This window comes from Pseudophryne corroboree, chromosome 10, assembly GCF_028390025.1.
Source record: "Pseudophryne corroboree isolate aPseCor3 chromosome 10, aPseCor3.hap2, whole genome shotgun sequence".
NCBI lineage: Eukaryota > Metazoa > Chordata > Amphibia > Anura > Myobatrachidae > Pseudophryne > Pseudophryne corroboree.
The window spans coordinates 45,220,815-45,292,903 of record NC_086453.1 but is presented as its reverse complement, the minus strand read 5'-3'; the positions used below and the strand labels follow the sequence as shown (position 1 = coordinate 45,292,903).

Here is a 72,089-nt window from a genome sequence, read left to right as displayed (position 1 = left end):
TATTCTTGTTAAATATGCTTCAAATAGTTGCCCTTAATAGCCATCCTTGTGGCTTAACTGACTAGAGCCACATCTCTGTCACCAAGTGGTCCGTGATTCAAGTACTGCATCATTTTGAGGTTTTTTATTTTTATTTTTTTATAATTACACTCCATTTTAACTTAGAAAATTGCGTATATTTATATTAACCATCTAATCACAGTAAAACAATATTGCATCTCTATTCCATTTTAGGGAGATAACATAATTATATTAAATATACTTTTAATAGCTGACTTCTATAACAATCTCTGTGGCTCAACAGGTCAAGACCACATCTCCATTATTACAGGGTTCATGGTTCAAATCTAACCCCAGTTGAAGTTCCATTATTTTGTTATTATTTAATGTGCAAAGCATAAAAAAGTACAGTGTGTCTACATTAACCTTTTAATCACAGTATAGCAAATTTTCATGGTTTAAATGGCATAACAAACAATCACCAATATTAAATCAATTAGAAACATTATTAATATTATCTGTCTCACTACTCTACTCAAGAAGATGTCATATTATATGAAACTAAATATGTCTATAATAGTTAATTTGCACAGTATGTTGTATGGCCCACTGGCTAGAGCTATGTCTTCATCATCATAAGATCCACGGTTCAAATCTCACCTAACATGGATTTTTCCTTCATCATTTATAGTCTATTTATTATTATTATTATTATTATCATCATCATCATCATCATCATCATCATCATTATTACTATTATTAACATTATTATCATTACAAGGTGAATTATATAATAATAAAAATGAGGCCCCATGACCACAATAATCCTGTCATAACTTCTTCGATTTCAACAATTTAATAAGGTGTGTCTTGTTAAATAAGCTGTATCTTGTTAAATAAGCACCACTCATAGTTATACCAATTGATTCATGGTAACATGAGAATTCTCTTACTAAAGCACCTAATACCAAATTGAAATTCCCATATATATATATATATATATATATATCAGATATTAATAATATAATCTCAATATTTTAATTTAAACCAATTAGAGACAGGGCATTAAGAGCAAAAATCCAAAAGGCTTTTCTCTTGCAGAGAAGGTTAAATCTGTTTCCTTCGCTTATGGTGAATCCTGACAAGCTATGAGTGTTAATACCTTTAATCACATTAAGCCTATGTTCCAAAAACCTCCTTTTTAGGGATCTCCCCACATATTGAGCTCCACATGTACAGGTAATCAGATAAACCACATACCTTTTTTGACAATTAATGAAATCCTGAATATCAAATGGTTGTCCTAAAGTTTGCGATTCAAATTTACTACTTTAATGTTTAATAAATTTGTAAGTTATACATCAAAAATGTGAACATTTATAACAGTCTTCTGGTTATACAAAGAAATAAAACCGGTTATTTTCTATATATTCTGAGATTGGTTTTAATGGACTAGGAGTCAAATGACTAGGAGCAAGATAGCCTTGAAGGTTTCTGGTGTTTTTCAGCTATTAAAAGTAAAGATCCTCTGTATTTAATAAATGCTTCTTGAAAAGCCCTTTTTAGTAAAACTTCTGGGTATCCCTGTTCTTTAAAGGCGTCTTTGAGTTCCATTGCTTGTATAGCAAGATAAGAATCATCAGAACAGTAATGGCACAACCTATAATATTGAATCTTGGGAATATTTTGCATCCAAGGTGCAAAATGACAACATCTCTAGTTTAAAAATATATCAATCAACTTGTTTACTATAAGTAGTAGTGAATATCTCTTGACTCTCAATACGCAAGGCAATATCAAGGAAATTGTTGTGCAATGAATAGTTCAAGTGAAATACGTTCCAAATGAAATAGTGTTCTTGTGAATTAGTGTTTTAATGAATAGGGAGTGAATAATGGGTGTGGATGTTGAGACGTAGATCTTGTGAAGAGAGGAGATGTCAAGTTGGGAGATATTTTGAGATAAGTTAAGAAATGTACATTGGTGTAGTTAGTTTAATGGCCTTGTGTGTGAGTAAAAGTATTTTATATTGATTATGGTAGAATACATGTAACGAATGGAGGGAATGACAGAGTGGATCTGCAGCTGATGAACATCTAGCAAGGTAGATAAGCCTCACAGCTGCATTCAGAATGGATTGCAGTAGTGAGAGTCTCTTTTTGATAAGACCAGTAAGAAGACTATTGCAATAGTCAATGCAGGAGATAATGTGAGCATGGATTAGAGTTTTTTCAGTGTCTTGTGTAAGGTATGGTCGTATTTTGGATATGTTTTTAAGATACATACAACATGATTTTAAGAAAGATTGAATGTGGGGAATAAAGGACAGTTCAGAGTTAAGGATGACACCTTGGCAACGAGCTTGTGGGATAGGACTGATTGTCGAGTTCTCAACAGTGATAAAGATATCAGGTTGGTAACTACTATTGTCTGGTGGAAATATAATTAACTTTGTTTTGGAAATTTTAAGTTTGAGGTGGCAAGTTGACATCCAAGACGAAATGGCAGAAAGGCATTCAGTGACATGGCCCAATACAGATGGTGACAAATCTTAGGAGGATAGGTAGAATTGAGTATCATCTACATACAGATGATACTGAAATCCAAAAGAGCTGATTAGTTTGCCAGGATAAGTGGTACAGATTGAGAAAGGCAGAGGACCTAAGATTGTGCCTTGCGGTACTCCAACTGAAAGAGGTAGCAAAGAGGAGGTGAATTAAGAAAAGTGGACACTGAAGGAGTGATTAGATAGAATGAGAACCAAGAAAGGATTTTGTCTTGCAGACCTAGGGATTGCAGTGTTTGTATGAGAAGAGAGTGATCAGCAGTGTCAAATGCAGGAGAGAGATCTAGAAGAATAAGAAGTGAGAAATAGCATTTAGACTTCACAGTGACCAGATCATTCACTACTTTAGTCAGTGCTGTCTATGTGGATAGGGAATTAAAGCCTGACTTAAGTGGGTCCAAAAAGTTGCGTGAGTTAAGAAAGTGTGTGAGGTGAGTGTAGGCAAGTCTCTCAAGTAGTTTGGAGAGGCATGGGAGCTGAGAGATTGGATGGTAGTTTGAGAGAAAGTTAGGTTCAGAATAATTTTATTTTCAGAATGGGAGTAATCACTGCATGCTTGAACAGTGAATGAAAGAACCTAGTAGCGAGGGACAGATTATATATATTAGTTAAGGTTGGAATGATCACAAGAGACAGATATTTACTTATGTGTAAGGGTATAGGATCAGGAGGAGAGGTAGTAGAGTAGCAGGACGAGCAGAGCATTGATACTTCATCTTCATTTGTGGGTTCAAATGAAGAAAGAGTGCCAGGGAGTTCAGCTAGATGATTGAGAAGGTCACTACCATTTTATCTCAGATCTTATCAATCTTGTAATTGAAGTAGGAAGCAAGATCTTGTGTCTTGATATTGGCAGGTTGGTTGGGTGAGGGAGGCAGGGCTGGCAGTAGAAATCTTGGGGCATGGTACAGTGATACCTCTGGGGGCCCCCTCAGATTATTATATATATATATATATATATACATACAGTATATATATATATATATATATATATATATATATATATATATGTAAAGACAATGGAGGAGGGAACAAGTGCCTGATAGTAATCACATGCCAGCATTGTAGAGATTTGCCGAGCTACCTTTCCCCCAACCCGGTGGTATTGGTAGAGTAAAGACCCTCCATTGTCCACTGTCACAGGTATATGCAGTACAGGATCTTTGTCTGATTTTCCATTGTGCCAAATAAAACAAACTTACATAAGAAAAGGGAAATATCCCAGAATCACGTCTGTTTACAAATATATCTAGAGACCAACTTTGCTGAGAGCAATGAAGAAATGGTAGCTGTCCAGAAACCACAAGTTTAACCGCATAAGAGGTATCATAAAGATAGTGGACACATGTCTTGGGAGCTGCTTCATCAATGATCTAACTACAGGCTGATGTAATTCGGAGAATCTGGTATGGGTACTACCTATATTGTACATGTGTGTTGTCATTGTACCCAAAGATACTACACTATCAGGTGCTTGTTCCCTCCTCCACTGTCTTTACAGATTACCCAAACAAGCACATACCAAGTGTTATATAAGGAACTGAACTGCCACCCACAGAGGAATCTGTGGTTCTAGTGTTGAAGTCACTACTTGAGCTACTGCTGAGTGAACTACCTTTACGAACAATCTTCATAGATAAATACAGTACAGGAAGGAGCGCATCAGCGTAACTAATCTTCTCATATATATATTATATATTAAAGCACAACAGATTTTCTGCACTATATAAGAAACTGTTTATATATATATATTTATACACATATATAAATATGTATATCTACAGTATTCTTACTCACCCACATTCACCACAGCCTGTGTCTCCCTATCTCTCTTTCCTCTCACACTACCCACAGTCTGCCTCTCCCCATTGACTCCATGCTGCATTCACAACTCCACCACCCCATCCCAAAACCATTTGTCCCTTCACCAAGCCACTCTTACTCTGGTGAAAGGCTCACCTGCACTGTACTCCCTAGTACCCAGACCTGAATACCGCCAAGCAGACTCCACTAGTAGAGGTCAGCTCAGGGCACAGGAATCCTGGCTAGCAGATATGCTGCCATGTCCCATAACTGCCTGCAACAGAGCTGGACCCGATAGACTGTGTGTGAGAGGCTCCTGTCACTCTGAGACTGTGGCCACACTGCCTGTAGCTCATTGCCCTATTTGGACAAGACGCCTCACAACCCTGTCCGGCACTAAGCAGCATATCCTTGGGGCCCCTCTGATCCTTGGGACACTGTACAGGTGTCCCATTTAAGCCCCTCTGTCGCCAACCTTGAATGGAGGGGTTAGAAGTTATTTAAATGTATTAAAAAGTAATTTTGAGTTAGAGGCTTGAGCAGAGATTAGAGTTTGAAAATATGTTTGTTTGGTAGTGTCCAGGGCATTACAATAAGAGGTAGACTGTTTTATATATGAGAATAAACTTAGGTGTAGCACAAAATGATAAATACCACCTGAGTGCCCCATCATAGGAGAGTTCTTGTTTACCTTCGGGTAAAAGTTGTGTATCAAAAATAAACTTAGGTAGTCATTTTTTTGTAATTTTGTACTTATAATATTTCTACCTCCTTATATAAAGATATATTGAATTAATAGATTATCTAACACATATTTTCCTCCTAACCAATTGACCACCAGCAGTTTATACAGTACTATGATGGAATTATTTGTACAAGACTCTACACCAACCGGATTGTACACCCTCTCTTTTTCTCCCTCTTTTTCTCCATCTGTTTTCCCCTCTTTTTATGATGATAGAAACTGTCCATCTGTGGCAGGTGATGTTCATATAAGTATAAGCATATAATGTATTTACGGCTTTGGGAACTATGTATTATGTATTTAAACTCTCTTTGTACATGTGTTTGTTTGTTTATTTATTTGTCTACAATATTTGATTTTTGATTGATGTGTTTTTACTGAACATCTATAACAAAACTGCAAGCTTACTTATGCTGAAATCCCTTTCAACTAATTAATTAATTAATTGGACTAAACTGTGGATCAAGGATTTACACAGCTTCCTATACTGCATGAGGCAACTTCTTCTGAGAAAGCTGCCAGGAGCAGAGAAATGCATTGAAGCCTCATGCAGAGTGATTTTTAAAGCACAGCACTATTGCCAGCTTCCCCACAGAGCATAAACATCAGATGAAGGGTGATATACCCAGTTGCACCAATGGCCCTGGTGGGCTCCTAAGGAGATCATTACCTCCTGCTAAATTAAGTTCCATTCCAGCAGGTTATACATCGCTCGCATATGTGCCCTGCTTTGTTATATATTACAATGCTACCTATGTGCCTAGCACCCGGATTCTCTTAAACAAGCCACTTAACAGAGAACTCCGGTGAGTGACACTTTGCTGTGTAGAGATTGATGGGACTGCACTGAGAATCTGCACAGCATTAAAATGTATGCCAACCACTGTTGGTACTACTATTATCATAAATTAATGTGGATACAAAAAGCTGCTGTTGGCCAATTTGTATTGTCATTTTGTTTGCTAAAACAGTATCTCTGAGATCTATTAATATACAGCCTTTAATTAAAAAATAAATTATTTACTGTTTTTTTAAACTGCTGATGCAGAGCTACATTATTTTATCCAAATGCAAAAATGTTGCTCTATATAGCTTTATTCTTTTTTAAATAAATAAATTGTTAATAATTGTATACAGTGTGTTAAGTTTGTGCTACAGCAGTGCTGCGGATTTCTTTCTGATAGCCTTTTTATTAGAGGGTTTGCACTCCTCTAGACAGCCAGGCAGATGCAATTTCACATTTGCTACACTAGTTATAATCACTAACTTGTGCCAGGACTGAAATATACCTATTATATTTGAGTAAGTCATTGGAATATGAGATTTATACCACTGATATTCAACTTTACATAAGATTTTTTTTAGGTGTCTTGTTAATTTAGAGTGCTATTGTTGGCATCTAGACCTATGTAGAGTGTGATGATTAGTTGGAGCTACTTCATCAAGAGCTATTTCTAGAGTCTGGTTCAGGTGTGATACAGCCATCTCAGGAGAAGTGAATGCAGAATTAGGTTAAAGCAGTTGTTGCAGAGAGGTGGAAAGTTCTTGAAAATTATTTGCATTAATATTTCTGTGTGTTTGAGAAGGATTGGAATACTTCAGTGACACTGAGTTTGTAGTATTGGAGGAGAGCATGCAGGTGATAAGATTGTGATCTGAGAGCGGTAAAGAAGTGTTAGTGAATTCAGAAACTGAGCATAGTCCGGTTAATGCTAGATCAATGCAGTGACCCTCCTGATGAGTAGAGGAGTCAGTTTATTGGGAGAAGCCGAGAGTGGAGTTTAGAGAGAGTAGATTCGGGGCATGAGCAGCAGATTTCAGACTATCAATAGCAATATTGAAATCACCCATGATGATGGTGGAGACACCAGAAGATAGGAAGTGAGGGAGCCAAGCAGAAAAATCTTCCAGAAATTGTTTAGGTTAACAAGGTGGGCGATAGCTGCAACACACAGAGAGAAACAAGTGTAAATCTTGCTAGAATGTACTTCAAATGATGTAAATGTGAGTGATAGAACCTGTTGTAGAACTGTGTATGCGAAGGATTAGGAAAGTCCAACTCCACCTCCTTTACTGTTACCTGGACTGGAGGTGTGTGTGAAGTGGAGACCACCATGTGACAGTGCTGCAGGGGAGGCTGTGTTATGGATAGATGTTAATTTGGTAAAAACAGAGCTTGCATTCCATAAGGCACATTTTAGCGATTTGGAGGGTGAAGGGAGACATGATGTGTATGTTGGCAGGATTTCTACATTGCTGCAAATCAGGTGAATGTGAGTGGGACAAGTGGTTTGGTCCCTGATTTGATGAAATATCACCAGCTATCAGAACCAGCAGAGAGAGATAGATGTGAGTGTAGGAGGTTTGTGAATGTTTTTTTTTATGGTGACAGGTTGTGGATGTTATGGTTAATGTATAATGATAAGTAGAAAGCTCATGAGTGTTAATCAGAGGGGAGTGGACAATTGAGGAGGCAATGTGTACAGGGAATTCACCTCTCAAGCACGGTCCATTAGTACAGGGGGCCCTCAGTGCTGTGTCCTCTCACCCCTGCTCTTCTCCCTGTACACTGTACCTGTGACTGTACCTCAGAGGTGCAATCAGTAAAGATCATAAAATTTGCTGATGACACTACCGTCATCGGCCTCATCAAGGACGGGGATGAATCAGCCTATAGACGGGAAGTAGACAGGTTGGCCCAGTGGTGCATCCACAACAACCTTGAGCTCAACCCTCTCAAAACTGCAGAGATGATAGTGGACTTCAGGAAGAAGTTATCTAGTGCACCTCCGCTAACGATTGCTGAAAGTGTGGTATCTCTAGTGGACTCCTTCAAGTTTCTAGGGACCACAATCTCCCGGGACCTTAAATGGGGGTCCAACACAGACGCCACTGTTGGGAAAGCACAGCAGAGGTTGTTCTTCCTCAGGCAACTAAGGAAGTTCAACATCCCACAGAAGCTTCTGCTCCTCTTCTACTCCGCGATTGTGGAGTCGGTACTGTGCTCCTCAATACTCGTATGGCACAGCTCCGCCAGTGCGAGGGACAGATGCAGGCTCCAAAAGGTGGTCAGAACTGCAGAGAAGATCATCGGGGCCGACCTTCCCTCAGTCCAGGACCTGTACCTGTCCATAGCTAAAAAGCGGGCAATGAAGATAGTAAAAGACCAACTACATCCCGGCCATACCATGTTTAACTTGCTTCCTTCAGGCAGGTGTTACAGGGCCGTCCCCGCCAGGTCCACCAGAAGCCTCAAAAGTTTCTTTCCCCATGTGGTCTGCCTGCTGAACTCCTGAACATTGACTGACTAGACGTACATGTAACTAACTTGCGTCCCTATGGTATACCTATCTGTGTGACTTTACTTGCCCCCCCCCCCCCCACCTGCTTATCTGTTACCTAATTGGCTGTTGTATAGCAAATCGAAGACAAATTCCTAGTATATGCAAGTATACCTGGCCAATAAAGCTGATTCTGATTCTGAGATGGGTGAGTGGCAGGGAGAGTGAATTATGTAATTGCTTTGGAAAGGATACCATGAAGTGAAATGCAGAGAAGCAATTTGTTGAACATGATGTATTTGAAATAAAACTAAAGTTATTTAGTCTTAGAGAATAATGAAGTTGCAATTGTTACAGTTAAACATTCAAAAACCTATTTTGATTGTGTTATTCCGCTGTTCATTTTAAAACACTTAGATTATGAACAATTTATAAAATAGCTATGGGGAATTAATTGTCATTTATTTTTAATCTCTTAATTTAAATGGATGTCATTTACTAAATTTGTAACAAATTACTTTTGTGAACAGTAATATGTATTTTAGTTTTTATGTTTGTTTACAACCATTTAAATGTCTATGATACTGCACATTATTGATCTGTTTGTAGGGAAGAGCCAACATGGAGATTGCTGATTTAAATCAGACCTCAAATAATTGGACAGATGATTATTTCCCTGGGTAAGTATATTGTTTAAGTAGAAAAATGTATTTCTATGTGTGAAAATGTTATACATATTTAGGTATGGTTTATCCCAATGAAAATTTTTGTTACCTTTTCTATTTTGCACATTTGTGGTAATGAGTGATAATGTTTATTTACAGGTTTCACTCATTTTATTAGATAATCAAAGTACAAATCTTTAGTTTATGATTAAAACAAAAAAAAGTAATTTAAAAGCTATTTTAATCCTAAAGAATATGCAATTTGATTCTTTAAATATATTTAAAAAAATAGGTTCAAAAGTGACTTTTGTACAAATTCTAAAACTTTTCAGTAGTGATCATTGCAAACTGGTGATGAAAGTCTATGATGTAAATTTACTTAGCATTGGTTTGGGATTCAATTAATAACCAATAGCTTTTTAGTGTCTAAAGTCTGTACCAAGAATTGGTTTTGTTTGTCATTTAAAATCTGCCAATTGATGGCTATCCATTTTAAAGCACTTCTATCACCAAAAAACCCATAAAAGCTGCTGTCAATCAGCAATGGGTGTCAAGCACTGTTCAGACCCATAGTATCTGTACAGATTTTGATGTATAAAAAGTAAAAAAAGGGGAAAATCAAAACAAATGATGTGAGGACCCCCCCCCCAAAAAAAAATAAAAAAAAAAAAAAATATATATATATATATATATATATATATATATATATATATAACTAATCCCAGGCTTCCTAGTACAGGCTTGGCTAGTATTGATTAATATGGTCGCAGTTAATATACTGCTTGATGCAATGCTGACAAACATAATATCGGCAACCAAATCACAAACAAAAAAATCCCGACAGGCACACTAAACATACAACCAATATACCAATACAGCTTAAAAACCGGCACACCTCAAATACCGACACTCAAAATACTGACAGGTCAAGACGATAATAAAAACCAACAACACAAAATACAGACACTGTGAAGACACTGACACAGTGAAGTTACTGAAAAATCGAAATACTGGTAAACACAACGCCGGCAAGGTTGTAATCCTTACAGACCACAAACCCCCCAGTCAGAATACCAAACACTGACATTCCGACATACAAAATACAGACAACCACAACACGGCAAACAATATACCAACACTAACACAATTCCAATAGTCAAAATACCGACACCAATACAATACTGACAAAGAATAATTCCAGCACTAATGCTGACAGAAGAAACACCTGCAATCACAAGACTGACAAACAATATACCGATACTAACACAATCCCGGTAGTCAAAATACCAACACCAATACAATATTGACAAAGAGTAATCCTAGCACACGTGCTGACAGATGAAATACCGGCAATCACAACACTGACAAACAATATACTAACACAATCCTGATAGTGGCCTGGTCTCACGTATTAATATATTATTATGTCATATCATGAGTTCTGAATATAAAGAATAACGTTAAGGCAGTAGAATCCAAGCTCATTATAAATGAGCAAATACTGAAGTAAATACTCATTATACTGTAGCATATACTGTAGATATAGATCTCTTAAAATCATTTGTTTTCACCAAATAAAGATACTACAGTATTCACAAGAAGTTCTAAAGTCTAAAACGAATTTCCAAAGCAGAGAATACAGGTAACTATCCAACATTTTCAGTCTTTTATGCTTGTCTGGTAAGTCATATTCTTGTAAGATTCGTGTGCATACTGTACACACAATAGAATTGTAATTCATACACAGTAACAGCTAAATAAACGTAGTGCAATCAATATGGAACTGTCAAAGTTGCTTACTGGTAAATCATGAGTGAAGCCCTGTTTGTCTCCCACCTTGTGCAGACCAGTTCTGAAGTATTAGTCTTTTTAGAAAAGAAGTGGATTGTTTTTAGCAGGACAGAGAGTGGCCAGATGATTTTGTGAAATAACATACCCTAGGGTTGTGAGCTTCACCACAGATAGGTTCATATTGCAGATGATTCCTCTAGCTACCTTAAACTTTAAATTACTCAATTAGTCTTTAAATGCTTTAATTTTTTCAGGTAACTAATTTTACAGCTACTATTTCATATTTACTATTATTATGGTTTCTTAATCTGATTAAAAGAGCCAGATTAAGAAATTAAACTGTTTATAAATGAGTGTCCTTACTTAACCTTGGGTAATTGGTCAAATAATTTATTCTGCAGAGCTCATATATTTCAATAATTTCTCCTTTGTTAAAATAAATTTCCTTTCAAAATTATACAAGAAGAATATTTGACTGCTAGGATTTGAAAGGAAAAGTCACTTACCCGTGTAAGTGTTATAACTACTTGATTTATTAGCATAAACCCTTCATCTGTTATTCTCAACTGTAATACAATAGAGAGAAAAATACATCAGGGGATTAAGTCATTACAGCAGGGGATTAAATCCGATTGGCCAGTCTCAGTTAATCCTACTAAAGGTCAAAATAAATGTGGATCCATCTGTACATGACCACATACTGTTTGTTCCACAAAAATGTGTTTCTGGACTGTATCACAAACAGGTAAAAGAAGGGGATGCTCACATTATTGCTATTAATGGTTCATAACACACTATTATTATATAAAGGTATTGCAGATTTTTTTAATATATGGGCCTCATGGCTATATACCCCCATTTATAATTTAATTATTATTATTTTTTGTTTACATTAATGATCCTAAAAAAATGATTGCACTGAAGAACCCATTAAATAAGCAATTATATGATTAGGAGATATACAGAATATATCAAATTGACAACTTCTGTCCCCATTAAAAAAAACACCAACTGAGAAACATTTTAACAAAAGATTTATTTTTACTCAATTGAAATGTACAGTCTGGGTCACACACAGACACATGCATATTGTACAGTACTTTGCATACAGTTAGGGTCACACACAGGCACAGACAGACAGAGGTACCGCTCACAATGATTGTTCTCCCTAGAGTTGCTAAGAAGAACAAAAAACACTGGTAGCAGGCAGGCCCTAGGTGGCTGCTTGTACTGCAGTGTGGGAAATCCGCCTCTGGGTATAATGAAGACTCCTTTGCAGTGTGAAGTAATTTCTGCTGAAGCTGGTAAGCAAGATGAAACATGTAGGCAATAGCAAAAAAGTCACCAGTGACCAAAATACGCTTAGATCAGAAGATAAAAGTGAACAACAGCTTTGGAGCAAGCTGCAGCTCCGACACTTCCTCACACCATGAGTGTCACGATCCGGGTATCTGGGCGCCATTACTTGCCTTTTAGATGTCTCCTGAGGCTGGCTCAGCGTTCCAAGTCCGGATCTCATCTGTGTCCACACTCTCCATATCCCTCCTGTCACTCTGAGACGCTGTCACAGCGGCGCCATGTTTGAATCCTGCATGGCTTCTCCTGTCCTCCGCGGCCTCCGCCGCTACTCCTGTGTTATAGTTACAGGTTGTCAGAGTGGTGCTTCATGCCTGCCGCGACCCTGCTGTCATCCATGCGCCTCAGTCTACAGTTCTTAGTTTGGCGTCTCCTGTCCTCTGCGGCTGGCGCCGCCATTGCTGTTATGTTTTCACATGTTTTTTCCAAACCAGCTTTCCCTCAAAACACTAACATGGGCGCAGCCATGTTGGTTCCAGTCACATGTTCTGTTTCCACCAATCTGCTGCACTGTGGAATCTGCATGATTGGCCAGCCAATGCCTGCACTGCAGCAGGTATAAGTATCCTGTGCCTGAACCAGGAAATGGTCAGTGCTTTGTTTGTCATACCTTGTTCCAGTCTCTCTCTCCTGTGGATGTTTCTCCAGGTTCCAGCTCCTGTCTCCAGCATCTACTAAAGAGACCCGCACCTGCCTTCCATCCTGCGGTGCAGCCTGACTCTGCAGTCCTCTGTGGCTGCTCCAGCTTCCAGTTATTAACCCATCTGCTTCCAGCTTCCAGCTATTAACCCAGCTGTTTCCAGCAGCCAGCTTCCAACAGAATTCAGCTTCCTTAAAGAGCCGGTGTTCTTTCAGCTGATTCCTACTTACCAGCAGTATCCACTTACCACCGGTAACCACTCTTCAATTCTTCTATTTCCACGCTCCCTAGCATCTTACAGTATTTACTCCGTGTCTCCACCACCTGGCTGGTTCCACCCAGTGACTCCAACAGTGTATTCCAGTTATAAGCTTCATCTAATACACCTACTGGCATGTTCCTCGGTTATCTCCACTACTACAGCCTGGCCTGGTAAGGTTATTCTACCAAAGGACTATAACATCTGTTCTGCAACCTACCAGTGCTCTGTGATACCTTCTATGGTTAAGTGTTCCAGGAACTGTATTATCTGCCACTGCTAATACCAACTGTCAATACTGTTGTGATTACACGGAGTCTGTTTAATAAAACTTTTATTTGACTTTTAACCTGGTTGTCATGGTCTACACTTACATGTCCAGGGGTCTGATTAAACAACCTAAGTTTAATTTCATTTCAGCCACTACAACTGAGGCTTCCTCCTGTCAGCCAAAACCCTCAGTTGTGACAGTAAGCACTGACCATATGAATCCAGCCGGAGACCAGGATCAAGCGGCCAGGCCGATGCAAGAACTGGCAGCCAGACTCGAACATCAGGAGGCTGCACAAGGCCACATCATCCGCTGTCTCCAGAATCTCTCTACGCGGCTGGATGGGATTCAAACGACCCTCCGTGTACCTGGCACATCCGGTGCGTACACCACAGTGACACCAGCTGTAACCCCACCCACCTTACCCACTTCCATTCCACGTCTTCATCTTCCAACGCCAGCAAAATTTGACGGATCTCCAAGGTTCTGCAGGAGATTTCTTAACCAATGTGAAATCCATTTTGAGCTTCAACCTGGCAATTTTCCCAGTGACCATACTAAAATTGCCTATATCATTTCCCTTCTCAGTGGCTCAGCCCTTGACTGGGCATCACTTTTATGGGAGAAGTCTGATCCCCTGCTGTCCTCCTATACTGACTTTGTAGCAACTTTCAGGCGCATCTTCGACGAGCCAGGCCGAGTAACCTCTGCTTCATCTGAGATTCTCCGTTTACGCCAGGGAACGCGTACTGTGGGACAGTATCTTATACAGTTCAAAATTCTGGCATCCGAACTGGCATGGAACGACGAGGCCCTGAATGTTGCATTCTGGCATGGCTTATCAGAATGCATCAAGGATGAGTTAGCTACCAGAGACTTGCCCTCTAAGTTGGATGAGCTAATTTCATTATGTACAAAGGTTGATCTACGGTTCAGAGAAAGAGCAACCGATCGAGGAAGATCATCTATTCCTAAATCTTCTGCTCCTCCTCCTCGTCAACCATCTCCATCCAAGGATGAGCCCATGCAAATTGGTCGTTCTCGTCTATCTCCTGCTGAGCACCGAAGACGTCTCTCTGAGTCTCTCTGTCTCTACTGTGCAGCTTCGTCTCACGCTATCAATGCCTGTCCCAAATGTCCGGGAAACTTCAAATCCTAGCTCGCCAAGGAGAGGGCCGGCTAGGAGTAATGATCTCCTCTCCATCTCCTCATGATTGTAATCTTCCAGTCTTGCTTCAAATTGCTCAACGTTGCAGGAATGTAATTGCCCTCCTTGATTCTGGAGCAGCTGGGAATTTCATAACCGAAGCTTATGTTAAACGGTGGTCCCTACCCACCGAGAGACTTTCCTCGTCCATTTCTTTGACTGCCGTGGATGGCAGTAAGATTTTTGATGCAGTTATTTCTCTAAGGACTCTACCAGTTCGTCTGAGAGTAGGAGTTCTTCATTCAGAATTTATTTCCTTTCTAGTGATTCCAAGAGCCACACATCCAGTGGTTTTGGGCCTTCCATGGCTCCGCCTCCACAATCCATCGATTGACTGGACGACTACACAAATACTAGCATGGGGTCCCTCCTGTGCTGAGACCTGTTTGTCCAAAGTACTTCCTGTTTGTTCTTCCTTCCCCAGGTCATCTGATGTTCCACCTCCTCCATATCAAGACTACACGGACGTGTTCAGTAAAGCTTCTGCTGATATCCTTCCTCCTCAATGGGACTGCCCAATTGATCTCGTTCCAGGGAAGGTTCCACCTCGAGGCCGAACTTATCCGTTGTCTCTGCCTGAGATGCACTCCATGGAGGAGTACATCAAAGAGAACCTGGCGAAGGGTTTTATCCGACCTTCTTCTCCAGCTGGCGCAGGTTTCTTCTTCGTTAAGAAGAAAGACGGCGGTCTGCGGCCGTGCATCGACTATAGAGGTCTGAACGACATTACCGTCAAGAACCGATATCCTTTACCCTTGATTACAGAGCTCTTCGATAGAGTTAGCGGAGCAACCATCTTTACAAAGTTGGATTTGAGGGGTGCCTACAATCTCACCCGGATCCGTGAGGGTGACGAGTGGAAGACCAGCTTTAACACCCGTGATGGACATTATGAGTACCTCGTCATGCCCTTCGGATTGAGCAATGCTCCAGCTGTCTTCCAGCATTTTGTGAATGAGATCTTCAGAGACATCCTATACCGCCATGTTGTGGTTTATCTAGATGATATCCTCATCTTTGCCAATAATCTAGAGAAACATCATTTCTGGGTAAAGGAGATTCTGCCCCGTCTCCGTGTCAATCATCTCTATTGCAAATTGGAGAAATGTGTTTTTGAAGTCAAATCCATTCCGTTTCTAGGTTACATTGTGTCCGGTTCCGGACTAGAGATGGATCCTGAGAAACTACAAGCAATCCAGAATTGGCCGATACCCTTAACCCTCAAAGGGGTCCAGAGGTTCTTAGGGTTCGCCAATTACTACAGAAAGTTTATACGAGACTTTTCCACCATTGTGGCGCCTATCACTGTGTTGACCAAGAAGGGTGCTAATCCGTCCAAGTGGTCTGAAGAAGCTACGCAAGCTTTTCATCTTCTAAAGCAACGGTTCATCTCTGCACCAGTTCTGAAACAGCCCGACATCGACTCTCCTTTCATCCTTGAGGTGGATGCCTCTTCCGTTGGAGTAGGAGCGGTGCTATCCCAGAGGGCTAAAGATAGTCATCTACATCCTTGCAGTTTCTTCTCCCGGAAGTTCTCCCCAGCTGAGCGCAACTATGCCATTGGCGACCAGGAGTTGCTAGCCATCAAGCTCGCTCTGGAAGAGTGGAGATATCTGTTGGAGGGAGCTTCTCATTCAATCTCCATACTTACCGACCACAAAAATCTTTTATATTTGAAAAGCGCACAATGTCTTAATCCTCGTCAGGCCAGATGGGCACTTTTTTTTTCCAGGTTTGACTTTAAACTCCAGTTCTGTCCGGGCTCTCAGAATCGCAAGGCCGATGCCCTTTCCCACTCATGGGAGCAAGAAAATGAGTCGGAGTCTGCGGACAAGCATCCTATCATTAATCCGTTGCATTCTCCATGGTAGGGATGGACTCAACGCCCCCACCAGGGAAACGTTTTGTGAAGCCGGTGTTAAGGAAGAAGCTCATGCATTGGGCCTATGCTTCCCGTTTTGCCGGACATACTGGCATTCAGAAAACCCTTGAGTTTATCTCTAGGTCCTATTGGTGGCCAACTCTGAAGAAGGACGTCATGGAGTTTATTGCTTCTTGTCCAAAGTGTGCCCAACACAAAGTCTCCCGCCAGTCGCCTGCAGGGCAACTGGTTCCATTATCTGTTCCCCGTCGACCATGGACCCATTTGTCGATGGACTTTGTTACAGACCTGCCTATGTTTAACAAGTTTAATACCATCTGGGTGGTAGTTGACCGGTTCACCAAGATGGCACATTTCATACCTCTCACCGGTCTTCCGTCAGCTTCCAAGTTGGCTCAAGTGTTTATTCAAGAGATCCTCTGACTTCACGGTCTTCCTGAAGAGATCATCTCTGATCGTGGAGTACAATTTTTAGCCAAGTTTTGGCGAAATTTGTGTCAAGCCCTCCAAGTCAAGTTGAAGTTTTCCACAGCTTACCATCCTCAGACCAATGGTCAAACCGAGAGGGTGAATCAGGACTTGGAGGCCTTCCTCCGCATTTATGTGTCTTCCTCTCAAGATGACTGGGTTCAACTCCTTCCCTCGGCCGAGTTCAGCCACAACAACCGATACCATTCCTCATCTTCTTCAACACCATTCTCATCAACTATGGATTCCACCCTAAATTTCCTGAATTCCAACCGCATTCCAGCAACTTCTGTTCCAGCAGTGGATGTCACCTTGCGACAGTTTTCAAATAATTGGAAGAATGTGCGAGCGGCCCTGCTCAAAGCCTCGTTCAGGTATAAGAAGTTTGCAGATAGGAAGCGTAGAGCAATTCCTGCTCTCAAAGTGGGTGATCGTGTGTGGTTGTCCACGAAGAATTTGAGGTTGAGAGTTCCCAGCATGAAGTTTGCACCTCATTACATCGGTCCTTTTAAGATAGAACAAGTCATCAATCCTGTTGCTTATAGACTCCAGTTACCTCCCTTCTTGAAAATACCCAGGACATTCCATGTTTCCCTGTTGAAACCGCTGATCCTGAATCGGTTTCATTCTGCACTTCCTCCGGCTCCTAAAGTCCAGACTCAACGAGGAGTTGAGTATGAAGTCTCCAAGATTCTGGACTCACGTTTCCGTTACGGTCAGTTGCAGTATCTTATTGACTGGCAGGGCTATGGTCCTGAAGAACGCTCTTGGACCAATGCGTCAGATGTCCATGCTCCTTCCTTGGTCCAGAATTTCCACTCTAAGTTTCCTCAAAAGCCGAAGAAGTGTCCTGGGGCCACTCCTAAAGGGGGGGGTGCTGTCACGATCCGGGTATCTGGGCGCCATTACTTGCCTTTTAGATGTCTCCTGAGGCTGGCTCAGCGTTCCAAGTCCGGATCTCATCTGTGTCCACACTGCATATCCCTCCTGTCACTCTGAGACGCTGTCACAGTGGCGCCATGTTTGAATCCTGCCTCCGCCGCCACTCCTGTGTTATAGTTACAGGTTGTCAGAGTGGTGCTTCATGCCTGCCGCGGCCCTGCTGTCATCCATGCGCCTCAGTCTACAGTTCTTAGTTTGGCGTCTCCTGTCCTCTGCGGCCGGCGCCGCCATTGCTGTTATGTTTTCACATGTTTTTTCCAAACCAGCTTTCCCTCCAAACACTAACATGGGCACAGCCATGTTGGTTCCAGTCACATGTTCTGTTTCCACCAATCTGCTGCACTGTGGAATCTGCATGATTGGCCAGCCAATGCCTGCACTGCAGCAGGTATAAGTATCCTGTGCCTGAACCAGGAAATGGTCAGTGCTTTGTTTGTCATACCTTGTTCCAGTCTCTTTCTCCTGTGGATGTTTCTCCAGGTTCCAGCTCCTGTCTCCAGCATCTACTAAAGAGACCCGCACCTGCCTTCCATCCTGCGGTGCAGCCTGACTCTGCAGTACTCTGTGGCTGTTCCAGCTTCCAGCTATTAACCCATCTGCTTCCAGCTTCCAGCTATTAACCCATCTGTTTCCAGCAGCCAGCTTCCAACAGAATTCAGCTTCCTTAAAGAGCCGGTGTTCCTTCAGCGGATTCCTACTTACCAGCAGTATCCACTTACCACCGGTAACCACTCTTCAATTCTTCTGTTTCCACGCTCCCTAGCATCTTACAGTATTTACTCCGTGTCTCCACCACCTGGCTGGTTCCACCCAGTGACTCCAACAGTGTATTCCAGTTATCAGCTTCATCTAATACACCTACTGGCATGTTCCTCGGTTATCCCCACTACTACAGCCTGGCCTGGTAAGGTTATTCTACCAAAGGACTATAACATCTGTTCTGCAACCTACCAGTGCTCTGTGATACCTTCTATGGTTAAGTGTTCCAGGAACTGTATTATCTTCCACTGCTAATACCAACTGTGAATACTGTTGTGATTACACGGAGTCTGTTTAATAAAACTTTTATTTGACTTTTAACCTGGTTGTCATGGTCACACCTTCGGGTTTCCTTCTACACTTACATGTCCAGGGGTCTGATTAAACCACCTAAGTTTAATTTCATTTCAGCCCCTACAACTGAGGCTTCCTCCTGTCAGCCAAAACCCTCAGTTGTGACAATGAGATTTGAGCAGCTAAAGAGAATTCACTATTGTGGTAAGAAGACAGTGGGGGATATTCAATTGTTTGAAAAGTCAGTTGGGTGTCTCTTTTTGCTATCTAATAGACAGGAAAAAAAACAACACCCAATCGATTTTTCAAACAATTGAATTCCCCCCACTATATACTTCAGGAACTAGGCCTCTAAAGGTTGAACTCTATGGGGCATCACTCACACAACAACTTACCAATAAGCAAAGCTACTACATAACTTGCGTGCCCCAAATACATATGGCTACATTCTTTCAGCTAAGAAACACTGAGCCGTAATGCGCATGACTCTGTATGGAATATGATAAAAGAATTAACAATACATAATGCATATGCACAGAAATATTACTGGAATATATATGCGAAAAATGCATAAAAGACAATGCATATGATTGTGGTTAAAGTAGAAGGCTACATACCTGCATTGATGTATTTGGAAATTAATGTTAGACTTTGAGAATTGATTGTGAATATAGACGTCTTATATTTTAGTAACACAAATTATATTAAGTGATAAATATAGCTATATGTAGCTCTCATCTACTGTATACTGTAACTAATCACTAATCAGTTGATAATAGTTAAACCATCTTAACAGCAGTAATGTCCTTATTCTACTGTATATGTTTGTAATACAATCTAGAAACTGATTATTATAAAACACATTGTATGTGCTCATGTATATACTGTATGAACCTTATGTTAAATTGGGTGCATTCTAGTTAACTCAGTGCAATAATATAGCTTTAAGTGAGTTATTATTTTAAATGTTGGTAGCCACATATTCTTCTTATGATTCTGTGATTAAACATATAATTTCCAAGACAATTTTAAATTAGTTTGTTGAAATTGAAGAATCAATTACAGTATCCTATATAATAAAATGCTAATGTTGCTCCTCACCTCTATGGTGGGATTTCCAGTGTTGTTCTGTTCAGGTGTGCACAACCCTCTAAAAGAGAAAATGATTTAGACGTTTCTGACTATATTTCTGCAAGTGTCCATTCTAGTGCTATTACTTTATCTGATTTTGTCCAAAATACATTATTCTTCTAGCATTAAAGTACACTAGTGTAACATTCAATGCTTAAAGCACAGTACAAGCAACATTAGAGACTTCATTATCATATCCCACTAACTGCACATTCTGGGATAATACAACTGATGCACATAAGTATATATTCATATCTGCTCTTTGACCGCACCCTCTTCTTCAAGTCACCCCAGTGAAGTATTGCTTGTCAATGCTTTCCCATTTTTCTATCTGTCTCATCTGTTTATTATACTGTAGTTTTCACTCTTTTGTTTGTTTAGCATCCTTACCTGCTTTATTTTCTTCTTTTGTGTCCTTTCCTCTTTTCCTCAGCTCTCATCTTCTGACCCCTCCATCCCTTTACACAGTGTACTGTGTCCCCCTACTGCTCACACTGCACACACAAACACTACACACACATTTACATCTTAAGTGGCAAAATAGTTTTGTCACTCTATGGCTGACCAGGGACCTGCAGCAGCACCATCATTCTCTCTGACAGCAGCCCTCCTTGGTCTCATGTAGCTCCACTCCCCTGTTCACAAGTCACTCTCCCTCTCCTCTCTGGGTAAAAAAATGCCAGCTGCTCACATGGAGTGGGCAGCAGGGGGAGTGGGGAGCCTGCGGTGCCAACACCAGTAAGTAGGACCCCTAGGAACAAACATCTCCATCATAGAAATATACTCAGTACTTTTATTACAGCAGCAGAGTAATAACAAGAAACCAGTTTCCACGGTAAATGATATGCAGAGTTTACACAGAATTCCAATGTCAGATAGCAGTGGTAATTAGTCAAGGATCCCAGCAGAGCACAGATGAGATCCACAGAAATAATGTATTCACTTAGCACACAGCATACACTTTAGCAGCAAGGGCAAGGTACAAGAGCACAATAGCAATATCTGAGAGACTCCTTTAGAAACATGGTTAGGCGAGATATGAACTGTTCAGAAACAGGGACTGGCTGGAAAGGCTTCCAACCAGAGACTAGGCACTGACAACAGGAACTGGCAACTGGACACAGAAACTATCACTGGCCAGGCTGTGCAGGGCTGGATGCCATTTATCAGGAACAGGGACCAATGGCAGAGAACCAGGCAGACCAACTCCCTTAATGATCAAACAGATTGCAGCTGTAAAAATGCACATACACACAGAGAAAGACAATAAACTGCTTACACAGCGCCTCAAGAGCGAATAACTAATAATCAAAATTACCCTGATAGGTGCGCAGCTGAAAACACTATGTGGGTGTTTAAGAAATACAATTTAGGGCAGACGGATCAGCTGCGCAATATATCAGGGAAAAGGGCAGTAAGGAATATGAGAGCCGATGTATAAACCATAAATTTATTAACCATAAATATAGGATAATTGATTAATAATCAAGATGCAACATTAAAATGTTATAAAAAAGCACACCTCAAATAAATGTATCCATATAAAAGGAGTAACAGTTATATTAGTTCTCTAAATAAAAGTCCACACATAATATGAAATTCAGCTGGTGTTCAGAGTAGTGAGTGAAAAGTATACTTAGGAAAATGACCGTAGGCAGAATATTGGAAATGCAATGAATAGTCAGTTGGATGTATGTCCCATAACATCAAAGGACGGGTTAACCCAATATTAACACAGCGTTGATACCTCTCCTTGTGTGGGCTGGTCCAGAGCCGAGCGTCCTCGGCGGTGTATCCCGCAGTGCCCACTAGTGCGAATGCCGCAGAGGAGAGGGAGCCGCCAATTCACTGTGTGGAGCCATTAATTGGTATAGACGGCTAGTATCAACGCTGTGTTAATATTGGGTTAACCCGTTCTTTGATGTTATGGGACATACATCCAACTGACTATTCATTGCATTTCTAATATTCTGCCTATGGTCATTTTCCTAAGTATACTTGTCACTCACTACTCTGAACACCAGCTGAATTTCATATTATTTCATATTATGTGTGGACTTTTATTTAGAGAACTAATATAACTGTTACTCCTTAATATGGATACATTTATTTGAGGTGTGCTTTTTTATAACATTTTAATGTTGCATCTTGATTATTAATCAATTATCCTATATTTATGGTTAATAAATTTATGGTATATACATCGGCTCTCATATTCCTTACTGCCCTTTTCCCTGATATATTGCGCAGCTGATCCTTCTGCCCTACATACACACAGAGGCATGCTGGCTGCTTGGTAACAGCCGGGACCAGGAATCAGCACAGCCTAATAAATGTCGGGACCATCAGACACTGCGGCTTGCATGATGTGGCATCCCGGTCACTTGGAAATTACCAGACCTGCTACAGCCATAAGCCACAGTGGCTCTTAACAGTATGACTGTGTTGCTGTGTACCAAAAGTTATTTTCTGTAGTGAAACTTATTTAAAGAAATACTGACATCATTAAACCTACAGTAATTATACTTTATAAAGAACAAGACAACTCAAGATCTCTTGGATAACATCACATGCCCTGATTTTCACTGCTTTATCAAAAAACATTAGTGCTCATTTTGACAGTACGCCAAGGGTTAAACATTTTTATAGGCCAAAGTTAGGCATTGGATTGAGGACTTATACTGCAAATTATATAGTAGCTGCGCCTTTGTACTGTACCTACTGTAAGTGTGTGGAGTACTTAAAAAAATATATTCCATTTTATGGAGCAATGCGGAGAGGGTAATTCTTGATTTTTGGAAGAGCAAACAACATTATTTAGGAGTTTTTGCTTATCAAGTCTTTTTTTTTCAAATTTTTATATTTTATTGCCCATCTTACACATTTCTAGATGCACTTTCCCAAACTTAAAAGAAGTATTAAGCACACCACAGTTTTACATATAACAAATACAGCCCTGATTCTCATGTTAATTCTTTAGAGCAAAGTGAATAGTATTTTAAGAGCAAATTGGAAAAGTTTATTGCATAACACTCTAACCTTGGGACACTGAGGTTTGCTGTGTTATCACCAATTACAAGAATATAAGTGTGGCCCTGAGAGGGACCATTTATGTAAAAGTGATCAGTTCACATTTAAGCCAGCACAAACATTACACTATTTGTATTTGTTATTTCTATATATTGAGACAGGCGGCAAATTACATGTATAAAATAGAACTGGATAATTGATTATATTTTATTTTTATTTCTTGTTTTAATTGGTTGTAATTTACTAACTTTTAACAATTTTAGTGAACAGTAAATGTATTTTGATTTTTATGCTTATTTAATGCCTTTAAAATACAGTAAACTTTACATGACATTATTCATTTGTTTGCAGGGTAAATTCAGGCTGGGAAACTCTTATATTTGAGTGTAATGGGTAAGCATATTAATTTATATACTGTAGATAGTTATTTTTCTATGTACACATTTTATACATAACTACAGTATGTATGATTTATCACAATGCAATATTTTTTACATTTTCTATTTTGCACATTATCCACAAATTTATTTTTAGGTTTGACTCATTTTATTATTATTAGGAGATCAAATAGCAAATCTTTGATAAATGGTTCAAACAAAACAAGTAATTTAAAAGCTACAAAATATACAGTTAGATTGTTAAAAACAAAATGACATTACAAAAGTTTGTTCAAGTTTATAAAAAGTTTGTTTAAAAGTGAATTTTTGTTACTTTTTTAGAAGTGGCCATTGTAAACTGGCTATGAAACTCTATGGGCACTATTCAATTATTTTCACCCCCTTCCACACCCGTTCTGTTTCTGCTGATGGACGTGGTATAATCATTTCAGCTCCCTACCCCTGGAGTAGCGAGGGCACCCAACCCTTAACGCAGCTAAACATGATTACTTTGGGCGCAATATGTGCTATAACGGGGATCACTTTAGAAAGGAGACTGGGTGTGATATATCATTTGAATACCACCCTATGACGTAAGTGTAGTAAGTATCAGTTTTAGATTCAATTCATAACCAACAATGGTTTATTTTCTAAGGTTTACTGTAACAGCACCATTGGTTTTCATTGTCATGTAAACATCAGCCAGTGATGGCCATTGACTTTGAAGCCCTTCTCTCTCTTTAAAATCCACAAGAATCTGCTTCAGCAAATTTTAATCAGTGGAAAGTTCAATAGGATCTGTGCACTCTTTCATATATAAGAAAGAAGTATAAAACTGGACAATTTCAAACAGATAATAACTAGTCCCAATGAATGAACAAGCTGAATTACACATAATAAAAACATTTTATAGCAGCAATTATATGAATATGAGATCTGCAAAATATATTAACTGAACCATCTGCCCTAGGATTAAAAAAACACCACCTGAGAATTATTTTAACAAATACTTATATAATAGGTTCTTATAATTGAATTAAGCAGCAAGAAAACATAAAAAAACATGTACTTAAATTTGTGTTTTCGTTTATTACCAATTAAAGCTTTTACAGACCAATTAAGGCATTTAAAGGTTATGGTATATACAAGATTCCTGTGAAGTTAGCAGCTATTTCAAATGAATCCTTTAATCCAGGTGAAATATTCAGGCAAATGCACAAACTCATCATTAACCAAAATGTACAAAGTCCAGAAGAAAAAAGTGAGCAACAGCTTTGGAGCAAGCTGTAGCTCCATCGCTTCCTTACACTGTGAGATGAGGACAGTGTGGTAAGAAGAACTAATGTGGTAAGAAGAACGATGCTTCAGGACCCCTAAAAGTACAACTCCTTGTTGGTGCACCAATGTATTGTATGTAGCTCTGGCTGGTCCAGAAGAAAATCATAGGCATTGCACCACAACAGGGAACGGGGAAGAGGATAGAAGTGTCAGAAATATGGCTTTGAAATGGCTTACCATGGCTGGTACTAGGTTGTTCAGTACATCCCTGCAAACTATAAATTTGTTCCCTGTGTCACATATATAAAAACGTGACAATTCACACTGAAGGTGCAAATAGGGGGTGTGACCTCACAAGGAAGGGGTATGGCCACACAATAGTACCCCCAATTCAATTGCACCACAAAGTAGCACAATGTTCTTCACACTACACCGCACGTAGTGCCGCTGATTCACATTATACCACATAGTACTGTTCCTTATTTACATTATATCACACAGTAGTGCCTCTTATACACAAATCCCTAAGTAGTACCCTTTATACACAATGCCCACATTACTGCCCATTATACATAATACCCACAGTAGTGCCCCTTATATACATAATGCCCATAGTAGTATTGCCCCTTATACACATAATGCCCACAGTAGTAATGATATAAGGTGTGAAGAGAGCAGAATAGGTAAAAGAAAGAGGAGGCATGAGAAGGTGAAAGTAAGAGGAACAATGAGTTGTGAATGTAACAAGGGAAAAGTGGGTGTTGTTAGAAAATAGTGGAAGAAGGATGGAGTACAGATATGATAGATGCGGTACAGTTAGACAAAGAGAGGAGGGAGACAACCAGATACTGGACAGAGAGACGGTGAGAGATAGATACTGGGTAGAAAAAAAGGTAGGGCAGCCAGATGCTGGGCAGAGAAATGGGATAGCAGCTGGATTCTGGCAGGGAGTGGCATCTAGATCCTGGGCAGAGAGAGGGGGACACAGATGCTGGGCAGAGAGATGAAGGGGGGTAGATGCTGGGCAGGGAAATGGGAAAGCAACCATATCCTGGGCAGATAGAGGAGGGACACAGACAATGGCAGAGAGAACATGGGGACAGATGCTGGGCAGAGAAATGGGAAAGCACACAGATTATGGGCAGAGAGTAGGGGTGGCAACCAGATCCTGGTCAGAGAGAGGGGGTACACAGAGATAGGAAAGGGGGCAGATGCTTGGCAGAGAAATGGGAAAGCAACCAGATTCTAGGAAGAGATGAGAGGGTGGATGCCAGATGCTGGAAAGAGAGAGGGGGGCAGATGCTGGGCAGAGAGAGAGAGGGGCAAGATAGATACTGGGCACAGAATATAGAGAAACTGAATAAAACATATCGAAAACAATGGTAGAATAAGCATCTGCTCTAACCCAACTGTAAACCTCCTGCCCTTCTGCTTCCAGCACCTCTGCCTGTCATACAGTTTGACTGGGGGAGTGTCAGACAGCAGCACCTCATGTCACTGCAGACAGCAGCAGTGTAGCAGAGCAGAGAGAGTGACTCTCCTGCCCACCACCTGCCAGCTTTTGCAGACTCTGCTTAATGGTTTATGATGGCCCTATTGCTTACAATTTCTTCTCAGTAAGGATCTAATATAAAATACCCTGGAGTATCTAGGGGTGACCAAATTGAGAAAGCCATTTCCAGCAAAATGTGCACATCTTTGGACACACCAGGGTCTCTCCTGTGCACAGATCAGACAACTGACCAACAACACCACCCTGTCCTTTTAAATTATCTACAGGTACTTTTTATTTCTGTGTTTCCCTGTTTGCTCATGTGAGGCTGCTCATTGATCCAATGCATTGACTCATGATAACTGAGGTCACAGCAGGTACACATTAGCATCAAGATTCTCACTTTTTTCCTTCCATGGGGATTATCACATATTAAATCACTCACCTGTTGTTCACTGTGTACTCACATACACAACAGGCAGCAGCATTGACATTGTGTACATTACTCATATCTGTTATACTTGTACTGTCTCACTGATCACTCCGATGGTCAGGAAACTGTGCACATGCAGGACCCATTTTACGCATGTGCAGAATGGGTCCTGGAATCACATTGTAGAAATGAGAACGCATCTACCTGATTGACAGGCAGTCTGTGGGAAGTCCGGGTGTGGGGGCAGCTGGTGTTGCAGGAAACAGGGTCGTGTTGTCCCTGTTTTCTTGGAGTGGTGAGGCCAATTACTGTGTCGCAAGACACAGTTTCCTTGGCCTAGCAAGCCACCCTGTGATGGCAAGCCTGAGAAAGCTCATGCTTACTCAGCCTACTGTTGCAGATGAACATCGCGACCGATGGTTGCGATGTTCATCCTGGACTGTGATAACATGTATTGTATCGCAATATTGCTATCGCAAATGCAGGAAGGAGGTGCTTTGAACATCCTCCTGCATTTGTATTGCAAAGGATTGGATTTGCAATTTGCAAAGCTGCAGCAATTAGGCCCAGTATATAGCTTCTTCAAGTTCCCAATCACAGGAGAGCAGAGAGAATCATAACAATGGCAAGGAAGGGAACCTGCAAGCACAACTGCTGCGGACAACTAAACCCACATGCTGACTTTTCCAGTGACTCCAAGCTACTGCATATTATAGAGAACAGAAGTAGCAGTGTACAGAGGACATCGACAGCCAGGCCCAGAAATTGCGGGTACTAAGGGGGATACTGTATCAGGCCCAGAGGTTCTGAGGTGCTGCGATACTCCCTTGACCCCAAAGTACCCTCTACTCTCTCTAACCTCCTCTCTCGTCCTCTCACAATGGACTGACTCCTCTACTCATGAGGAGGGCCACTGCCTTGATCTAGTATTCACCAGACTATGCTCTGTTTCTGAACTCACTAACACTCCTTTCCCTCTCTCAGATCACAACCTAATCACCTGCATGCTCTCCTCTAATACTTCAAACTCGGTGCCACTGACATCCTCCAATCCTCCTCAAACCCGCAGAAATATTAATGCAATTAATCTTCAAGAACTTTCCACCTCACTGCAAAAACAGCTTTCACCTATTTCTGCATTCACTTCTCCTGAGATGGCTGTATCACACCTGAACCAGACTATAGAGATAGCCCTTGATGAAGTGGATCCATCTACCTATCACACTCCATGTAGGCATAGATGTCAACCGTGGCACTCTAAAGTAACAAGACAACTACAAAAACTGTCACATAAAGTTGAACGCCAGTGGCGTAAATCTCGTATTCTAAGTGACTTCCTCACATACAGTATAAGACTGTCTACCATTTTTATCGTAATGCTCTGGACACTGCCAAACAAACATATTTCCAAACTCTCATCTCTGCTCAAGCTTCTAACCCCAAACTACTTTTTAATACATTTAAATTACTTCTCAACCCTCCTTCACCCAACCCGCCAGCCACTATCAAGGCGCAAGATCTTGCTTCCTACTTCAAGGACAAGATTGACAAGATCCAAGATGAAATAGTATGCTCTTCCTCAACCAGTGATCTACTCAATTCCTTACCTGAACCCCCTGGCACTTTCTCTTCATTTGATCCCACTAATGAAGATGAAGTATCAACACTCTTCTCATCCTGCTACTCTTCTACCTCTCCTCTTGATCCTATACCCTCACAAATAAGTAAAGCTCTGTCTCCTGTCCTCATCCAAACCTTAACTAACATCTGTAATTTCTCTCTCTCTATTGGTATCTTTCCTTCACTGTTCAAGCATGCAGTGATTACTCCCATTCTGAAAAAAATAAATTCTGACTCTAACTCTCTCTCTCAAACTACCGTCCCATCTCTCAGCTCCCATGTCTCTCCAAGCTACTTGAGAAACTTGCCTACACTCGACTCACACACTTTCTTAACTCATACAACTTATTGGACCCACATTAATCAGGCTTTCACTCCCAACACTCCACAGAGACAGCACTGACTAAAGTAGTGAATGATCTAGTCACTGCGAAGTCTAAAGGCCATTACTCACTACTCATTCTTCTAGATCTCTCTGCTGCTTTTGATACTGTTGACCACTCTCTTCTCATACAAACACTGTAGTCCCTAGGTGTTCAGGACCTGGCCCTCTCTTGGTTCCTATCCTACCTATCTAATTGCTCTTTCAGTGTCCGTTTCTCTGAATCCATCTCCTCTTTGGTACCTCTTTCAGTTGGAGTACCACAAGGCTCGGTCTTTGGTCCTCTGCATTTCTCAATCTATACCTCATCTCTTGGTAAACTAATCAGTTCTTTTGGATTTCAGTGTCATCTGTACACAGATGATACTCAAATCTACCTATCCTCCCCAGATTTGTCTCTATCTGTATTGGGTCAGGTCACTGAATGGCTCTCTGCCATTTCCTCTTGGATGTCATCTCGCCACCTCAAACTTAATATTTCCAAAACAGAGTTAATTATATTTCCACCGGCCAATGCCAGTTACCAACCTGATATTTCTATCACTGTTGAGAACTCTACAATCAACCCTACACCACAAACTCGCTGCCTAGGCGTCATACTTGACTTAGAACTGTCTTTTGCTTCCCACATTCAATCTGTCTCAAAATCATGTTACATGCATCTAAGAAATATATCCAAAATACGATCATACCTTACACAAGACACTGCTAAAACCTTAATCCATTCTCTCATTATCTCCCGCATTGATTATTGTCTTCTTACTGGTCTTACTAAGAAAAGACTCTCACCATTACAATCCATTCTGAATGCAGATATTGTCAGTCCCTCCATTGGCTACCGGTATTCTACCGTATTCAATATAAAATACTGTTACTTACATACAAGGCTATTAACCATACATCTCTTCGCTTATCTCAAAATATCTCCCAACCAGGTCTTTTTGCTCTTCACAAGATCTACATCTCTCATCCTCACTCATTACTTGCTCCCATGCATGATTACAGGACTTTCTGCTAGCTGCACTCACTCTGTGGAATGCCCTACCATGTACAATAAGACTCTCCTCTAGTCTTCAAACCTTCAACCATTCCCTGAAAACTCACCTATTCTGACAAGCTTGTCAAATTCCAGAACCGATCACATTACCTTCATAGCTTTCCTGTCCAATGATATCCCCACAGTACAGTACACACATTTCACCCACATATTTTCTTTCTTCACACTCCCGTCCTCCTGACTCTGGTTCAACACTGCTGTGATGTTAAATCCACCAAGAACCTTTGCAATCTGGTGGACCACTATGCAATAGACAGTACCTATCCTTGTGTATTCATGCCTATTTTCCCATAGATTGTAAGCTTGCGAGCAGGGCCCTCCTACCCCTATGACTGTTTGTTTTTACCAAGTTTTGTCTTCTAATTGTGTCCAGTTGTAAAACGCAATGGAATTTGCTCAACTATATAGGAAACTTAATAAATAAATAAATAAATAATAAAAAATACCCAGTGGTAGCCAATGGAAGTGGGTAGGGTATCATCAGTGTGTCGGTGTTGCACGGGAACAATATAATGAGAAGATTAGATGACAGTCTGTCCATCTGTTACTTAAACTCCCCTGTTTACCCCTCTGCTGCGGTGCCCTGCATATTGCACAGCGCATTTGTGCAACCCAGCATGATGGCATCATGTGTGGTGCATTGCTTCACCTGTGTTGGAAGAGCATGATTATGTCACAGAATGCACTGCACCGCTAGCTTTCCACCTGAGAGATATTGATCTGTGCCTGCAAAAAGGTGCCCATGAGCAAAAAGGTGAGACAAACCTCACTATGCATGCCCAAACCAAGGCCTGTAACAGTGCTTGCAAATTGTATGACTTCGCAATGGCCTTTGAAGTCTTTTGGGATTTTGGGGCATTTCCTGGATGTAGATGGTGAACCAAAGTTAATGCAAACATGGCAGTTATGGGGTCAATATTTAGTGACTGTTTAGTAGCTGCTCCTGTGCTACTCAGGCATGCTTGAGGAGTCGATGTGTGTTCAATGTTGAATCGCTGGTGGAGTGGTCACAGTCTGTGTCCGATCTGCACCCTCCTCAGTATAATCAAAATAATAATTTTATTTATATAGCATTCTTTCTTCGAGAAGACTCAAGGCACTTAACATAATTAACATAATAGAGTACAGAAACAATGAAGAACAGAAAAGCTTTTCATAAAATACAGAGAACATGGAGATATTAAAAGGACAATATGGATATACTTTAGTAAACAGGAAAGTCTTGAGTCTGTCTTTGAGGGTTTCTTGAGTTGGAGCCTCTAGAACTGTATGGGGAAGAGATTTCCATAGAGTCAGAGCCTCATGGCTAAAAGCTCGAACCCAGATGAATTTCAGGACATTCTAAGTACTGCTAAAAGTCCTTCATCTACAGATCGTAATCATTGAGCAAGGCAGTATGGGATAAAGAGCTGCTTCAGGTAGGTAACTTGGGCCCTGGTCATGTAGTGCTTTCAGAGTCTGTAAACCAATCTTGAAGACGATTCGCCACCTTACAGGTAGCCAGTGGAGGGAGTAGAGAATTTATTTTATGTGGCTGGAATGGGGCTTGTTGGTTAATAGCCTGGTAGCTGTGTTTTGTACCAGCTGTAAGCAGTGCAATTATTATGCTGGGTGAACAAATGTAGAGGGCATTGCAGTATTCTAATTAAGATGACACAAATGCATGTATGACTTCTGTCAGATCTTCAGAGGGAATCAAGTGCTTGATTCTGGCTATGTTTCTCAGATTAAAGAATGAGAATTTGATTGTGGGTGATATCAGGGGCAAAATGTAATAGAGTGAGAGTTTCAGAAAGTGAGAGATTTGGTAAGGCTTTGCAGTTTTTTTTAAAGTGGTAATCATTTACACAGCAAGATCAACCTGGTTTTGCAGTGTAAATGATTGCCATTTTAATAAAAACTGAAAAACCTTACCAAATCTCTCACTTTCTGAAACTCTCACTCTATTACATTTGGCCCCTGATGTTTAAGTGTCAATCCACCATCCAGGACAATGCCAAGATTCCAATGCCAAGACAATGCCAAGATCAGTGGTTAGAAATTCTGATTCCCCAAGTGTAAGTCCAATTGGCTGGCTATACTGCAGTCTTGTCCTTTAATGCTGCAGTCTTTACTTAGATGTTGAGGTCCTATCATAAGGACCTCTATTTTATCAGGATTTAGTTGCAGTCAAGTGGCACTCATCCATTCTTAGATTTAAGCTATATACTCATTTAGGGTTGATATTGGATTCTCAGTACATTGAGAAATAGACAGGTACAGTTGTGTATCATCTGCATGGCAGTGGTAGACCAGGCCATGGCATCTGATTATATCACCCAGTGGTAGCATGTATATGGCAAAAAGCATGGGGGATACTATAGAACCTTGTGGAACACCACATGGTAGTGGCACTGGTGATGATAAGTGTACTCCAGACAAAACTCTCTGTGAACTGCCAGTGAAAAATGATGTGAACCAGCTAAGGATTGTGCCATGCAGTCCAGGGAAATTTTTTAGATGCTCAATCAGAAACCCATGGTCTATGGTATCAAATGCTGCAGTGAGTATTAAGATTAAACAGTCACCTCTGTCTCTTGCCATGGGAAGATCAATTAACACACTAACCTGGGCTGTTTCAGTGATGTGTCTTCCCCTGAATCCTGATTGTAATGGATCATACTGTAAATATCATGGATTGTCAGGCAGGTTTCCAGTTGATTTGCAACAACTTTCTCAATAACCTTTCCTAGAAAGTTAGTCATGCAGTTGGGATCTAAATTATTTTTTTTAGAAGAGGTCTAACCATTGCTACCTTCAAGGGTTCAGAAGGACTTCCTGTCTACAGAGAGCATTGACCTATTTTTGCACATACAGGGACAATTATGTGCCTACACCCTATTAGAAGCTTGGATGAGGCTGGATACAGATCACAGGTGTTGGGATGCAACATTCAGGCAATTTCAGCAATGTCTTTTACATCCATTGGGTCATAACTTGTCCATGATAATAACAGGTGGCTTAGATTGTCCGGCTTGGTAATTTGCCACTCCTTTGATGGCACTGTGGAGATTCCACCCTGGATAACAGATACTTTATCTGAAAATAAGTTGTTGCATCTTCCCTTGGAGAGTGGTTTATCAGGCTGCAGGAATGCTGACTTGCAAAGCATCTTCAATGTATGGAAAAAGTGAACTGGCCTACTGTTTTCTGCTGTGATCTCATGTGCCAAAAACTCTTAATTTCTTATGGGTGATTGTGTGTTGATATTATTCATAATGTTTTATTAGTTTTTCCTATCCTCTACCAGGTTAGTCTTCCTTCATTGTCTTTCAAGTCTACGCCCCCTTTTCTTGAAATCATTAAAACTGTAGGGAGCTTGTCGATGTGGTTTGCGAGAACATATATGGTGATAAAATCTATCAGTAGTGTCTGATGTTTTACTCAGTTAAACTGGGAATGCTTAAGCTAATACAGATGTAGTCACACTCATTAATATAGTGATGCATATGGTTTGAGCACCACACAGCTGCGATTGCAATAGTGTACATCTCTGAATCAGGTCTCCTACCATCATTAAATACCAATTTACATTGTATAGTGATTGCTCCCCAATTTGTATCTATCTATCTATCTATCTATCTATCTATCTATCTATCTATCTATCTATCTACCTTGCTGAGTTTGAGGCAGCCAGATTGGCACAGAGGGAGTATGGCATGGCATAATTGGGGGGTGTAGGGTTGTGATGGCATGATTGCATCATAGTGATTCTGTCCCCCAAATTACAAAGCAGTGATTACTAGCATTATAAAGTGGGGGTACAAAGACTCACTCAGCATGAAACTCGTCATAGGCAAACCCGACTTCCCACTTCACTCTAGAAGTGGGCATCACCTGGTTTACATCTACAGATGAAGCCATGCTAATCGTGGTGCCATCTGGACTGAGTGCGCCCAGCAATGCAGACCGCCAGGCACGAATGGCACACGCATGTATCGTAGATGCGCACGCACCCCATTCAAAGTGAATGGGAGTGTTAATGTGCCCTTGCCGGCGTGCCGGGCACCCCTGCCTGTGAGGTAGCCACGCTTGATGAGCGTGGCTCCATCTATATCTACAGATCTGTCTTCATACACCATTCCATTTTTGCTTGATTTGTCACAAAATGCTTAGCATGGCTAAGACGATCCACCACTAGTAGCGATTGGATGGATTCCCAATTTTTTTTGGTGCAAACAAATTCATATAAAGTACCAGATTAAAGAATCAGATCTTAAGAAAAACCACAAAGAATGGCAAAGTCGCAGATTCCATTGCATGGCTAATTTGGCCAAATGGCTTAAATGGGGAAAGGTGTATGTGAAAACATGTGTATCTATCTATCTATCTATCTATCTATCTATCTATCTATCTGTCTGTCTGTCTGTCTGTCTGTCTGTCTGTCTGTCTGTCTATCTTTCATACTGGCATTATTTTGACACATGTATTGTGGTCTAATATATAAAAGTACTCCTCATGATCCACCACAGACTTTCTACAGATATCCTGATATTTGTTATAGTATGAATTGAAAATAACAAATCACCTAGAAATGTTAACAGTTGTACAATGTGAATTGTTTGAAGGTTTTTCCAGCTGGGTTCCAATGTATCAGTAACCGGACTATACTGTAGATGCATGAGCAGTAGCGGTTTACAGCTATGCCATGTGAGTTATTGGCAGGTCATTTAACATACCAACAGCTTTATACCAAAATATAGGGCCGGATGCAATGAAGGCCGAATTGGCTGGTGGTGCAGGTTCCCGGCTGGATTTAGATTTTTTTTTAAAGCGCCAATCATGTACAAGTCAAAAGCATGCATTGTACATGATTGCCACTCCGTCCAACTCAGACTTCATTACATTCGGCACATAATGTTATGTCACAAATGCATATATAATGTAACTGCTGGCAGTATTGCTCTCACTTACTATAATTTATGTTTGCTATTTTTTAACATCAATTTGTCATTTTTGTATGTTGTGTTAGTTCCAAAAGCAGAAGCAGTTTTTTATTTCTTTATTTGCTGTACAGTATGTTGGTAATCTAGTTATAGTTGTTGTATCGGGAGGCAGTCACTTGACTGCCAGATGAGATCCCAGCGGTCAATATACCGATAACAGAATCCCAACACCATTTGCAATACCAACGGTCAGAGTCCCATCCGCCGGCTGGTTTTCCCACTTGGGTGGTGGTCCACACCACCACCGGTGGGGGAATAGAACCTTGTGGTGATTGAAGGTCACCACCGGGCCCGAAGCGTGGAAAGCACAGTGAGAGCACGAGGGGACACGCTGTACTTACCGCTGGGATCCGACCGCCGGGATCTCATACTGATCCCATTGTTTCCCATCCTATTTTTTTTATTAACTGACTCATTCACTAAGCTGCTGTCATCTGTTTGATACAGTTTCTGAGGTGATTATGTAATATGTGACTCTGCGCATCTCATGTTCCATTATTATTATTATTATTATTATTATTATTATTATTATTTTAGTTAACTTTTATTTACATTAATTGGTTAAATAGCAAAATATAAAAAAAAGAAAGTAGCATTCCTAAGTTATTTTTCTGGCATTGTAGTTTTTAAGTTACATACATAATGCACTGAGTAATAATACCTCTCTTTCTCCTCAAACTGCTTTCATTTTAGGTTTGGAATTGAATACAACTGGACAGAAAATATTACGTACAGTGACGTCTATAACAGGTTTTTCAAAGAGAGCAGATTAATCAGCTCATATTTTAAAATCTTTCAGATCCTGTCTAATATCTTCTACAGCATCACTTTTGTTTTGGGAATTCCAGGGAACGGCTTAGTTATCTGGATTGCTGGATACAAGATGAAGAAAGCCAGCGCTGTATGGTTCCTCCATCTGGCCATAGCTGATTTCATATGTTGTGCATCTCTTCCTTTGAAACTTGGAGAATGGGCTTTGTATATAGATAATTATGTTTTCCAGAGAGTATGCAAAATCAGTACCGTTTTACTGTATATAAACGTGTGTGCTAGTGTTAATTTTCTGGTCGCCATAAGTATTGATCGCTGTGCATCGATAATGTGGCCAATTTGGTCTAAGATTCATAGAACACCAAACCGTGTCCGCACAATTTCAGTAATAATTTGGGTTTTGAGTCTAATGTTAAGTGCTCTTCATGGTGCATCATATGTTGACAATATTGATATTTCTGAGTGTATAGGAAAATGTTTTTTTCCAGCTCATGGAAAGGAGAAGAAAATCATCAGATTTGTCACAATGTTTATGCTTCCTTTCACCATTATTCTGTTGTGTTATGGTGTCATCCTTTCTAAACTTAAAAATGTTAAAAGACCAAAAAAATCTCAGCGATCGCACAGGATTATCATTGCAGTTCTGACATGTTTCTTTATCTGCTGGTTTCCATATTACACTTGGCCATTAATACCAACAAATTACATGCCATGGCACATAGATAATACAATAAATATTATTTGTGTATGCCTGGCTTATTTCAACAGTTGCATTAATCCCATCCTCTATGTCTTCATAGGCCAGGACTTTAAAGAGTCTTTTATAAAATCAATACCTTCCAGGCTGGAAAGTGCTCTAAATAAGATCTCTACTTAAGGGCCCTACGCACATAGTGACCCACCGCCGAGCTGCCCGACAGCCGATACGGCAGATGGGCGACCCGGCGGTGGGCGGGAGATGACGGGGGGAGTGAAGTTTCTTCACTCCCCCGTCACCCGGCTCCATAGCAATGCATGCTAATATGGATGAGATTGTCCATATTGGCTTGCATGTTTAAACGAGCTGGCACCAGCGATGAATGAGCGCGGGGCCGCGCATCGTTCATCGCTGGTGCCTACACACTGAAAGATATGAACAGTATCTCGTTCATTAATGAACAAGATCGTTCATATATTTCACTGGTATCGACCAGTGTGTAGGGCTCTTTAGACTTCAGAAGTAAGAGAATCACATTGGAGATGTTCCCACTAGGCATTTTTAAAATATGTTCATCAAATTTAATGATCTCCATTCAGAAGTAGATATTAACCTGAAACTAATAGATATCTAATTATAGTTTACAAGAAATAAGAACAACAAGAAACTATATAAGTAATAAGTAAAGCAATTTATTTAAGTTATAATGCAAGAGGATAAGAACTGTACAAACCAGTAAATTAAAGTCATCTGAAGGAGGAAAATCCTTGAATCTGTAAAGACAAAATACAAATGAGATAACTGTTACATTGGATAGCTGAAACATATTATTATTGTTTTTAATTGTTGACACAATTAAAGTTGAACTATATATACATTTTCTATAATTAGATTTTTACTATTATGATTATAAGATCAAGCTCAATAGTTATTATGATGCAGATTATACCAGACATATTGGCTGATTCAGTTGCACACATGTCCATTTTGCCAAAGGATCTTGCAATTTTTTGAATTGCACACGCTCCATAGCCAAGTGTAAGAAACTTTGAGCAACTACAGGAATAACAGAGTATTCAGAGTCACAGGCACCTCAGTGGCTAATTCACTTGCAGCAGACTGTGTGTAACCTTCCGTCACATAGTCTGAGGGATATATTTACTAAAGCTTCTCAAAATGAAAATTGGTGATGTTGCCCATAGTATCCAATCAGATTCTGTCTATCATTTTCTAGAATGCAATAGACAGAGTTGCGATGGGCAACATCAAAACTTTTCATTTTTAGAAACTTAAGTAATTATACCCTTAAGTGTTCCGAGGGCGTGTAGATGAAATGTCAGGCAAATCAGACAGATCTCTTGCACCAAGGATAGGACTGGTGCAATGCTGGCTAACAGTGATGAATGCTAGTTTCATAAGCAGATGACTAGGGGAAGTCCTTCCAGCTCTTAACATAGGTGGAAATCTGCATTAATTTACAAAGATGCAATTTGCAGCCAACTTGCACATGACCCTGAATCAGCGGCATAATCTTCTACTTGTCAGACTTTACCATAGTTATACTTTTCATGTTTTACTAGTTGACATAATGAACAATGCAGTGTATACAAGCTTATTGTTGTCATGTTTCACTTGAAAACATTATGTATGTAAATTCAATTTGATATATTATACAAATGGGTTTTAGCTCATCTAATGAAATACTGTATGTTAGACAAATATTTTTAATGATATACTGTAACATCTACTGTATTTTATAGGCAAGCTGTTGGGGGAATTCACTAAGCACCAAAATATTTTCGTTAAAAAAAAAGACTTTTACTGCAGTTTTTTGACCAGTGTTTTTTTTGTTTTTTTAGGGGGGGGGGGGCAATTCAATTATAGCCCTTTGTTTTTTCTCTCCCAAAAAATGTCCTAATTTTGGGCAAAAACACATATAGTAGATCTGGGATTAGTTCCGAACCCATGTGTTTTCACGGTCTCTGTTGCAAAAACAGGGCACTTTTCCAGTCCCCCCCCCCCCCCCAAAAAAAAACCCCACAGATAAGTGCCGGCATCAGGCTACTTTTGGAGGATCAACTAGCCCATGGCAAATAACCACAGCCAATTGAATTCACATCCATTGTCTGTCTTGAACAAGGCAAGTAGTGAGCTGGGGAGAAACCCCTTCCCCATCCCCTGTCTGCACTCACTGGATACCTGACAGGACACAGCCCACCCCACCCCCCAAAACTGACCCCAAAATATCCCAAACCAGGCATGTCACACTGCACCCCCAACAAAGTAGAACACCTCAAACATCCCATGCAGCTCTCCTGTACTGCAAGTGTAGTATGTGAAGCCAGAAGACCCATACTACTGCTCATGCAGTAAGAGTTGAAGCTATACACCTTTTACAAAGCATCCCACCCAGAAGTCAGTATCCCAGCACACAACCCCTGCAGAGGTTACACATAAAGAGACTACTTAAATTCTTTCCCACTGGAGAGCCCACAAATCAGCAACTCTTACCTCCATCCCCCAGCAGAGGTTCATAAATTCATCAACCCACCCACCAATGAGAAAACAGAGGGTGATATGGGAGGAATATGAAGTGAGAAGGGAAGATGATAGAAAGGCAAGAGTGAAATAGGAGGAAGAGGGGGAGAGAGATGGGTGGAAAAGGGGAGAGAGAGATGAGAGGAAGATCAGGAGAGAAAGAGGGAGGCAGAGAAGTAGAAAGAGGGTTGTATGGAAAGGGAGGTGAGAAAGACAGCAGGAAGAGGGGGATATGGGGGAGACAAATTTGAGAAAGATAGACAGAGGGAGAGATGGATGGAAGAGGTGAATGAGATGTAATAAGCTTTACAATTAATATGAAATTAAATGTGTTCTGTGTATGAGATGTAACACTTGCCTGTTTGGTGATGCTATGCATGTGACTATTAGAGCAAGCAAGACCAAAGGACAGATGCTCTAGTCTGTAGCAGGCTACACATGTCAGTCGCCTATTGTTATGTACAGCTATGATTTTGTACATTTGAAGAACACACTGTAAGAGCTATAAGAAACATGTTAGAAATATAATTATTTCATTTATTTTAAGGAATGTCCTGTTTGTATGTATACAGTACTCTGAATTTGCATTTTTTTTTTACTTTGGAGCTTTGTGACATATACTGTAAATAGAATGTTACATCTAAAATATATAAGATTTAATAATATTAAAATTGTACAATATACAAGGAGTTGCTAGTTTCATATTATTCAATCATCATCATCATCATCATTACTATCATCCTCATCATCACTATCAATTCATCATCACCAGCATCTTCATCACCTTCATGATAACCACAACCATCACTATCATCATTATCAATTATCCTCATCACTATCTTCATCATCATCATCTTCTTTTTCTTCCTGGGGCAAAAGAAGTCCCATGAAATATAATCTGTAAATTTATATTATAAAATGATGTCCAGTCATTAACTTGGTGACATATAACTTTTACTACACCTCATGTGGGACATGAGTACTGTGTTGCATATTTGTTACATTGTGTAATTTCCTAAATATAACGTTGTCTACAAAACCTTCTTGTTGAATAAAGGTTAGTGACCTGTAAAATATCCCATGAACAGTGGTTTACAAATCAGAATTATTATATGTATTCTTTTATATAATTTACAATTAACACTAAATATATAATGATGAATCATTATATTATTTATACAATACATTCAAATGAATATAATATTAGATAAATAACTAATGGGTCTATGCACTAAACCATGGAGTAAGAGAAAGTGGACGGATATAAAGTACTAGCCAATCATCTACTAACTGCCATCTTACAGACAGTGTTTGAAAAATGACAGTTAGGGCTGGTTGGTTGGTACTTTATCTCTGTCCACTTTATCTCTCTCCAAGTCTTTGTACAGAGACCCCTAATTGATTAAAAAAAAGTAGACAGTGGAGTTCCTACCCCCAAATTCTTAATCAGCATCAGTGTTAGATATAGTGGGCTGCTTTTCTAGAAAACACAAGGTGTTATTCAGATGAGGTTGGAGTGGCATCCTGCCTCACAAAGTACCAATTATCGGTACTTTGTTCATGCTGCGCGTGCACAAACAGGTCCTGTGATGTAGGAAACAGGCCGGCAGCAGACTGTCAGGGAGGGGAGGCAGCAGCGACAACCTCTATTTCCCAAAATGGAGGTGTGTCGTCGCCATTTATGGGGAGAGAAGAGGCCAGGGATCTCTGTCGTAGGATGGAGATTTCCTGGCCTCTGCGACGCAAGGCATGCTAGTCCCAATTGGTGCCGCAAGTTGCTTGATGGCGAGTGAGTGATCTGTTACTGTGTCCTAGGATGCAGGCCGGATCATTACTGCAGCGGGAGGTGTCTAATTGTAATAGACACCGCTTTCTGCATTATCATACAGCTGCTTCCAAGGAAGGGATAGCAACTTCAACCACATCAGAATTAGGTCCACTGAGAACCCATATCCAGGTTGGTTAGCACTGTGCTAGTCACTCTCCTCCAGTAATTATCCTCCAATTGGCTACCAGACTCTGCCTAGTATACCAAAAGATTAAAGAACAATGTAAACACACAATTTTCTACTAAAGCTATAATTGATTTAAACATTGAGCCGCTCGTAAGCAGTTTTCTTGCTGACTGCTTGTTAGTGGGTACTGGTGAAGGGAATTCCGAAGGTATTGACCATCATGAACTGGATATGTGCTAGATCCAGCCAGTTAATTTTTTTTGTCTTTTTTCGTTTCCAGTTGGACTACAGTGATTTAGAAATAACTAGGAAATTTATTGTACAAAAATGTAGAACTACTGTTGGGTTTAGAGAGGGGGATATTTTATTTAATAAAGACATACCACCCATTGCATTTTTTTTATCAAGTGTTTATAGCAACATTGCACTAAGGGGGTCATTCCGAGTTGATCGTAGCTGTGCTAAATTTAGCACAGTTACGATCCTTCACACTGACATGCGGTGGGATGGCCAGCACAGGGCTAGTCCGCTCCGCACGTCAGTGCCGCCCCCCGCAGAAGTGCAAAGGCATTGCACAGCGGCGATGCCTTTGCACTTCAAGAGTAGCTCCTGGCCAGCGCAGCTTTAACGTGCTGGCCTGGAGCTACTCATCGCTCCCCAGCCCGCAGCTGCTGCATGTGACATCACGCAGCCGCTGTGGCCCGACCCCCATTCGGTCCGGCCACGCCTGCATTGGCCGGACTGCTCCCACGAAACGGCGGCCACATGCCGCCGTTCTGCCCCCTCCCGCCCAGCAACCGCCTCTGCCTGTCAATCAGGCAGAGGCGAATGCATCCCTGCTACGGCCTTGGACATCTGGCATGTGCCGGCGCACTACGGCACCGACGCATGCGCAGTAGAGACCCGTTTGCTTGGCTGCAACAAACAGCAGCGAGCGAATGGGTCAGAATGACCCCCTAAGTGTAACATTGGGGGACAGAGTTTTTGAGATTGTGTGTATTAAATGTGTCACTTTTGAATGATTGATAATTTGCTTTAAAATAAGCAAAGTATAACTAAAAATTCACTTCTCTGTTAAAGTGCAACACGTGACATTAAAGGTCCGAGCTGGTGCAAACATCAACTCATTTTGCAGAGGAAAAAGTGTCTCAGCGCAGGGATTACTTGAAAATACTCTATCTTCCCTGTTTCATATCATATGTTGTATCTAGGTGTGTAAAGTGAGATCTCATCTATGTATGCATGCCTCTGCAAACTAGGCCCATTGGTGCAGTTACTCGTTACTCAACTCCTTCCACAAGACAGGAGCAAACAGCTCTTTCTCTGCATGCTCCATTCTATAATATCACAAACTCATATTCTGTGGTATAAATTTATAGGCACCAGCACAATCTGAAGAGCATGGCAATACCATAGAGGTTTTTGGCCTGGGTCTCGGCCAGTTTGCACTTCATAAATTAGACAGAGTGTATGCCAAATGATGGCTTGGGAAAACTGCACGAGATGAGTAGAATTACAGTAGCTAAAATATGGTATATGTTATGTCCCTATATGAGACACTTGATTTTACTGTAAGTCAGTGTTTGCTTATACTGTATCACTCACTGAAATAATTGTGAAACAGACAGTACTGTACGTTTAATGTCTCCTATCTGGACAGATACAAATCTACAGTACTGATCTTCAATAACAATAGAAACTGTGGTAAACTGTATTATTCAGAGGAAGGAAGTTGCTGCAAAATCTTAGCACTCAATCTCTTTGCTAAACAGTCAGTTATAAACTGTTGTAATAAAATACTGCATATTCATTGCTGTGCTGCTCTGAGAGAAGAATACTATGAATATTAAGAGACTCACTTGGGAACAGAGAGGTAAGTCATTGTTAGAGTGATTCACATATAGTGCACACGTATACAGAAGAGATTTCCTTAGAATTAGGGTAAACTCGGCCCTTGCGATCATTTCAGTCTATTTGGTGCCGGAATTGATGTCAGACACCCGCCCTGCAAACGCTAGGACACGCCTGATTTTTTCCAAACACTCCCAGAAAACGGTCAGTTGCCACCCACAAACGCCATATTCCTGTCAATCTCCTTGCGATCCGCTGTGCGAATGGATTCTTCGTTAAATCCATCGCTCAGCAACGAACCGCTTTGTACCCGTACAATGCGCCTGCACATTGTGGTGCATACGCATGCACAGTTTTGCCAAATTTTTACCTGATCGCACCACAGCAAAAAAAACTAGCGAGCGATCAACTCGGAATGACCCCCTATGTATCTCAGAAATAGGTGAAATAAAGTACCACGTGACAATTTATCACCTGCTACATCTGTAGTATTTTTTACATCATCTCACATTTTCTACAACATTTTTGCTTATAGTCAATATCTACAGGTCAACTTTCTTTTGAGGTTTAGTTTTCCATTGATCACATTTTAAGAAGACAAACTTTAAATTAACATTTCCCATGAGTCAAAGAAAATATTTTCTGTTACTGAAACAGATTGGAAATGACATTTATGTGCAGAATAGAGGACATGCGCCCTCATTTAGCATGGACTGGTAAATATAAAAAACGCAAATCGTCCACTTGTCAGCAGATTGTGCGTGCGCTGCGAACGCATTTGTGGGGAGTGGTTGTGAAAACGCAGGTATGTCATGGCTGTTTTCTGGGCGTATGTATATGACGTCAGGTGCCATCGCTTGCGATTAAAAACATGGCACCGGTGCATCTGAATCCGCATTATTCTGAGTAGGCATGGGTCAACCGCAACTGTCAATAGTACTCAGCTTCTGTGTATTGATCGCTATTCTGCAAATGCATATGCAGAGTTGCAATCACATCGGTGGGCATCTTTTAACATTTCATGGTGACTTTCCACATGCAATTTTTAGAAATAGCAGTTTTGAGGTAATCGCAATTTCAGTCTCAATAGTGATCCATGTTTATCAGTTTACATATATGATGTAGAAGTACATAAAGCAATAATAAAATATTCTCTTTCCTTGTAAAGTTAAATTACAAAATAGAATAAAACAGTTTTTAGAGTGTTGGAAAGGGTTTAGTCTAGATTTACTTGTTGTCAGGCATAGAGCACTGCAAAGCAATGAATAAGGGGGGTCATTCCGAGTTGTTCACTCGCTAGCAGATTTTTGCTGGCGTGCAAATGCTATGCCACCACCCTCTGGGAGTGTATTTTAGCTTAGCAGAAGTGCGAATGCTTCCATCGCAGAACGGCTACAAAAAAGATTGTTCAGTTTTAGAGTAGCTCAAAACCAACTCAGCGCTTGTGATCACTTCAGACCATTCAGTTCCAGATTTGACGTCACAAACACGCCCTGCGTTCTCCCAGCCATGCCTGCATTTTTCCTGGCACGCCTGTGTTTTTCTGAACACTCCCTGAAAACGGTCAGTTGACACCCAGAAACGCCCACTTCATGTCAATCACTCTGCGGCAGCCAGTGCGACTGAAATGCATTGCTAGACCTTGTGTGAAACTACATCGGATGTTGTGAAAGTACGTCGCACGTGCGCATTGTGCCGCATGTGCATATGCAGACGTGACATTTTTTAGCCTCATCATTGCACAGCGAACAAGTTCAGCTAGCGATCAACTCGCCGTGGACCACCCCCCCAATGGTCCAGCCACGCCTGCATTGGCCAGACTGTGCCCCCCTAAATGGCGGCTTAACACCGCTGTCCAGCCCCCTCCCACCCAGTGACCGCCTCTGCCTCAGAGGCGATCGCTAGGCAACGACAGCTGCCATGCGCCGGCACACTGCTGTGCCGGCGCATGCGCAGTTCCGACCCAATCGCTGCTCTGCTAGAAACTGCAGCGAGCGATCGGGTCAGAATGACCCCCATGATACATTGCTGGTGTTCTCATAAAGTAAACATGCAATTGTCAGGGCTAGGGAGAGTATGGGGGTTATTCAGGGTTGTTAGCAAACTAAAAAAGTTAGCAATTGGGCAAAACCAAGCTGCACTGCAAATATTTGTCCTATATTTGCTTATTCATTTTAAAAATATTTCCTTTGTTTCACCTATTTTGCAATCTATTGGATAGAAAAATTGCCCCAACATACAAGGCTACAATAATTACAGTACAATAATTTTTTTTAATAAAGATAGACAATTGACTACACTGTGAGTCTGATTTCAGTTAAGAGTTTATGCAGCTAGAAGGGTCAATGTTTCATTTTTGCAAAAGGAAGATGGGTCCCGCATCTTTTCATTGGTCATACGTAATCGAGATGTAATAGAGATGGCCATTGATTATTGATGGCTGGCAACCATCAATGGTTTGCCATCAATGGTTAACAGATTCACCATTGACGGAGTAGATCGGATAGTTCTCTGCCATTGATGGCGGAGGGGGTTTCGTTTTTTTTTTTGTCCCCCAGCATGGGGTACCTATTACAGTTATTCTTTTGATGTCAACTAAAGATTGTGCTTAAACATCAATTTATAATAGTATTGGGCTCATTTATCAACGAGTGATACATTTCACTGTGAGTGATAAAAACTTGTTGCATATGATAAATGGTGATCCAGCCAATCAGCTTCTAACTTTCATCTTTTTGAAAAATACCAGTTGGGAGCTGAATGGCTAGAGCTAATTTATCATACACAATGGGGTAAATTTACTAAGGTGGGAGATTTGTAGAACTGGTGATGTTGCCTATAGCAACCAATCAGATTATATATATTATCTGCTAGAAGCAGCTAGATAAATGGTAAGTAGAATCTGATTGGTTGCCATGGGCAACATCACCAGTTCTAAAAATCTCCCACCTTAGTAAATTTACCCCAATGAGTTTTATCACTCACATTGAAATTGGTCAGTCATTGACAAAGAGAGCATATGTATGTTTAAAAGATGGCATATTTATTCTGTGAATTACTAACATTTTTTTAATTATAATCCAAGAAATAATGCCATTAATTCCTAAGTCATTCATGTACTGTTATATTATTATCATTAATGTTTTTTTAAAGAAATGTAAGTATTATCCAACATCTGACCTTGGTATAGTACAATTATATAAAAGTATTTCAATATACATGTATTTTTGTCTGTCCAATCGTCTTCCTTTTTTAGTGCTTTGGAACAGCTGGTAATTTGTGTATACAAAAAATATTAAAAAAAAATACTTATTAAAAAACATCTACAATTTTGATTTCGATCTAGTACAACAAAATCTGTGGCATTGCCATTCTAAGGTAAGTGATCAAGCATAATAAAAAAATAATAAAAATAAAAATAAGAAATATATTTTATATATATATATATATATATATATATATATATGGCTCCAGGGCTGTCACTCACTATATATGCAATCCTCAGCCGGTGCTGTCACAATATAGCATGATAACTTTCTCGTAGGTGCGGCACTCCAGGCTTGACAAAATTCACACGCACGACTCTGTTATTGATTATTAACGTTTCAGTATTCAAACTGTCTTCAGAATTCTGAAGACAGTTTGAATACTGAAACGTTAATAATCAAATAACAGAGTCGTGCGTGTGAATTTTGTCAAGCCTGGAGTGCCGCACCTACGAGAAAGGTATATATATATAGAAATATATATATATAGTTTTGCATGCCCCAAACTGTGTTTTACAGTATGTGTGCATGTTTTCTACATAAGAAATTGTAACATGAAAATAAACTCATGAAATTTTGTCTAAATTTAGTATACAGGATACAATGTGAACACTCGGCATATCTTGAAGGAAATTAAATATACTGTAGCAAAATGTCCAGTTATTTCTAGTAGATATTGTACAATCCGCACTTTCAATCATGTCTATGTTTGAAAATTAAAAGGTCAGTGCTTTTACTAGTCATGTTTTGCTAGTTAAAGCATTACCTTTTTAAATTTTGGGTATAAACACGATTGGCAGCACCAGGTTTTAGAACCTGCTTAGAAATAAACTATTTAATCTCTTTAATATTGGCTCAGTGAATCTTTGAGGTTCTCTTATTTGAAAAAAAAACATTACCTATTTCAAATGTGGTTGCTCCTGTTTGCTTGCTGATCAGTTTTGACCAGTAAGTAGTTAAATGAGTGATGGTTTGGTCCAGGGCCGTAATTAGTGCCACCACACAGAGTGCTTCAGGATATCAAGTTGTCTTTAATGGCACCCTGCAGCCTGGATTGCTGCTGCAGCGCCTCCAGAGTGTACTTTAGATGCTCCAGACAGGCACTGTGCAGCAAGCACAGCCAATAGCAACATCACCAGAATGTACTGGTCAGCGCTACACTTCAGTGCTGCCAGCCCCACCTCATCTGTGCAGTAATATGGCATCATGCATGCTATGTCATGATGTTGGGCACTCAGGGGGCGAGTCGGCACTGGGAGCATTTGAGCCCTGTTGCAATGCTGTTTGAGTATAAGATCTCAGATCTCAACTACCTAGCCACAAAAAAAAATCAGAAGCATCTACATGATAAGAGGATAGTCACCTCTTTACAACTGGAAGTCAGCCTCTTTGTTTCAGTAAATATATTTGTTTGTTTAAAGGGGGGTTATTTTATAAAAAATCTCACTAGTTCAATAGACTACAGTTACATCTATCAAACTAGAGTGCCCCTTTCTGTCAGTTGTCTGATGATTAGTCATGCTTAGAAATACAACCACCAATAAAGACAACAAATATATCTACCTCCTAAGTGTCAAAATACCTTGGTGTCATCTGAAAGATATATTTGATACCTCTTTTAATAAAGGGAGACCCTTGTATTTATTGTTTGTTCATCACTTAATTAAATTAGAAAAACACACAGGGAGGGTTGGGGGTTAAAATGATGGGATTTGCATAATTTAGCCCCACCCCTGCCAGTCCATACCACGCCACAATTGTTTCTCTCCCCATCCTGCCTACATCACTAGTAAGCTGGTGAGATGTGGGAGATCTGCCTACTCTTCCAAGGGTGCAGGGCAGTACCCAAAAAAAATCAGGAGTCTCTTGCAACTTCTGAGATAGTGGTCAAGTAAGAAAATACTGTAGATAGTAATTTTTATATACTGTATTTATAGTTACCAATGTGAATGTAATGCTAAGGTAACAGAATGTATAGAATTATGTGAGAAAAAAAACCATAAAGATGTTGCATACGATTAGTCTCCCAAGTACTGTAAAAAGTTTAGTCCTGATATTATAAAAATTAAACAATGTTATTTACACAGACTACAGTAGAAGCAGAAATATGTTGGCAGGAGAAGCAGAGCAGGTTTGACTGGTCTTTATAGCTGGTTGGAAAAAATATAGACATTTAAGCATGAAAAATCCAGTTGCAGCAATAAAAACAGGAAATTATTAGAGGTGAAACAGGTATTCCATTAATGTTTTGCAATATAGAGTTCTGTAGTCAATGATTAGGTTGGGAACTAATTTAAGGGTCTATTCATGAAGCAGTGAAAAGTGTGCAAAAGTGAGCTAGTGGAGAAATTGCCCATGGTAACCAATCAGCTGCAATGTATAATTTTATAGAATGCATTTTATAAATGTTACCTCAACACTGATTGGTTGCCATGGGCAACTTCTCCACTTGCTCACTTATGCACACTTCTCACTGCTTCTTGAATAGACACCATAATTACTACTGGGGCATAGGTAGTGCTTGACATCTACTCCTCATTTCTACAAGATGTATGATTTAGGTCCTCCAGCACCTGCCACTAGTGCGATAATGTAAATGCTGTTTACACAGCTTACCCAGTATAAGGCTAAAGTATTATCCTATTAATGATTTAAAAAAATAGTTTTTGTAAGAAAAAGTTTTCATAGATAATGTATCTCAAATAATCATTTAAGCATACACTCAGATTTTAAGTGCTATTTTTTACATAGTACTATTACCCTAACTCACTTAATTAGTGCACACTTACTGTATCAAGTGTTTACTAAAGTGTTCTTCTAATGAAAATATAGTCAAAATAGTAGATTGCAGATTTATATATGCACTTAGTGAATAAAACTAACAGCGGGGCACACTCTCAGCAAATTAATTTATACAATGGACTACTTTTGTTTGTTTTCTTTTTTACTTTTTACTTTCATTTATTTTTTTTACTTTATGTCTTTGTTAAAGTTAAATTAATTTGATAAATATGTGAAAGAATATTTAATAAACAGTAAAAAAAAAATTTTTTTTTATGTCTATGTAACATTTGCAATATTCTTACTATACATGATATACATGTATTGATGTGTTTGTAGATTCAAAGCGAACATGAAGATTCCAGAGTCAAATCTCACCTTATTTGATGAGGATTTTTACTTTCAGTAAGTTTTTTTTATATATATATATATAATTAATTATTTTTATTCCTATAAATATACATAGATATGGTTTATTAAAAGTGTTTAAATGGAAGAGAGCACTGGATAAGACAAGAATGTAAGGTACCAATCTAATATTCTAAATAATAAGGATGGCAGATAATAATTATATTGATTAAAGCGCATGATATAACACATGTATCAAAAAGTAACTTAATCCATCTATTCCAGATGACTGCCAAAAATTGTGTTTAATTTTTTAATTAATTGTTTTACACTTAAGAATTCTGTTGATTTTCTATGCATTAAATAAAAAGTAAACATGTTAAAATTAGAATTAGAATTAATAAAGGCAGCTTATCCTGTGAGATTCTTGCTAGCAATGGATCTATAGTAAAACGAAATGAAAGGAGCGCTAAATATATTAAAAACAATGGATAAAATAAAATAAAATAATAATTGCAAACACCTGTGGAAAAAAATGGCTAGTAAATAATATTTACAGCACTTTTGTGCTGATGTGAAAGTCCTGTGTGGGAGTCCCTTTATAGATGCCGGAGCTGGAGTCCATACTGCGGCTGCAGTGGGTAAACCTAACTACCTCTCTTTCCCTAGTGATGCCTACCTTCAGTCACGTCCAGACTTCAATTCTTTCATGTGGATCGCGTCCTGCCGGCTGGTCACGATGCTGGTACACGCACTCTCGTCTCCACACCCGTTTGGCGCAGGCGGGATGACGTCAGGGCTTCACTCGTTAGTTTTTTTCCAACGCGTTTTGGACTTGGTGGCCCTTAATCCTGGCTAAACCAGGCTAAACCAGGATTAAGGACCAGCAAGTCAGTGATGCTGAGTGGTCCAGTGCTAATCATAATCAGCATTGGACTGGCACTTTCTAGGCAAGAGGTCCCAAATGGTTTTTTTTTAGAACCCCCGCCTCCCCCCCGTCCCCTCCCCATACATACACACACACTTACTTACAACAGGCCGGACTGAGTAGTTAATGTAAGATGGTGACAGACTTTGTACATCATTGCACTGCCCTACTTGTCAGAATCTCCAAAAGGGCACACCCCAAAGTCAAACCAGATGATAAATCACGGTGCTTGGATCTGACCACCACATCCACAATTTGGCAATCTGCATACTGCACAATAAACCGCAGTTTAATGTACCCCATCTTTTGAAGACTTAATGAAGTAAATTTATTGTGGCTTTGAGAACCAACAGATTTTTTTTTAAATAATGTTTAAATCTGCACTTCAAACCACTACAAAATTGGCACTTTTTTGTAGCTCATGGTCATATAATCACATGATGCGTAAGTTATCTTATCTGAGATAATGTGACATAAGTAACATTTAGAATATTATGAAAACCTTCCTTCTGTTAAAGTGGATTTTTTTTCAAAATGCAGTTCAATAACTGTAGCGTTCATCCCTGACCTTTGCAAGCTATCAAACACTAAAGGTCATTAACAGTACACATCAAAATATTGAAAACTACGGGACAGTAGTTTTGCAGAGGAGCACATTTTCTTTTAAATATTGATGTTTCTGTAATCAAATCAGTTACAGTAGTGCTATGATCTAATTCAACATATTGACAAATTAGTGACCTTTTATGAATGTAGTAGTCCTTTGAAAGGAAAAAGTCTAAATATATGAATGTTTAATTATTGTACATACAGAAACAAGCTTAGAGTATAATCTATTTCCTAATGTAAGGTAAAGTAATATATATATATATATATATATATGTGTAAAAAAGGAATGACACAGCACCACTTGCGAGGTGGGTTCTCAGTAAAACATGAAACAATCAAAAAAGGCTAAAAAACACACGCAACCTTGTTAAAAGGTGTCTGCAAACCCTTAAGAGTACAATGCTGGTACAGTACTGCTGGGAAAAGTATAAGAATGGGGGGATAAGGGTACCGGCGACTTGTGTTGTTTAATATGCAATAGATAAAAATAGATTTAAAAGCCAAAAAATATATAATAGTACAAACAAGCTTTAATAACACATAAAAGCGGATCACAACATAAAACGTACTTCAAAATATTAATAAAAGCATATAAACATAAAAGGTCTTTGTAAAAGATAAGGACTTCTAACTTAGCTTTTAAAAATAGGCAAGGGAGTCACCACAGGGAGCCCAACGCGTTTCGTCACAGCTGACTTCTTTTAAGGGTGAGGAGAGAATGAGATGCTATGCCTATTTATACCCCTGGTGGACTGGCTCAGGGTTGGTGATGTCATAAATAGTCATGTGATGTAATTGAAAATGTGTACCATACAGAACATCAAGGAGACTTGATTGGAACATAGCCTAAGGCTAGAGAGGGCAACATAAGGATATATGCATAAAAAACAAGCGGTTTCAGGACTGTAATAACACTAGAAAGGTCCAAAACCGGTGACGGAGGGGACACTTCACGTGTCACCGGGGATTTCCGCCCCACTTCCGGTTTCGTTATTGCGCATGCGCCGGCGGCGCTAGCCGTTCACTGCGCAAGTGCCTGCAGTCTCTCTAGTTGGTATTAGTTTAGCTCCAGGTCTCCATGCTGTATATGTCCCTTAGTAGTAAGTGCTGCGGTGGCCATGTTGTTGGTGAGAGTCTCCATAGGGAATAACAGGAAAAGCGGTGGCCATCTTTAAGGAGTCCTTGGAGACCCAGAGTCATAATGCATCGGTATCCATGACGACAGAACCATGTAAAAAAACAGATAAGAGATGGTAAAAGCTGTGCACTGTTTTTTTTTATTACAGATAAACCAAGCTGGGATCCAGTAACTAATATGAGAGGGAATGAAACTAGCCCAAGATTAATTTAATATGATAGAGTAGAAAAATAGAATAAAATATATATAAAAAATATATATATATAAAAAATAGAAAAAGGTGACACACATTTATCTTAGTGTGTGAACAGTGTATGGAACGTGACATCATATTTAAAACCATACATAGGTGGTGTCAGGAATTACAAGTGCCACTAGGTGGAAATAGGGGAAGAGAGATGGTTGCAAAAAATTACAACCTCATGGTGAGGAAGGAGGGGTGGTAAAAAACAAAAAGTATATAGAAAACGAGCGATTAATATATATAGACAGTATGCAGGTGGTGTTGGGGTCAGAGAGTTCATAGTGTTAAAATCTATAAGGTGAGTCTTAAAGGTGTCACCTGGTTATTAACGTGTGGTATTGGATAGATCACTGGTTAGCTCGACGTTAATTGTCAGTCCTTACAGTACTTGATCTTCCCAGGCAGTTCCCCTCCCTGGTACTGTTCAGGCCCAGACACTGCTTAGCTTCCAAGATCGGACGAGATTGGGTGTACCAGTGTGGTTTGACTGTACTTGAAAGATAAACATCTTATTACCAGGAACCCGATCGCACATTAACACACGATCCCTGATATGTTAAATACTTTAATATGGTGTGACAAGGACATCCAAGGGGGGTGAGGTGTGGGAAGGAATGTGCAAAAGGACAAATGTGGCAGCCGAGGAAGAGGGAGTAAAGGAGGATACAGCACCTCATAGAAAGGGTGCGATTTCATAGCTCTCGTTCAGACCCGTGGGTTGCAAGGTCTGTAGCTGGAATATCCAGTACATCTCCCTTCTCGAGAGTTTGTTCGCGAGGTCACCTCCTCTCTCTCCCAGATGCACATGCTCGATCGCCTTAAATGTGAGGTCCTCAGGGTTGGAGTTATGCTGTGATGTGAAATGTCTAGAAACAGTATGGCTTTCCACCTTATTCCTTATATTCCTTATGTTTTCCTGGATCCTCATTTTCAATGGTCTTTTGGTCTTGCCCACGTACTTCTTTTTGCAAGAGCATTCTAGTAAGTAGATCACGGACACGATATTACAATTTGAATTCCTTAATGGTGTAATGTTTCTTGTCCTCCATGTCGCTAAAGGTTTTCCGATTCGGATGTAGGAATTTGCATACATTACATTTCCCACATTTAAAGGAACCCACAAATTTAGGCATTTTAGGGTGCAAGATGGTCCTTCAGGTTTCTAGATTTCTTGAAGATAATGACTGGTTCAGATGGTAGGAGGTCTTTGAGTACTGGGTCCATGAGGAGAATGTTCCAGTGATTCCTGAGCAAATTCCAAATGGTCTTCTAATGTTGGTTGTAGGTGGTAATGAAGGCGACCGAATCTTTCTTGGCGTCTCTTGGTTTGTACTTCAGGAGGTCTTCTCTGTTTACGTTCCTTGTTTTTTCTAAGGCTTTTTCCAAGATGTGCCCCGGGTATTCTTTGTCCTGGAACCTCTTGCTGTAGACCTTCAGTTGGTCATCACAGTCCTTTGGATTCGTGCAATTCCTCTTTATCCTCGAGAACTGTGATGCCGAAATTTTATCCTTCCACTTCTGGAGGTGGTTACTTAGATAGTGCAAATAACTATTCATATCCACCTCTTTGATGTAGTTCTTAGTGGTAATGCCCCCATTTTCACCAGTTAAAATCTTGACCTTCACCTCAAATACCAATGACAAATCTGTCGAATATCTGGATTTGATTTTAACTGGTGAAAATGGGGCAAAATTATTTAATAATTATATCATATGGAGATAATAATTATTTCATGTTGTGGACACCATTTGGTTACACTATAATTGACTTAACTGTTTTCTATATTCAGAAAATTCATGTCACTGGTCCTCGTCTTTCTTTTTTATCAAATAATACAGACAGAACAAAATGTTATTAAAAGTAGATACAACCACTTCATCCTCATAAAATATAAAATAAAAGGAATACCCATGTTGGCTACCATCTGCTCCATGTACTATATCATGGTGATGAGAAGAGATTCTAGCCCATAGTTCATGGTGTGCAAGTACTGAAGTATGTGTCATTATGTGTCAGATATGATAGAGGGCCATCACAAGAAACCCGAACTCAGCTTTAATTAAATTAGTAAATGTGTGTGTTTGTGTTTATTGAATAGCATAATTTATGGTTTACAATTGTGTTGCATGATTCTGGATTACACCTCTGGAGATATCCGACATATTTATTAACATTTACTTATATAGCTTAGTTCATTGCTCTTAATTATTTCACTTAGTTTATTATATATATATCTACAGTGTATCCGTAAAGTATTCACAGCGCTTCACTTTTTCCACATTTTGTTACAGCCTTATTCCAAAATGGAAAACATTTTTCCTCTCAAAATTCTACACACAATAACCCATAACGACAACGTAAAAAATGTTTTTTTTTTTTTCGATTTTTGCAAATTTATTAAGAATAAAAAGAAATCACATGTACATAAGTATTTACAGCCTTTGCCAAGAAGCTCAAAATTGAGCTCAGGTAAAACCTGTTTCCACAGATCATCCTTGAGATGTTCCTATAGCTTAATTGGAGTCCATCTGTGGTAAATTCAGTTGATTGGACATGATTTGGAAAGGCACACACCTGTCAATATATGGTCCTACACTTGACAGTGCATGTCTGAGCACAAACCAAGCATGAAGTCAAAGGAATTGTCTTTAGACCTCCGAGACAGGATTGTCTCGAGGCACAAGTGTGGGGAAGGGTACATAAAAATATCTGCTGCTTTGAAGGTCCCAATGAGCACAGTGGCCTCCATCATCCGTAAATGGAAGAAGTTTGGAACCACCATGACTCTTCCTAAAGCTGGCTGACCATCTAAACTGAGCGCTCTGGGCAGAAGGGCCCTAGTTAGGGAGGTGTCAAGAAACCAATGGTCACTCTGTCAGAGCTACAGCATTTCTCTGTGGAGAGAGGAGAACCTTTCAGAAGGACAACCATATCTGCAGCAATCCACCAATCAGGCCTGTATGGTAGAGTGGCCAGATGGAAGCCACTCCTTAGTAGAAAGCACATGATAGCCCACCCGGAGTTTGCCAAAATGCACCTGAAGGACTGTCACACCATGAGAAACAAAATTCTCTCATCTGATGAGACAAGGATTGAACTCTTTGGCATGAATGCCAGGAGTCATGGTCGGAGGAAACCAGGCACCGCTCATCACCAGGCCAATACCATCCCTACAGTGAAGCATGGTGGTGGCAGCATCATGCTGTGAGGATGTTTTTCAGTGGCATGAACTGGGAGACTAGTCAGGATAGAGGGAAAGATGAATCCATCAATGTACAGAGACATCCTGGATGAAAACCGACTGGGGCACCGTTTCATCTTTCAGCAGGACAACAACCCTAAGCACACATCCAAGATATCAAAGGAGTTGCTTCAGAACAATTCTGTGAATGTCTTTGAGTGGCCCAACCAGAGCCCAGACTTGAATCCGATTGAACATCTCTAGAGAGATCTGAAAATAGCTGTGCACTGATGCTTCCCATCCAACTTGATGGAGCTTGAGAGGTGCTGCAAAGAGTAATGGGTGAAACTGGCCAAAGGTAGGTGTGCCAAGCTGGTGACATCATATTCAAAAAGACTTGAGGCTGTAATTGCTGCTAAAGTTGCATCAACAAAGTATTGATCAACGGCTGTGAATACTTATGTACATGTGATTTCTTAGTTTTTTATTTTTAATAAATTAGCAAAAATGAAAAAAAATTTTTTTCACATTGTCATAATGGGGTATTGTGTGTAGAATTTTGAGAAAAAAATGAATTTAGCGCTGTGAATACTTTCTGGATGCACTGCATATATGGGTTGGGTATAGTATGCTGGCTGTGCCGGGATCCCGGCGGTCAGCACACTGACACTGCACTCACCACAGGTTCTATTCCCACTCTATGGGTGTTGAGGACACCCAAAAATGGGAATAGACCCTGTGGGTCGGCATTCCAACTGGTGGCATTTTTGAGCATTTGGGATTCTGGCATTTGCATGCTGACTGCCGGGATCCCAAGTGCTGGCATATGAACTACATCCCATATATGTATATATATATATACATACACACACACACAAACACACACATACATACACACACATACATACACACACACACACACACACACATAGGTGGTTCAATAATTAAGGTAACAAGATCTCTCATTGTGTGCATTTATTCAACTTGGTGTTTATTCGACTTCATTGTCAAGAGCTTGAAGCCAGGACATGGCGACCTTCTGAACTTCATCCAACAATCCATATCTGTGCTGCATTGTTGTGAGCAGTATATAGTAGTACAGTGTAGAATTTTGGTGACCAACAGTATATAGTTGCACAGTACAGTAGGCCATTGCTGTATCTTGTAGCTCCATGTCACTTCAAGTATCCATATCTGTGCTGCATTGTTGTGAGCAGTATATAGTAGTATAGTGCAGCATTTTGGTGACAAACAGTATATATAGTTGTACAGTACAGTAGGCCATTGCTGTATCTTGCAGCTCCGTGTCACTTCAAGTATCCATATCTGTGCTGCATTGTTGTGAGCAGTATATAGTAGTACAGTGCAGCATTTTGGTGACCACCAGTATATAGTTGTACAGTACAGTAGGCCACTGCTGTATCTTGCAGCTCCATGTCACTTCAAGTATCCATGTCTGTGCTGCATTGTTGTGAGCAGTATATAGTAGTACAGTGTAGCATTTTGGTGACCACCAGTATATATAGTAGTGCAGTACAGTAGGACATTGCTGTATCTTGTAGCTCCGTGTCACTTCTAGTATCCATATATGTGCTGCATTGTTGTGAGCAGTCTATAGTAGTACAGTACAGTAGGCCATTGCTATTGATATAAAAATATTACTGGCATATTATTCCACACATTAAAAAATGGAGAACAAAAATATGGAGGGTAAAATAGGTAAAGATCAAGATCCACTTCCACCTAGTGCTGAAGCTGCTGCCACTAGTCATGGCAGAGACAATGAAATGCCATCAACGTCGTCTGCCAAGGCCGATGCCCAATGTCATAGTAGAGAGCGTGTTAAATCCAAAAAGCAAAAGTTCAGTAAAATGATGACCCAAAAATCTAAATTAAAATTGTCTGAGGAAAAGCGTAAACTTGCCAATATGCCATTTACTACACGGAGTGCTAAGAACGGCTGAGGCCATGGCCTATGTTCATGGCTAGTGGTTCAGCTTCACATGAGGATGTAAGCACTCATCCTCCCGCTAGAAAAATGAAAAGAGTTAAGCTGGCAAGAACACAGCAAAGAACTGTGCGTTCTTCTAAATCACAAATCCCCAAGGAGAGTCCAATTGTGTCGGTTGCAATGCCTTACCTTTCCAACACTGGACGGGAAGAGGTGGCTCCTTCCACCATTTGCACGCCACCTGCAAGTGCTGGAAGGAGCACCCACAGCCCAGTTCCTGATAATCAAATTGAAGATGTCACTGTTGAAGTACACCAGGATGAGGATATGGGTGTTGCTGGCGCTGAGGAGGAAACTGACAAGAAGGAATCTGATGGAAGGGTGGTTTGTTTAAGTCAGGCACCCGGGGAGACACCTGTTGTCTGTGGGATGAATAATGCCATTGACATGCCTTGTCAAAATACCCAAAAAATCACCTCTTCGTTGTGGAATTATTTAAACAGAAATGCAGACAACTGGTGTCAAGCCGTGTGTTGCCTTTGTCAAGCTGTAATAAGTAGGGGTAAGGAAGTTAACCACCTAGGAACATCCTCCCTTATACGTCACCTGGACCGCATTCTTTAGAAGTCAATGACAAGTTCAAAAACTTTGGGTGACAGCGGAAGCAGTCTACTGACAACTAAATCCCTTCTTCCTCTTATACCCAAGTTCCCAGTGCCAACCACACCACCAACTCCCTCCGTGTAAATTTCCTCCTTAGACAGGAACGCCAATAGTCCTACAGGCCATGTCACTGGCAAGTCTGACGAGTCCTCTCCTGCCTGGGATTCCTCCGATGGATCCTTCAGTGTAACGCCTACTGCTGCTGGCAATGCTGTTGTTGATGCTGGGAGTTGATCATCATCCCAGAGGGGAAGTCGGAAGACCACTTGTACTACTTCCAGTAAGCAATTGACTGTGCAACAGTCCTTTGCAAGGAAGATGAAATATCACAGCAGCCATGCAGTTGCAAAGCGGAAAACTTAGGCCTTGGCAGCTGTGTTGGTGTTAGACGTGCGTCCGGTATCCGGCGTTAGTTCACAGGGACTTAGAGAATGTCTTGAGGTAGTGTGTCTCCGGTACCAAATACCATCTAGGTTCCATTTCTCTAGGCAGGCGATACCGAGAATGTACACAGACATCAGAAAAAGAGTCACCAGTGTCCTAAAAAATGCAGTTGTACCCAATGTCCACTTAACCACGGACATGTGGACAAGTGGAGCAGGGCAGACTAAGGACTATATGACTGTGACAGCCCATTGGGTAGATGTATTGCCTCCCGCAGCAACAACAGCAGCGGCGACACCAGTAGCAGCATCTCGCAAATGCCAACTCGTTCCTAGGCAGGCTACGCTTTGTATCAGCGCTTTCCATAAGAGGCACACAGCTGACAACCTCTTATGGAAACTGAGGAACATCTTTGCAGATTGGCTTACCCCAATTGGACTCTCCTGGGGATTTGTGACATCGGACAACGCCACCAATATTGTGTGTGCAGTACATGTGGGCAAATTCCAGCATGTCCCATGTTTTGTGCATACATTAAAAAAAGAATGACAGGGGCATGCAAGAGATGCTGTCGGTGGTCCGAAGAATTGCGGGCCACTTTCGGCATTCAGCAACCACATGCCGAAGACTGGAGCACCAGCAAACACTCCTGAACCTGCCCTGCCATCAGCTGAAGCAAGAGGTGGTAACGAGATGAAATTCAACCCTCTATATGCTTCAGAGGATGGAGGAGCAGCAAAAGGCCATTCAAGCCTATACATCTGCCTACGATATAGGCAAAGGAGGGGGAATGCACCTGACTCAAGTGCAGTGGAGAATGATTTCAACGTTGTGCAAGGTTCTGCAACCCTTTGAACTTGCCACACGTGAAGTCAGTTCAGACACTGCCAGCCTGAGTCAGGTCTTTCCCCTCATCAGACTTTTGCAGAAGCAGGTGGAGAGATTGTAGGAAGTGCTAAAATGGAGCGATTCCGCTAGGCATGTGGGACTTGTGGATGGAGCCCTTAATTCGCTTAACCAGGATTCACGGGTGGTCAATCTGTTGAAATCAGAGCACTACATTTTGGCCACCGTGCTCGATCCTAGGTTTAAAGCCTATGTTGTATCTCTCTTTCCGGCAAACACAAGTCTGCACATGTTCAAAGACGTGCTGGTGAGACACTTGTCAAGTCAAGCGGAACGTGACCCACCAACAGCTCCTCCTTAATTTTCTCACGCTACTGGAGCTGCCAGGAAAATGATCAGATTTCCAAAACCACCCGCTGGCAGTGATGCAGGGCAGTCAGGAGCGAAAACTGACATCTGGTCCGGACTGAAAGACCTGCCAACAATTACTGACATGTCGTCTACTGTCACTGCATATGATTCTGTCACCATTGAAAGAATAGTGGAGGATTATATGAGTGACAGCATCCAAGTAGGCACGTAAGATAGTCCGTACGTATACTGGCATGAAAAAAGCAATTTGGAGGCCCTTGCACAAACTGGCTTTATTTTACCTAAGTGTGTATTTTACCTCTAGTGTGTACTCCGAAAGAGTGTTTAGTGCAGCCAGTCACCTTGTCAGCGATCGGCGTACAAGGTTATTTTCACAAAATGTGGAGAAGATGATGTTCATCAAAATTAATTATAATCAATTCCTCCGTGGAGACATTTACCAGCAATTGCCTCCAGAAAGTACACAGGGACCTGTGATGGTGGATTCCAGTGGGGATGAATTAATACTCTGTGAGGAGGTGGATGTACACAGTGAAAGGGGTGAGGAATCGGATGATGATGAGGTCGACATCTTGCCTCTGTAGAGCCAGTTTGAGCAAGGAGAGATTGATTGCTTCTTTTTTTGGTGGGGGCCCAAACCAACCAGTCATTTCAGCCACAGTCATGTGGCAGACGCTGTGGCTGAAATGATGGGTTTGTTAAAGTGTGCATGTCCTGATTATACAACATAAGGGTGGGTGGGAGGGCCCAAAGACAATTCAATTTTGCACCTCTTTTTTTCAATTCATATTTGAATCATGTGATGTTTGGGGCCAATTTTTTTGAAGTGCCATCCTGTTTGACACTGCCGTGCCACTCCTAGATGGGCCAGGTGTTTGTGCCTCCCACTTGGTTCGCTTAGTTTAGTCATCCAGTGACCTCGGTGCAAATTTTAGGACTAAAAATAATATTGTGAAGTGTGAGGTGTTCAGAATAGACTGGAAATGAGTGGAAATTATGGTTATTGAGGTTATATAAACTATAGGATCAAAATTACCCCCAAATTCTATGATTTAAGCTGTTTTTTGAGGGTTTTTTGAAAAAAAACACCTGAATCCAAAACACACCCGAATCCGCCAAAAATTTTTAAGGGAGGTTTTGCCAAAATGTGTTCGAATCCAAAACACGGCCGTGGAACCAAATCCAAAACCAAAACACAAATCCCGAAAAATTTCCGGTGCACATCTCTACGCGGAACGTCACTTCCAGGTGGCGTGATGACGGGACCTTGTATCCAATTACTGCATACCCGCGATCATAGGGCCCAAGTTAGGCTGGGGAAAGCTAGATTACCTGCCGGGGGACCTTGATATTGTATCCGGTGAACACTTTCATGTGCGCATTTGTAATTGTGACTGGGACTTTTTAAACTAACACAGGGTACATTGCACTTTACTGGAAGTTCTTTGTTCTTAACCTGTATTTTCTTTTTCAGCATTGGCTATATATACACTTACACATAACATGCGCTCTATGTATATATTTAATGTTAGTTTCAATATATGGAGCTACTGAAATTATAGCGCAGTACTTTTTTTCTTTATCAAATTTCCTCAAAACTGTGTCAGTTTATTGAACCATTGGGCCAACATGTTTCAGGGTATACCCCGTCTTCAGGGCCAGACAGCATTAAAACTGCTGTCTGGCCCTGAGGGCGGGGAAACATGTCGCCCAATGGTTCAATAAACTGACACAGTTTTAAAGAAATTTGAACAAGTCTGCTGAGTGCAGCAGTCAACTGCTTGCTATATATATATATATATATATATATATATAGTAGGGGGATAAGGGTACCGGCGACTATTGTTGTGTGAGTATGCAAAAGGTTACTGTTAAAAGGTATGATTCATGAGCCAAAAAATATAAAATTTGAACAAACAGTTTTAATAGCACATATAGATAAGATGTTTAAAAAGGTCATAAAACATCCAAAGACAAGTAAAAAAGGTAAAAAGATAAAAAGGTAAGGACTTAGCTTTTAAAATAGGCAAGGGGGTCACTGCAGGGAACCCAACGCGTTTCGTCACATCAGACTTCTTCAAAGGGTAGCTTTGAAGAAGTCTGATGTGACAAAACGCGTTGGGTTCCCTGCAGTGACCCCCTTGCCTATTTTAAAAGCTAAGTCCTTACCTTTTTATCTTTTTACCTTTTTTACTTGTCTTTGGATGTTTTATGACCTTTTTAAACATCTTATCTATATGTGCTATTAAAACTGTTTGTTCAAATTTTATATTTTTTGGCTCATGAATCATACCTTTTAACAGTAACCTTTTGCATACTCACACAACAATAGTCGCCGGTACCCTTATCCCACTACTATATATCTTTTAGGCAGCATTGTACTAGTGTTGCAACCTTAAGGGGTGGCAGACACCTTTAACAAGGTGGTTGTGTTTTTAATTTTTTAATATACGACTTTCATCAATAAGATCTTAATCCACAAGTGGCGCTGTATCATCCTTTGCATATATATATATATATATATATATATCTCCCAGATGCAGCAAAAAAACACTGAAAGTGTTCAAGAGACAACAGGTGCAACTTTAAACCCAGGAAGTAGTTTTAAACAGGTACAAAGTCACAGATTAAGCACAATGGATCTTGGCATGAGAAAAAAGCTGCAGCCGCTGCATCATAGCACTTCCTGCACAGAAACAGACTCAGTCAAACACAGATGTACATATGTCAGGCATCAAATTGATTAGGATAACCTAACAAAGAAATATATTTGATCGTACAGGAAATGGCACTTCTTGAGGGGCTACACTAAGAGGTGGCTAGAAGTGAACACAAACGAAACCTGTCTCATGGGACTATTATGGGAGTGTTGAGGAAGTATCAGAAAAAGCAACTGTCTTCTCAGAATCACAGACGCAGCCATAGGAGACCAGAGTCAGATGGTGTAACTGCACCTGCCATAGGGCTAGTGGAGGTGCAGTAGCGCACACAAGGGGGTTTCCGAGTACCTGGAAACCCCCCCCCCCCCCCCGATGAGCTGAAATTTATTTTTCTGAGACTGAGACAGATGTGTCTCCGTCTCTGCAAAAGCCGCGTTTGCGACCGTGACTGCGGACTTGTAGCAGCAGCAACAACAGAGAGCTATGTACTGTAGCTCTCTGCTGACAAAACAGAATGTCCAGTGGCAGTGGCAGAACTAGCGAGAGGTGGGCCCATGTGTGACAAAATGCTTTGGCCCCCCTCAACCCATCCAAGTCCACCCCCTCATCCCTGGAGAGGATCTTGTCCCTCACCTGCTCAGGGCCAGGGAAATGGATACCTAGCAACAGTGCTGTAATTAGACATTTTAGCGCTGTGTTCAAGAAACAGCATTGGAGCCCCCCACTCCATGTAAAACAGGGGCGAGACGCACCGTGGGCACATGCAAAAAAAATAGGGGTGTGACTTTGTGGGGAAAGCGTGTGTCCACAAAATAATACCAATTCATATAACGGTGCACAGTAGTCTCCATTATTCAAATTACGCCGCACGGTAGCACCACTACACCAGGTAGAACCCCTTTTACACCTTATGGTGGACAGATTCCCCTTTTTACACATTACGGCAGACAGCGTCCAATTTTTACACATTACGGCAGATAGCGTGCCCTTTTTACACATTACGGCAGACAGAGTCCCCTTTTTTACACATTACGGAAAACAGTGTCTCCTTTTTTACACATTATGGCCGACTGCGTCCCCCTTTTTTACACATTACGACAGACAGCGTCCCCTTTTTACACATTACGGAAGACAGCATCCCCTGTTTTACACATTATGGCAGACAGTGTCCCCTTTTTACACATTACGGCAGACAGTGTCCCCTTTTTTATATATTACGGCAGACAGTGTCCCCCTTTTTACACATTACGGCAGACAGCATCCCCTTTTTACACATTACGGCAGACAGCATCCCCTTTTTTATACATTACAGCAGACAGTGTCCCCCTTTTTACACATTACGGAAGACAGCATCCCCTGTTTTACACATTATGGCAGACAGTGTCCCCTTTTTACACATTACGGCAGACAGTGTCCCCTTTTTTATATATTACGGCAGACAGTGTCCCCCTTTTTACACATTACGGCAGACAGCATCCCCTTTTTACACATTACGGCAGACAGCATCCCCTTTTTTATACATTACAGCAGACAGTGTCCCCCTTTTCACACATTATGGCAGACAGCGTCCCCTTTTTTACACATTACGGCAGACAGCATCCCCTTTTTACACATTAAAGCAGACTAGATAGATAGATAGATAGATAGATAGAAGTGCATCCCAGCATTCACAGCGGCAGAGGGCAGCCTATGGTGGAGAGGGCCAGCAGCGCCTCCACCAATTACACAGCGCTGCTGTGGCTCCCTCCTCCACCTCCCTCCACCTCCTTCACCCCCCCCCCCCTCGTAATCAGTGCGCTCCTCGGCGGCGGTGGCAGCAGCAGACAGCAGCAGCCAGGCGGCATGTAATGAGTCAGTTTGACTTATTACATGCCACTCTGGCTTTGGGCCCTGGACAGTGGTGGTCCCCAGTGCAAGGCACTGTCGAGTGGGAGCTGCTGGCTGTGCACAAACAGCAGCTCCCTCCATCATCACTCCGTCCTCTGCCTCACCATCCTTACTACTCAAAGACCTACAGTAGGATGTATGTATGAATGTGTGTGTTTTTATATATATGTGTACTATATATATATATATATATATATATATATATACTGTATATATTTATATATATATGTATGTATATATATATATATATGTATATGTGTTCATACAGTATGTATGTATATACATTGTATATCTATATTATATATGTGTGTGTGTTTATGTATATATATATATATATATATACACACACGCATACACATGCATACATACATATACATGGAAATCCCCCCTGGCTAAATCCTACGTTTGCCCCTGATGTGTCATTGGAGCAAGAGATGCTGCACCAGTGGTGGCCTGTAAAGAATCACTGCCACTATTACAGCCTACAGAGATGGAAAAAGTGGGTGTCTCAGCCCTTTCACATTCAGACGCAGGGTACTACACCAGGGGAAGAGCCAATACTATCATCTGCATATGATTACAGCTACAAAATCCAGTAAACTAATTTCCCTGTCTGCAATATTTTTATTTTTGACCATAGAAATGTGCATGAATAAAGCTGTACTATGAAGGGCAAAATAATATAAATAATAATATGCAAATAATGGAAAATAAACATTGTTGAGCTATTTTGCCTTCATTTGCCTTAATTTTAATTTTAAACACAGAAGATAAGTAATAATATCCCTCTTTCTACTTTAATCTACTTTCAGGAAGACATCCGCTGTGCATTATAATATCTCGGACAATCAGACGTTCTCTAATTGGACTGTATCGCATAATGACTACAGTTATATCCTAATATATTCAATTCTGACAATCATTTTCTACAGTATCATTTTCCTCTTGGGAATTGTTGGGAACGGATTGGTTATCTGGATCGCTGGATTTAAGATAAAGACAGTCAGTGCTGTGTGGTTACTTAACCTGGCCATAGCCGACTTCATATGTTGTGTCTCTATCCCATTTACATTTTTAAAGTCTCACTATATTTGTGATTTAGTCATCACTGTTCTATGGTTTATGACCATGTGCACTAGTGCCTATTTTTTAACCGCCATGAGTATTGACCGCTGTGTCTCCATAATGTGGCCATTTTGGTCCAAAACCTATAGAACACCCAAATGTGTCTGCAACATTTCAGCAATAGTTTGGGTGGTGAGTATCATCTTAAATTCTCCTCATATAATTAACTATGGTTATTATTTTTATCATAAGGAAATGATCATCATCAGATTTGTCACTGTGTTTATTGTCCCTTTTTCTGTCATTGTAATGTGTTATTGTCTCATTTGTTTTAAACTTAGAAAAGTGAAAATACCAAAAAGGAAACAGCGACCCTATAAGATTATTACTGCCGTCATTGTGTGTTTCCTCATCTGTACATTACCATTTCACCTTTTACCATTACTGATAACAGACAATTATTTCATGGATAACTTAATAATTAACATTTCTTTGTGGCTGATATACGTCAACAGTTGCATCAATCCCATCCTCTATGTCCTTATAGGCCAAAATGTTAAAGACATTTTAATACATTCAATACCATCCAGACTGGAAAGAGCTTTAAATGAATGATTTAACCAGACTTGCGGGGAGAACATAACAGTGGATTTCTTTAATTAAAGATACATCATTATGCTGTACAAGTTTTGATTTATATATGCGCTGCCGAGCTTTATAAATGTAAGTTGTTACATGTTATTAATTGTAGAAATATCTGCATTTATTTAAAGAACACACATAAGATTGCTCCTGCTTCTGAAATTGGAGATACTGTACAATAATTTGGTCTACTTGCAATTATATTAGCATAGTAGTCAGAAGTACAAGTATTAGTAATTGGGTACATAATCCAAATGATGCAAAACATCAGTGTCTAGTAATGTTTAAAAAAATCAATAACAATCATTCTCTTCCAGAAGATATTTTGAGTCTTCTTATTAGTACCAAATAGTATTCATTCTCCAAATTCAACAATGATAAGAACAGTGTAAATATTCACATATGGAGAAAAAACAAAAAAACAATGCATAGGGGTATATTTACTATGGTACAGGTATTTTAGAAGTAGAGATGTTGCCCAGATTCTACTTAGCATTTATATAGCTGCTTCTAGAGATAATAGATAGAATCTGATTAGTTGCTATGGGCAACATCTCAACTTAAAAAAAAACACACTTTAGTAAATACAGTATAACCCATAGGGTAATGTGTGCTTAAAAACTTGCACCCCAAAAAGTGCCCAAAAGGAATGGGGTGATAAAGAAACTGAGGTATAAAAACATAATAAAAACAATAATGGGGATACTACCCCTTAAAGACATCCACTTGTTAGATGTAATCTTATAAAAGTCTATGAAAAAAAAAATGAAAAAGCATCGTGGTCGAACCCTGTACCTTTAATAATTAAAGAAATAAAATTTTGTAGCCCCCTTCCCCTAAATAAGTAATCAGCCCTTGACCTCTGAGCCCAGTCTGATATTGGAAAATAGGGGGGGACGGGACGGTGAGGGGTTCCCCCTAATTTCCAAAAACTAGCACTGGGCTGATTCCAAGGCTATCACCTACACTCCTGGTGGGTTAGATGGTTAGTGGAAACAGTTTATATTGTTCTTTAAAGGTGACCTGTAGGTTGAATAAAGCTTGTCTCGGCATGCTGGCACTTGTGGAACAACAAATGTCAACTTGCCTGAACATTTTTGAAATGACCCATGCCACAGTTTTGCCCATAGGGCAGCTGTGGAGACCCACCAATGCTCAACCTATGGCTACTGCTGAACTCTGCATTAATGCCTGATGGGGACTGGAATCTCCAGAATTCTTCCAAATCAGACCATGTCGCCATATCCTAAACCTTCCCCAGAACCCGCACCTCCTACCCCGGTTCCTCCCACCTGTATCTGAGTTATAAGGGCAGGCTCATAGGTAGAAGGTGCTGCAGGTCTGGGGTATAATAGTGATAATACTGTGAAGAGTCCCCTGGTCATGTGTGTCCACTGCCAGAGCTGACCCTTGGGGTTTGGAGCACCCCCTAGTTGTGTGGGAGGGCAGGGATCTGTTCTTCAGTTTTCTTCTTGTGACTCTAATGTTGCATTGCGGCAATAAAATGAACAAAATAGGTAACACCATTCCATCTGATTGGCCCTGCACACTGCATACATGGACATAATACATTTTTACTCCCCGTGCAGCCTAAACCTAATCCCCCCCCTTTAAACTAACCTCCCTAACTCCTTCCACCCCCTCTCACCCCCCCCATCCCATGACTACCCTGTCAGTCGGAATAGCAGTAGCTCATTTGGGACCCTATTGGGGGTCGGGATTCCGCCGTCGGTATTTCGATGTCCGGGACCCTGACCAGATCCCGTTTCTTCCCTCTACTTGTAAATCACATGGAATTTGAAGAAATAGTACCAGCCAAAGATACAGTATAATATATACAATCGATTACTCGGTTGTGGATTCTTATACTTTAATAATTACTAACAACACTTGCTAAAATAGTTATCTTACTTCAAGCATAGTGACTTTGGACATGATAACTTGTTTCTGTGTGTGCCAAGGAATATTAAAACTGCAATACTGTTTATTCTGGCAGGCAATATGTGTCTGTAAAACGCTGTAATGTGATGGGCAAAATAATATGCAAAATGTAAATAATTGAAAATAAACGTTTGCCAGCATAATACTTTTAACTGTAATTTAAACACAGAATATCAGTAATAATGTCCCTATTTATGCTCTAAGCTGCTTTCAGGAAGACATCCGCTGTGCACTATAATCTAGCACATAATCAGACGTTCTCTAATTGGACTGTATCGAATATTGCCTACAATTATATCGACACAATTCCAATGCTGACAATCATTCTCTACATTATAATTTTTGTTTTGGGAAAAGTGGGGAACGGATTAGTGATCTGGATCGGTGGTTTCAGGATAAAAACAGTCAGAGCTGTGTGTTTTTTTAATCTGCCATAGCTGACTTCATATGTTGTGCCTCTATCCCAATTAACATTTTAGACTCCACTATATTTGTAATTTAGTCATCACTGTTCTATGGTATATAAATATGTGCACTAGTGTATTTTTTTTAACCGCCATGAGCATTTACCGCTGTGTCTCTATACTGTGGCCATTTTGGTCCAAAACCTACAGAACACCCAAATTTGTCTGCAGTATTTCAGCAATAGTTTGGGTGGTATCATCTTAAATTCCCCTCATATAATTATTAACTATGAAATATTTTATTATCATGAGGAAATGAACATCACCAGATTTGTCACCTTGTTTGTTGTCCCTTTTTTTGTAATTCTAATGTGTTATTGTGTCATTTGTTTTAAACTTAGAAAAGTGAAAATACCAAAGAGGAAGCAGCGACCCTATAAGATTATTACTGCCGTCATTGTTTGTTCCTTCATCTGTACATTTCCATTTCAGCTTTTACCATTACTGATAATAGATTAATATTATATGGAAAACTTGGTAGTTAACATTTCTGTTTGGCTGATTTACTTCAACAGCTGCATCAATCCCATCCTCTATGTCCTTATAGGCCAAACGTTAAAGATATTTTAAAGTGTTCAATACCATCCCAACTGGAAAGGGATTTAAATTACTGATTTTACCAGACATGTAGGGAGAAAACAAAAGGGTTTTTAAAAAAAATAATAATAATTGAAGTATTATATGTATACATGTGAAATTGTTCAGATAAAACAAGTAAATTATTTATATGACAAGCAAATTGTCAATCAGTACAACAGTTAGGTAAACAGAAAGAAATACAAGACAAATGTACTGATTTACAATCTGCTTATGTTTCTCCAGTATACATTAATATCTTTATTTATTTATTAATAGTTTCTTATATAACGCAGTCTATTTCATTGCACTTTACATTTGGAACAACAGTAATAAAACAAAACTGGGTAATAACAGACAGACATAGAGGAAGGAAGGCCCTGATTGCAAGCTTACAATCTATAGGGAAATAGGCATTGATACAGAAGGAGAGGTGCTATCTATTGCATAATGGTCTGGCCAGATTGCAAAGGTTCTTAATGGGCTGTATGATATGGTCACACAGCAATGTTGACATGGGGTCAGGAGGATGTGAAAGTGAAGAAAGACAAAATATGTGAGGATATGTGTGGGCTGTACAGTAGGGATATAATTAGATATTGAGTAATTGAGGTTATGTGGGTGAAGGATTGGACTGGCCCACAGGGGTCCAGAGGAAACCACTGGTGGGCCCCACTGCTTGAGGGCCTTTCCCTCCTCTAGGGATCAGCTTTTAGACTGTGCACTTGAATTATACACATTTTACATTATACTCTACAAGTTCACAGGACTATGGCATATTCACTACAGTGCTTTGCTGTCAGGGGTGTATCTTCCTATTGGCCAGGATGGCACTTGCCAGGGGCGCCGGCCAAAGGGGGGGCACCACCTGGCAGTGCTACCCACGCCAGGGGGATAGAATGACATAGTAGTTCTCACTGAGTACATCCCTTAGCAGTGCTCATCCACTGCCAGACTCTCAGAATCGTATTGCACTCTGACACTCTCTGTGACTACAGTCACAGTGATGGTTAATACAGCCAGGGAGTGGGACACTTCCAGGTATGGGGAGGGGTGAGTCACCTCCTCTTCCTCATCTGCTCTCCTTCTCATTGGTCCCATGCGATCTGTCACCAAACACCAGCCACTACAATCAGCACCAGACAGCAGTGCAGCACGAGCACACCTGTACATTTTCTGTGGTACCATAGCTGCACTGCATGGTCTATCCTGGTAGTCTGTATTTGCTGGGACATGTATTGCCATCACACCTAGGGAGGGGTTTTTAACTGTATTTATGTGTGCATATATCCCCTCAGTGTCCCAGCCTGCACCCTCCTTGTTTATTCCCCCTCAGTGTCCCTGCTCGCCCCATCTATGCAACTGCCCCCTCAGTGACCCTGCCCATACATTCCTGTAATTCCCTCTCAGGGCCCCTGCCCGCACCCTTCCCATAATTCCCCCTCAGTATCCCTGCCCACACCCTCCCCATAATTCCCTCTGTGTCCCTACCTGCACCCTAACCATAATTCCCCCTAAGTGTCGCTGCCTGCACACTTCTTGTAACTCCCCTTCAGTCTCCCTGCCTGCACCCTCCCCATAATTCCATCTCAGTGTCCCTGCCCGCACCCTCCTCGTAATTCCTCCTTAGTATCCCTGCCTGCACCCTACCTGTGATTATCCCTCAGTGTTCCTGACCTCAGCCTGCCTGTGACTTCCCCCTCAGTATCCCTTACCTTACCTCACACTCCTATAATTCCACCTCAGTGTCCCTGTCCGCACCCTTCCCATAATTCCCTCTCAGTGTCCCTACCCGCACCCTAACCATAATTCCTCCTCAGTGTCCCTGCCTGCACACTTGTAACTCCCCTTCAGTCTCTCTGCCTGCACCCTCCCGTAATTCCATCTCAGTGTCCCTGCCCGCACCCTCCTCGTAATTCCTCTGCAGTGTCCCCACCTGCACCCTACCTGTGATTCCATCTCAGTGTCCCCGCCTGCACCCTCCCTGTAATTCTCCCTCAGTGTTCCTGACCTCAGCATCCCTGTGACTCCACCCTCAGTATCCCTGCCCTCACACTCCTGTAATTCCCCCTCAGTGTCCCTGCCCGTACCCTTACCATAATTCCCCCTCAGTGTCCCTGCCCGCACACTCCTGTAATTCCCCCTCAGTGTCCCTGCCCGCACAGTCCTGTAATTCCCCCTCAGTGTCCCTGCCCGTACCCTCCCCATAACTCCCCCTCAGTGTCCCTGCCCGCACACTCCTGTAATTCCCCCTCAGTGTCCCTGCCCGCACACTCCTATAATTCCCCCTCAGTGTCCCTGCCCGCACACTCCTGTAATTCCCCCTCAGTGTCCCTGCCCGCACACTCCTGTAATTCTCCCTCAGTGTCCCTGCCCGCACAGTCCTGTAATTCCCCCTCAGTGCCCCTGCCCGTACCCTCCCCATAACTCCCTCTCAGTGTCCCTGCCCGCACACTCCTGTAATTCCCCCTCAGTGTCCCTGCCCGCACACTCCTATAATTCCCCCTCAGTGTCCCTGCCCGCACACTCCTGTAATTCCCCCTCAGTGTCCCTGCCCGCACACTCCTGTAATTCCCCCTCAGTGTCCCTGCCCGCACACTCCTGTAATTCCCCCTCAGTGTCCCTGCCCACACAATCCTGTAATTCCCCCTCAGTGTCCCTGCCCGTACCCTCCCCATAATTCCCCCTCAGTGTCCCTGCCCGCACAATCCTGTAATTCCCCCTCAGTGTCCCTGCCCGTACCCTCCCCATAATTCCCCCTCAGTGTCCCTGCCCGCACACTCCTGTAATTGCCCTTCAATGTCCCTGACCTCAACCTCCCTGTAAGCCCTCCATATCATTGTCCCTACCCACACCCTCCCTGTAATTCTCCCTCAGTGTCCCTGACCTCAGCCTTTCTGTAACTCCCCCCTCTGTGTCCATGGATGGGGGAGATGGGGGGTGCCAGTTCCTTACTTTGAAAGGGGCGCTCAGACCCCTAGATACACCCCTGTTTGCTGTTATTAATCTGGTACATTTTCATGCATGCTCTAGCAGTATTTACTATATACCAGGGTTGAGGAACCTTCGGCCCTCCAGCTGTTGTTGAGCTATACATCCCAGCATGCTCTGCAACAGTTTTTGCATGGCCAAATAGCAGAACTTTAGCAAGGCATGCTGGTATGTGTAGTTCAACAACAGCTGGAGGGCTGAAGGTTCCCTATCCCTACTATATACAGATAGATCCATGCTAATAGTTGCTCCATCTGCAACTGAGGGCGCCCGGCGAGGCTGACTTCCGGGCATGAATGGGACATGCGTGGTCGTATACGCTGCGATGTAGCGTGGCTTCATCTGTATATATATATATATATATACACATATACAGTGCATCCGGAAAGTATTCACATCGCTTCACTTTTTCCACATTTTGCTATGTTACATCCTTATTCCAATATGGATTCAATTAATTTGTTTCCTCAAAATTCTACACACAATTCCCCATAATGACAATGTGAAAAAAGATTTTTTGAGATTTTTTCTAAATTATTAAAAATAAAAAACTAAGAAATCACATGTACATAAGTATTCACAGCCTTTGCTCAATTCTTTGGTAATTCACCTTTGGCATATATAT

General features: G+C 40.8%; 2 protein-coding genes and 1 long non-coding RNA gene across 4 annotated transcripts in view; all 3 read left to right on the top strand.

Annotated features, from left to right (window-relative positions):
- Window positions 1–10,704, top strand: part of LOC134966992 (uncharacterized) — a 12,876-nt gene extending 2,172 nt beyond the window's left edge. Inside the window, exons 2-3 of the long non-coding RNA XR_010188758.1 lie at window positions 9,005–9,075; window positions 10,641–10,704. This is a non-coding gene — a long non-coding RNA (uncharacterized LOC134966992). The remainder of the gene's footprint in view (window positions 1–9,004; window positions 9,076–10,640) is intronic.
- A 12,126-nt stretch (window positions 10,705–22,830) lies between these two features.
- On the top strand, window positions 22,831–36,556 carry LOC134965171 (C3a anaphylatoxin chemotactic receptor-like). The gene is made up of 3 exons (XM_063941688.1): window positions 22,831–22,841; window positions 23,442–23,483; window positions 35,408–36,556. The coding sequence occupies exons 1-3, from the start codon at window positions 22,831–22,833 to the stop codon at window positions 36,360–36,362; spliced, it is 1,008 nt and encodes a 335-aa protein (XP_063797758.1). The 3' UTR covers window positions 36,363–36,556.
- A 5,940-nt stretch (window positions 36,557–42,496) lies between these two features.
- On the top strand, window positions 42,497–65,536 carry LOC134966990 (formyl peptide receptor 2-like). Of its 2 annotated transcripts, none has more exons than XM_063943994.1 (3): window positions 42,497–42,548; window positions 48,913–48,978; window positions 64,598–65,536. In XM_063943994.1, exons 2-3 carry the CDS (start codon window positions 48,926–48,928, stop codon window positions 65,463–65,465), a joined length of 921 nt encoding a protein of 306 aa, XP_063800064.1. In that variant the 5' UTR covers window positions 42,497–42,548; window positions 48,913–48,925; the 3' UTR covers window positions 65,466–65,536. The 2 variants fall into 2 exon arrangements, with proteins under 2 accessions (XP_063800064.1, XP_063800063.1); XM_063943993.1 differs by lacking the exon at window positions 42,497–42,548 and adding an exon at window positions 45,787–45,904.
- Window positions 65,537–72,089: the final 6,553 nt, after the last annotated feature.

What these genes read in the sequence shown, in the direction of transcription:
- LOC134965171 (XM_063941688.1), top strand. An exon ending in CTTATATTTGAGTGTAATGG is followed by an intron (nt 23,484 to 35,407) that starts GTAAGCATATTA and finishes CTTTCATTTTAG; the next exon opens with GTTTGGAATTGAATACAACT.
- LOC134966990 (XM_063943994.1), top strand. Translation starts at nt 48,926, where the DNA reads ATGAAGATTCCAGAGTCAAATCTCACCTTATTTGATGAGGATTTTTAC. An exon ending in GATGAGGATTTTTACTTTCA is followed by an intron (nt 48,979 to 64,597) that starts GTAAGTTTTTTT and finishes ATCTACTTTCAG; the next exon opens with GAAGACATCCGCTGTGCATT.